General features: G+C 45.3%; 7 protein-coding genes across 7 annotated transcripts in view; 3 read left to right on the top strand and 4 right to left on the bottom strand.

Moving 5' to 3' along the window:
- Positions 1–4,758: 4,758 nt before the first annotated feature.
- On the top strand, positions 4,759–5,703 carry LOC306750171 (olfactory receptor 11A1-like; the record flags this gene model as incomplete). The annotated part of the gene is made up of 1 exon (XM_079233566.1): positions 4,759–5,703. The coding sequence occupies one exon, from the start codon at positions 4,759–4,761 to the stop codon at positions 5,701–5,703; it is 945 nt and encodes a 314-aa protein (XP_079089692.1).
- A 7,922-nt stretch (positions 5,704–13,625) lies between these two features.
- Positions 13,626–17,318, top strand: or6at1 (odorant receptor, family 6, subfamily AT, member 1; the record flags this gene model as incomplete). The annotated part of the gene is made up of 4 exons (XM_079237184.1): positions 13,626–13,719; positions 14,453–14,640; positions 14,742–15,404; positions 17,166–17,318. 4 exons carry the CDS (start codon positions 13,626–13,628, stop codon positions 17,316–17,318), a joined length of 1,098 nt encoding a protein of 365 aa, XP_079093310.1.
- Positions 17,319–18,286: 968 nt separating this feature from the next.
- Positions 18,287–19,234, bottom strand: LOC306753311 (olfactory receptor 52D1-like; the record flags this gene model as incomplete). The annotated part of the gene is given in 3 exon segments (XM_079237183.1): positions 18,287–18,666; positions 18,669–18,720; positions 18,722–19,234. Coding segments are annotated over 3 exon segments (945 nt in total).
- Positions 19,235–21,062: 1,828 nt separating this feature from the next.
- LOC306733276 (olfactory receptor 52E8-like) lies at positions 21,063–21,992 on the bottom strand (the record flags this gene model as incomplete). Its single annotated transcript, XM_079214486.1, has 1 exon — positions 21,063–21,992. One exon carries the CDS (start codon positions 21,990–21,992, stop codon positions 21,063–21,065), a length of 930 nt encoding a protein of 309 aa, XP_079070612.1.
- A 4,153-nt stretch (positions 21,993–26,145) lies between these two features.
- On the bottom strand, positions 26,146–27,093 carry LOC306733020 (olfactory receptor 52H1-like; the record flags this gene model as incomplete). The annotated part of the gene is made up of 1 exon (XM_079214205.1): positions 26,146–27,093. The coding sequence occupies one exon, from the start codon at positions 27,091–27,093 to the stop codon at positions 26,146–26,148; it is 948 nt and encodes a 315-aa protein (XP_079070331.1).
- A 9,219-nt stretch (positions 27,094–36,312) lies between these two features.
- Positions 36,313–37,257, bottom strand: LOC306753309 (olfactory receptor 52N5-like; the record flags this gene model as incomplete). The annotated part of the gene is made up of 1 exon (XM_079237182.1): positions 36,313–37,257. One exon carries the CDS (start codon positions 37,255–37,257, stop codon positions 36,313–36,315), a length of 945 nt encoding a protein of 314 aa, XP_079093308.1.
- Positions 37,258–57,523: 20,266 nt separating this feature from the next.
- The window catches only part of slco2b1 (solute carrier organic anion transporter family, member 2B1), a 17,039-nt gene continuing 2,473 nt past the window's right edge, over positions 57,524–72,089 (top strand). Inside the window, exons 1-13 of the mRNA XM_079237640.1 lie at positions 57,524–57,643; positions 60,414–60,551; positions 60,714–60,873; positions 61,781–62,005; positions 62,572–62,670; positions 64,290–64,420; positions 66,670–66,760; positions 66,936–67,100; positions 67,176–67,365; positions 67,756–67,900; positions 69,548–69,711; positions 71,327–71,391; positions 71,718–71,838. Of these exons, the coding sequence (XP_079093766.1) occupies positions 57,557–57,643; positions 60,414–60,551; positions 60,714–60,873; positions 61,781–62,005; positions 62,572–62,670; positions 64,290–64,420; positions 66,670–66,760; positions 66,936–67,100; positions 67,176–67,365; positions 67,756–67,900; positions 69,548–69,711; positions 71,327–71,391; positions 71,718–71,838 (1,781 nt within the window). The 5' untranslated portion in view covers positions 57,524–57,556. The remainder of the gene's footprint in view (positions 57,644–60,413; positions 60,552–60,713; positions 60,874–61,780; positions 62,006–62,571; positions 62,671–64,289; positions 64,421–66,669; positions 66,761–66,935; positions 67,101–67,175; positions 67,366–67,755; positions 67,901–69,547; positions 69,712–71,326; positions 71,392–71,717; positions 71,839–72,089) is intronic.

Raw genomic sequence — 72,089 nt, 5'->3', positions numbered from 1 at the left:
TAGGGTCAGGTTCGGGCCCTTAACTTTCAGCTTTTGGCCCCAGATTTGAGATTATGTATGTTGAGAAGCCCCTCTTTGAATAGGAAAAGAATGCACATCTCTAAGTGGTTTTAAAGTAATTAATTTGAATTAAAAGACTTTTTTCAAGATTTTGCCATTGACAATTGGCATAATTTTGGGAGTATGGCACCCAGCCAATTCCTTCTTGTGAACGTTTTAGAGGAGATTTCACCTCATGGCCTCATTGTGGGCACTGTCCTGAGTGTCTGTGAGAAAAATGGGAGTTTAAATATTAATATTTAGGGAATTATTGCAATTTTTACATTAACAAAATATAAGGGAATTGGGGTCAAATGTCACACTTTGGGCCTGTATTAGGGGGTGTTGCCTTGTAGCGTTTGGCCCCAGATTTCAGGGTATGCATGTTGAGAAGCCCCTCTTTGAATAGGAAAAGAATGCACATCTCTAAGTTCATGCAAAGTAATTATTCTGAATTAAAAGACTGGTTTCAAGATTTCTCAATGGACAATTGAGCTAAATTGAGTAAGGACTCAAGTATCCTTATAATTCAAAAAAATGACAATTCAACTACATTAACATGGGCAAAATAGTTAGTCTAATTGTCACTGACTGTGACAAATGGAGCAACTATTCCGCCCATGTTAATGTTGTCAAATTGTCATCTTTTAAGTAAGGGATCGAGAATCCTTATAATTCAAAAAATGTCAATTCGACTACATTAACATGGTCAAATGGGTCATTTCCAGACAATTGGGGAAAGTGCATTTTTTTAAAAAGACCTTTCAGAGGCCTTTCTCGACTCGAGTGAGATTTTGCTGGGTGCACTTGAAACACTTTAAAATCACTTTTTTTACACAAAACTGGAGTATGGTGGACAACAGAGGATGCTCTACTAGGGCCAGTTGGTTTTAATTAGCTAGCATGCTGCTACCGGAAGTTAGCTTTCTAGAGGGTCTGCAGACTTGTGCTTTTAGTATGTCATTTAAGGCTTCCGGAGCAATGTTCCCACCAAGTTTCACGCAGTTTGGGCTGTTGTCAAAGGGAGTTTTTCACCTTTGAAAGTGTGAATTTGGGTGTTTTTTTTTTTTTTTTTAACCACTCCCACGCAGCGTGGCTAAGGGCTAGCGTGGTATACAGTAAATGGTTGGAACCCATTTGATAGTGGCTACACAAAGAAAAAAAAGCTAAGCTCTGACATGTTTAGAAAAAAATGACCTTCAATCTGAACAATATTAACCCAATGACCTCATTGTAGGAACTGTCCTGAGTGTCTGTGAGAAAAATGGGAGTTTAAACATTAATATTTAGGAAATTATTGCAATTGTTACACTTGTCAAAAAACATAAGGAATTGGGGTCAAAGGTCACAAAGGTACACACCCTGTTTTGGAGGCCTTAACTTGTAGCTTTTGGCCCCAGATTTCAGGTTATGTATGTTGAGATTGCCCTCTTAATTTAGGAAAAGAATCCACATCTCTAAGTGGTTTTAAAGTAATTAATTTGACTGTTGAATTGTCTTTTTTGAAATATAAAGATTATTGATTCCTTATTAAAGTGACAATTTGACTACATTAACATGGGCCGAATACTTAGTCTAATTGTCACTGACTGTGACAATTAGACTAACTATTGAGCCCATGTTAATGTAGTCAAATTGTCATTTTTTGAATTATAAGGATCACTGACTGTGACAATTAGACTAACTATTGAGCCCATGTTAATGTAGTCGAATTGTCATTTTTTGAATTATAAGGATCATCGATTCCTTGCAAAATGACAAATAGACTACATTAATGTGGGCCGAATTTTATGTATTTTTTTAAATGTATTTTTTTATCCATTTTTTACAATTTAGCGGTGGTCCGAGATATCTACGTTTCGACGCTGTACGAGGAACGGCGGAGGAGATACGACACTTTAAAATGTTTACGCGCGACCCGCCGGCCACTACCATCAATTGTCACTTTTGTTCCCATTTTTCACAAGACAAATGGGAACAAAAGTGACAATTAGGGGCAGGCTGCCCCAATTGTCACTTTTTTTCCCAATTGTCACAGCCCATTTGTCACTTTTGTTCCCATTTGTCTTGTGACAAATGGGAACAAACGTGACAATTAAGGGCAGGCTGCCCCAATTGTCATTTTTGTTGCCAATTGTCAAAGCCCAATTGTCATTTTTGTTCCCAATCGTCTTCGAGCCCTCTCCACCTGGTGGCGGGGTGCGAGATTGCGTTTTTTCGACCGAACTTTAAAAAATCGCCACGCGCTCTCCGTCGGTCCGATTCGGCCGGCGTTTGCCTGTCCCGAAGTCGAAGAGTCGAACTGGCCTGCCGCGAAACCTGCTTATTTTTAAAGGGTTCCTTTACGTCCGTTAGGAAGCCCCGAAAAAAAAACGTTTGTCGGTTTTTCCGCCATGTTAGCGTGTGCCAATCGTCATTTGGGGCCTAGGGGAGGATAATTTCTTCTTTTCTTCTTCTTAGGTGTCTTGCGCAAGGACACATCGACATGGGCTAGCGGAGCCAGGGATCCAACCCCAGATCCTCTGATTGAAGGACGACCCTGATCACCACTGAGCCACGGTCTAACATGACCCCAACCTAACATTGTCTGCAGTCTAACACAAGCCTAACCTATCCTTGAATGCAGTCTAACTTGACCCCAACCGTTCCTTGTCTGCAGTCTAACTTGAACCCAACATATCCTTGTATGCAGTCAAACATGACCCCAACCTATCCTTGTCTGCAGTCTAACATGACCCAAACCTATCATTGTCTGCAGTCTAACATGAGGCAAACCTATCCTTGTCTCCCATACAGTTGTGTGCTGGTCATTGTGCCAGGGGAAACACCACGGGGTAACGGGCGCACGTTACAATATGTGAAAGAAAATAGACTGAATGTTGATATCACAGAGGAGCAGGGTTAAGTGTTCAGTCTGACGGCTGCCTAAGCTATACATTTTATTGATAACACCAATTTATTTATTACTCTTAGTGCAAAGCTAACTTATTTTTCAAACAAAAATGTAATGAAAGGAAACACCAATGAATCCATTTAAATGTACATATTGTTTCCACTCAGTGATATCATTTAAAGCACCTCATTTGCAGCCATAATGTAGGTGATTATAAGCTTTTTTTTTAATCCAAAACTGTACACAAAGAATAGTAATTGTTGTTTGAGGTAGTTTGATTTTTCTTTACTGAATAGCAACTTTGACTGTTGAATGACTTTTAGTTTAAGCAACACAACATGCTTTGTAAGGCTGAGGAAAAGATCACAGTTAAATATGTAACTGACATCTGTGAAGTCTGGAAGTAATGCAACAAAACTATAGTGAAATAAGTCAACACTGACTTTGTTTCACACAGAACACAAACTGCCGTCTCCTGGGTGAAAGTCCTCTTTTGGTTTTACACAACCAACCTTCTCCCTCTTTATAACATGGCAGTTTCTCTTCATGATGATTTAGATGGGTTTACATTGGGATCAGCCGTCAAGGGCCACTGAGCAAGTACCTTTATTTAATGCATAAAACAACACAACTTGTTCAAATACATTGACAAAAAACTTTCGGAGAAGCCAGAATTGATAGTTCCCCAAAACACTTCATTGACTTCCAGGGAAAAGGACAAAAGACTCAACACAACGTAGTGTCAGTCTCAGTGGAGGTCATCGAGATTAGCAGCTCCTCCCGGCTCCCTCTGCTGGAGGTTGCGCAATAGTTGTGTCAGTTTTTTACTAAAAAATAAACTGTAAAGACACCATTTCTTTTAATTTTCTTTTTGTTTGTAATTGTGATAGAATTGTGTAGTTTGTCATTTCTAACAACATTATAGACAATAACTAGTCAATGTTATTTTAGGAATGTTAACAAAAGGAAAACATGCAAATCTCCAAGAGTTAGTCAAAATGTTATCGGTCTTTGTGCTGCAACATGGTGAGAAGAGGGCAAAAACATGGTATGTCTTGTTGACAGATTCCAATAATCCCATGAAGATTCCATAATGTTTTCCTCAGTAATGATCAGGGTTTCCCCAGAGGAAATGCTACTCATAAAGCAGATTCATGGGAGTACATTGTTTATAAGGCCTGAAAAGGAAGGCCTGAAAACAGACAGATGTGCTGAAGAGAAAGGTTCTTATGGTTCAACTGATTCCTTCATGCAACTCAGTTAAAATCCATTGTTCCAGAGCAGGGTGTTTAAAAAGGAACGTTGTTTTCAGGCAGTTTGCAAACAATTTGCATTCAAGATTTTATATCCGCAAAGCAACAATTTGAACAGCTCACACTCTGAAATGTCTTGGATGGTAAACTACTGTAAATGATGGGCGATCAAACGTACTGGTTCATACGTGAGAACTCTCTTCATCGCCATGTTCGTTTTGGTGGATTCTAGTGCAGCGAACTGTAAAGATTGCACCGACAGAGATTCTACCTGTCGGTAACAGTACAGAGCGAAAGTGTTGCCGAGCTGAAGAATTGATTGTGTTGTTTAGTGCTACAACTCATTTAACATGTTATAGCGTATTTTTCCATTGCAGGGTCACTGCTTCCACTTATGTAAAGCATATTGTGTCCATCTACTAGTGAATGTTAAAAAGCACCTTCATATCTTTAAAGAGTATTGTCAGCATAGAAGAATCTTTTTATTTTCTTGTAAGATGTTTATTTGTTCACATGTCTGTCACTAATATGTTCCTTCCTCTCGCTTTCTTGTTTAATTTCTGCATTGCACAGATGGAAAACTATACGTACAACAGCCTCACTCTTCAGCTCGAGGGGTTGAGGGTCACCAAGACAAACAAGTACCCTTTCTTCATATTCCTGCTCTTTGCCTACATGTTCATCTTAATTACCAACGTGGGCATTGTGGTCTTGATATGTACTGAGAGAAGCCTCCACCAGCCGATGTATCTCCTCTTCTGTAACCTTTCCATAAACGACGTCATGGGGAATTCTCTCCTGGTTCCGCGGTTGCTGGCAGACCTCCTTGTGCCGCCCTCTGAGCGCCTCATCCACTACTATGAGTGTCTGATGCAAGCTTTCACCACACACATGTACGGCACCAACGCTCACACCATGCTCATGATTATGGCGTTTGACAGATATGTGGCCATCAGTAATCCTTTGCATTATAATATGATAATGAACAACAAAATGGTAATGAAGCTGACGGTGTCTGCCTGGGGAGTGCCGCTGGTTTTGGTCGGGATTCTACTCGGTCTGACCATACGACTGAACCGATGTAGGACTCTTATCAGGAATCCTTACTGTGACAATGCCTCACTGTTTAAACTCTCCTGTGAGAGCGTGTTCATTAATAATGTCTATGGCCTCACTTTCACTGTCGTCCTGCTCACATGTTCTATCGGCAGTATAATCCTCACCTATTTTAGAATCACAGTTGCCTGTCTGACCAGTAAGAGCAAGTCTTTGAACAGTAGAGCTGTAAAGACCTGCAGCACTCACCTGTGCCTGTATCTGATCATGCTTCTCACCGGGTTGATCCCCATCGCCCTCCATCGTTTCCCCCAGTACACAGAGTACAGGAAGATTTCAGCCATTCTCTTTAACGTTGTTCCCGGCAGCCTCAACCCTGTCATCTACGGGCTGCAGTCCCAAGAAATTCACAAGTGTTTGTCAAAAATATTTCACCTGAAAAAGGTTACACCGTCGTTTTAATTCTGGGGGGGAGGTTCTTCTGTTATTTTTAAGTGTGGAACTGAATGGTGAACCTATGATGAAAACCATAATTGCAATAATTGACCCAAACCGTAAAGGAATGTTACTTGTGACTTTTCAATACAATAGATAAGTTGTTAATTCAAAGAATTACATGTAAAAAGAAGATTTAATGCACTCCTCCTGTCCTCTAGTTTGGTGTTCATGTAATTAAATGAATTTGTTATGTTGTTCTACTTTCATGTATTTTCTTTGCTCTGAATTTTATAATAATTCTTTGAGTTATATAGCACTTTTCTGAATACTCAAAGATGGTTTACATAGGAATCATTCACCCACTGATGAGAGGAGCTAGCATGCAAGGTGCCACATCAGGACTATCTAACATTTATACACCGCAGGCACAACTGCGGGAGCAATTTAGGGTTAAGTGTCTTGCTCAAGGACACATCATCCTGGCGGAGATGGGGATCGAACCGCCTATCCTCTGATTGGAGGACAACCCTGCTCACCACTGCGCCACGGTCACATCGAATTTTGATGAACTAAGGAACTGACACGATACAAAATGTTTGAATGTTAAAGTTTTCTCAAAATGTTCCTTGTTATACTACTACTTACTACTTATTCCTAAGTAGATTTGTTTATTAAAACTATAAAATGAAATAATCAAAATTGTCTTGTTATTTATTTGAGTAAAGAGCACATTTTGCACAAATATGTAAAATAACCAGAGATCTCCCCATCAGAGTATTTAAATAATCGAGCTGCACATTCCAAGCACAATTATGTATGTATATACATATATATATATATATATATATATATATATATATATATATATATATATATATGTCAATGTTTGACAATTGAATATAAATTCTTAAAGACCTAAAGTTCCTAAAGTAAACAAACTAAAAGTATCATACGATGATGAAACTGAAATGTGATAATAACAACAATGACACAATCAGAACTAATAAACTTCATCCAGAGACTGCTCTCGGGAAGCAGAAGGTCCCGAAAAGGTTAAACCCTCAATTTACCATTTAAACTACCTGGACAGACTCAGACTCTGAAGACCTTCGTAAAGGCCGAGCCTACAATGTTTAGTGGCCCCACGTTTCCAGTTTTACGAACATTTACATTCCTGAGGGACACAGATACATCCAATTGTTAATAAACAACTAAGAGAAACTTAACATGAAGCTGAACTGATATGCTAGTCCTAGTAATATTATAAAGACAGTTGTTAGGATGAAAGTGATTTGCTGTTCTCATCATACACTGCACTAAATTTCTCAAGTTGATATGCAAAAATGTGTATAAATATGCATAGTCCCCAGACATTTAAACCTGTTCACTTTGGTGATTCCCTGTCTTTTCATCGATCTGGATCAGAGTTAGACCTACATGGCACCAAAAACAGATACACAATTGCTTTTAACTAGATAACAAAAAGTTGGGTACTGACAAAAAGTTGAAGGTACTGACTCTTGGAGGTACTGACTCTTGAAGGTACTGACTCTTGAAGGTAATGCATTTTGGGAGGTACAGACTCTTGAAGGTACTGACTCTTGAAGGTACTGACTCTCGAAGGTACTGACTCTTGAAGGTAATGCATTTTGGGAGGTACAGACTCTTGAAGGTACTGACCCTTGGAAGGTACTGACTCTTGAAGGTACTGACTCTTGGAGGTACTGACTCTTGAAGGTACTGACTCTTGAAAGGTATTTCCTCTTGAAAGTACTGCCTCTTGGAGGTACTGACTCTGATCCCGACTCGGCTGCAGACCTAGTGTGAGCTGAAGGTCACGGTCTAAAGCAGCCAACAGACATTGTCTGCAAAGAACCAATCTGAGATCCCCCACCTTGAGATTCTTTCCATGAAAATGACAAAATAATCCCTGACAAGGGACAACCCTGGCGGAGGCCAACATCCACAAGATGACAAAGCTCTCACTTTATTTTATAGGAGTATCTGGTGGCTTGTACCAAGACCTCAGCACACTGTAATTCTGCAGTACCCCACACAGGACTCCCCTGGGGACAAGTTTGTAAGCTTCTACACGTCCACAAAACACATGAAGACAGGACGGGTGAACCCCCATGACTCACTCAGCAAGGGTGAAGAGCCGGTCCACGTCCAGAATGTAATCTGCATTGTTCCTTCTGGGTCTGAGGTCCGTCAGTTGGTCATATGGTCGAAATGCGTTGTCTTTCATTTATCCATCCATCCATCCATTTTCAACCGCTTATCCGGGGTCGGGTCGCGGTGGCAGCAGGTTCAGCAGGCGGACCCAGGCTTCTCTCTCACCCGCAACACTTTCCAGCTCATTCTGGGGGACCCCGAGGTGTTCCAAGGCCAGCCGGGGGATATAATCCCTCCAGCGTGTCCTCGGTCTTCCCCGGGGTCTCCTACCAGTTGGACGTGCCTGGAAAACCTCTAATGGGAGGCGTCCAGGAGGCATCCTGACCAGATGCCCGAACCACCTCAGCTGACTCCTTTCGACACGAAGGAGCAGCGGTGTCCGAGCTCCTTACCCTATCTCTATCTCCTGGCCACCCTACGGAGGAAGCTCATTTCGGCGGCTTGTATCCGAGACCTCGTTCTTTCGGTCACGGCCCAGAGTTCGTGGCCATAGGTGAGGGTTGGAACGTAGACCGACCAGTAAATGCCCTCTTCACCAAGACGAACCGGTACAGCGCCTGTTTTACAGCTGCAGCCGCACCGATCCGCCTGTCGATCTCCCGCTCCACCTTACCCTCACTCGTGAACAAGACCCCAACATACTTGAACTCCTTCGCTTGGGGTAGGCAGTTTGTCCCCACCTGGAGAGAGCAATCCACCGGTTTCCGGCAGAGCACCATGGCCTCAGATTTGGAGGTGCTAACTCTCATCCCTGCCGCTTCACACTCGGCTGCAAAACGCCCCAGTGAATGCTGGAGGTCACGGTCCGAGGAGGCAAACAGGACCACATCATCCGCGAACAGCACAGAGGCGATTCCGAACCGGATCCTCTCCGCCCCCTGGCTGCGCCTAGATATCCTGTCCATGAAGGTCACGAACAGGACCGGTGATAAAGGGCAGCCCTGGCGGAGGCCAACACCCACCGGGAACGTGTCTGACTTATTACCGAGGATACGAACACAGCTCCTACTGCAGGCGTACAGAGACCGAATGGCCCATGCCAACGGGTCCGGCACCCCATACTCCCGCAGTACCCCCCACAAAAAACCCCGAGGGACCCGGTCGAAAGCCTTATCCAGGTCTACAAAGCACATGTAGACTGGTTGGGCGAACTCCCAGGACCCCCTCCAGTAGTCTTGTGAGGGTAAAGAGCTGGTCCACTGTTCCACGGCCGGGACGGAATCCGCACTGTTCCTCTTGAATCTCAGGTTCGACAAGCGGTCGGAGCCTCCTTTCCAGCACCCTGGCATAAGCTTTTCCCGGGAGGCTGAGCAGTGTGATACCACGATAGTTCGAGCACACTCTCCGGTCCCCCTTCTTGAAGATGGGAACCACCACCCCGGTCTGCCAGTCCATGGGCACTGTTCCCGACCCCCATGCGACACTGCAAAGGCGTGTCAGCCAAGACAGCCCAACAGTGTCCAGTGCTTTCAGCATCTCAGGGCGGATCTCATCCACCCCCGGCGCCTTGCCACCAAGGAGCTTTTTGACTACCTTAGTGACCTTTGCCAGGGATATAGGTGCATCCACCCCAAGGACTTCAGGCACTGCCCCCTCTCCAGGGGACATGTTGGCCGGGTTTAGGAGTTCCTCAAAGTGCTCTTTCCACCGCCCGACAATGTCCACAGTCCTGGTCAGCAGTTCCCCCCCCCCCGCTGTGAACAGCCTGGGGTAGGCCCTGCTTTCCCTTCCTGAGCCGCCGGATGGTTTACCAGAACCTCCTTGAGGTCAACCGAAAGTCCTTCTCCATGGCCTCCCCGAACTCCTCCCATGCCCGAGTTTTAGCATCCGCGACAACCACAGCTGCAGCCCTTCTGGCCTGCCGGTACCTGTCAGCTGCTTCAGGAGACCCCTGGGCCAACCAGGCCCGAAAGGCCTCCTTCTTCAGCTTGACGGCTTCCCTCACCTCCCGGTGTCCACCACCGGGTTCTCGGGTTGCCGCCACGACAGGCACCGATGACCTTCTGGCCACAGCTCCTAGTGGCCAGAAGGTCACAATAGAGGCTTTGAACATGGTCCACTCGGATTCCATGTCCCCAGCCTCCCTCGGGATGTTTGAGAAGCTCTTCCGGAGGTGGGAGTTGAAGACCTCCCGGACAAGATCCTCTGCCAGACGTTCCCAGTTCACCCTCACTACACGTTTGGGCTTGCCAGGTCTTTCTAGCCGACTCCCCCGCCATCTGATCCAACTCACCACCAGGTGGTGATCAGTTTACAGCTCTGCTCCTCTCTTCACCCGAGTGTCCAAGACATACGGCCGCAGATCAGATGATACGACTACAAAGTCGATCATTGATCTCTGGCCTAAGGTGTTCTGGTACCAGGTACACTTATGAGCCACCTTATGCTCAAACATGGTGTTCGTTATGGACAAACTGTGGCTAGCACAGAAGTCCAACTACAAAACACTGTTTGGGTTCAGATCGGGCAAGCCGTTCCTCCCAATCACGCCCCACCAGGTTTCTCTGTCATTGCCCACGTGAGCGTTGAAGTCGCCCAGGAGAACTATGGAGTCGGCAGGCGGCGCCCTTTCCAGGACCCTCCCACCGACTCCAAGCAGGCCGGATACTCTGAACTGCTGTTCGGTGCATAAGCACAAACAACAGTCAGAGCCTTACTCCCCACAACCCGTAGGCGCAGGGAGGCGACCCTCTCGTTCTCCGGGGAAACTCCAACACAGCAGTGCTCAGCTGGGGGCTCGTGAGTACCCCCACTCCCGCCCGGCGCCTCTCACCCAGGCAACTCCAGAAAAGGACAAAGTCCAACCCTTCTCCAGGAGCTTGTTTCCAGAGCCCATGCTGTGCGTGGAGGTGAGCCCAACTATATCTAGCTGGTACCGCTCCACCTCCTGCACCAGCTCCGGCTCTTTCCCCGCTAGCGAGGTGACGTTCCACGTCCCTAGAGCTAGTCTATGCTGCAGGCGATCGGCTCGCCCAGGTCTCCCGCCTGGCCCGCCGCCCGGTCTGCATAGCACCTGACCCCGATGCTTCCCCCCGCGTGTGGTGAGTCCACAGTGTTGCTGGTCCATGATCTTTTTTCGGGCTGTACCCGACTGGGCCCCATGGGTGAAAGCCCGGCCACCAGACGCTCGCCGTCAAGCTCCCCTCCCGGGTCTGGCTCCGGGAGGGTGCCCCGGTTTCCCTTGTCCGGGCGAGGTAACTTCATTCCGTGGGCCGTAAATCATCAGGGTTTTTTGAACCGCTCTTAGTCTGGGCTCTACCCCGAGACCTGTTTGCCTTGGGAGACCCTACCAGGGGCTGACGCCCCGGACAACATAGCTCCCAGGATCACTGAGCCACTCAAACTCCTCCACCACGTTAAGGTGGCGATTCAGCAGAGGATCTTTCATTTATGAACGTATTAATTTGTTTATTTTACTATTAGACTTCAAATACATCTCGAAAACTTTGATGAATCTCAAAATTGCGACCAGGATTAACTGGTTTGGTCTAATTTGTGTTCAAAGAAGCAACAACAGGAAAGACACACACACACTTACACATACATAAGCAATTAAAGTAAAGTAAGAGCTTTCATAATTAATCTCTAATTAGGAGGTTAAACATTGGGAACAGACAGTTGTTAACATGGCAACCGGCCCAATTATGTGTCTAATGTTTTCTTTTCGGGGACTCGTTTATAACCACAGAGGTTACTTAAAAAAGGTCCCTTTGGTATTCTTCTGCTACCATGTGTATAATTTATGTTTTTAATGAAAGGGATCTGATGTCACTTGTGTAATTAACGTTCTTTGGTCTCCCCGTAATCTTCGTTATGATCAGAAATAAGGTCAGTTGCTCTTGAAAAGGCAACATGTGGACGTGAGGAAGTTCTTGTCTCTGGCTGAGCGGTACGAAGTCTGATTCACACGTTCAGGTAAGACAATGATATCACATTTAAAAAATTAAAATCTGAAGAAGTCGTGTTGTGTTGTCTGAAAGTGTATAACTTTTTAAAGTGTTATCTTATTTCACGTTGTAACTTGTGGTGTCACAATTGGCTTCTGTTCAGAGGAAGTCGCAAACAGAGCTTTCAGTTTAGCGTTGCAATGACTCTGCACTTGTCTGTTGACAGCTAATTGTTCCACTTCCACCCAAATATTAATCTGTCAGCTGATGAGAGATGGAACTTTTGCCTGAAAGCCTCAGAGGTCTGTGAGTTGCTGTTTTGATGATGATTTCCAGTGCAAGTTTCTCATATCATGAATTTATCAGACATTCCTATTTTCAATTGAAAGTTGAAGTTGAAATGTTATGTAAAACGTGTAATAATATGGTTACAGTTACAGTTTAAAACTAATATTTGTTATTGCTTCAGTGTAATCGCATGTCAGGGATTTAATACAATAACACACTGAATTGTTTTTAATTCATATCATTTGCATAAAGGCTATTAACAATATAACTGCTCTTAGTGTGCATGTTGTCGCGGTTCACTGCTTTCATGTGTCTTGTTTGTATATGTAATATGGTAAATACGTGATTCTGAAGTGGAAGCAGCATAGCAGATTCTGATGTGAAGCTGACTGCTGAAGCAGCCGTTTAGTTTGACATTTTAGAGTTTTTGCACAAAGCGAGGGACGAAGACTTTGTGCAGCAACACTTAGCTTGTAAACATGTTAGGATGTTATTCATGGTGTAGTATCCAGTATAATCATCATCATCAATACAGAAAACAAAATCTGTAACAGAATAAAATTACCTCAAAATATTTATTATTTTTGCAATTTTTGCATGTTAATTTTCATGTAGAATTCAAAAAAGCTTTTTGCAGCTGAGCTCTGCTGATGTGAAGTTAACTTCATGCCTGCAGTGGTGGAAAAGAGTGAAGTGTTTTTCTTTACTTAAGTAAAAAAACGCAGTTAAAATAAGTTACTTCTTGGTAGTTAAACAATGAACAATAAATCAATTTAGTAACTAATTATAGGTTTTCTGTGTTGTATTTTAAGTAATAGTAAAAGTTGTCGTGTGGTAGAATTAAAAGTACATTTTTTCACTGTGAAATGTAGTGCAGTAGAAGTATGAAGTAGCTTAAATGGTAAAGTTCATCCATCCATTTTCTAATGTTTAAACTGAACTAGCCTATTTTAATGTCTCCACTCATGACGTTAACTGATGAAATCATATCGAACAAACAGGAGGCAAAATGTACAAATTGGTAATAATCAACACACCTTAACTGCAACATTGGGGTTCCTCAGGAATACATACTGGGCCCTATTTTGTTTAGCTGGCATATTAATGACGTACCTTGAGTCTGAAGGGCTCTTTCCACCACTTGAATATCCCCTGTAAGGCTCAACGGTTGTTCCCAGCTAAACGTGTCTGAGCTCGTCTGTTTTTTATTCCGGATGGTTTCTCGAAACTTCCTGAAGGCCAACTGAAAGTCCTTCTCCGTTGCCTCACCAAGTATTTGCTTTGGTGACCACACCAGGATTGCTGCCCTTCTGGCCCCTTGGTACCTTTCTGCTGCTTCACTAAATGTTTTTGGTTTGTTTGTTATATTGCCACCATGACTGGCCCCGATAACCTTCTGACCACACCACCTAGCAGCCGGCACCACAACGGAGAATTTCAACAAGAACTCTGATTTCCCAATCTCATTATTTCTTTTAGCATCATTTGGCATCTTTGCCTTTTTTATTGACAGGGAAGACCGAGGGGGACAACATGCAGAAAGGGTCTCGGTCTGATACAACCCAGCATGCGGCTGTAAGGAATCAGCCTCAACACATGGGGTGCCCCAACTTTGCCCTGGATGAATGCATCTTATTAGAATTCTTCATGCGAGCTTTGAAGTCCCCCAAAGCTGTAGTGAACCTGAGTGGTATCCTAAAAAAGGAGATTCCACCTCTCCAGGATTTAGGCTTGCAGATCCAGTGCCATGTCTAGTTTGTAGTGATCCACCTCCAGCACTGGCTCTGTTTCCTTCCTTGCCAGAGAGGTGATGGTCCACGTCCCTAGAACCAGTATGCGGTGCCAGTGTTTAGCATGCCTCTGTCCTCATCTTGGTGGGTGGTGGGCCGACAGGGTGGACTAAAGTAAAAGTACATCAAATATCTACTAGAATACAGTACTAAAGTAAAGGTACTTAGTTACTTCCCCCTATTGCATGCCTGTTGCACTATCCTGGTCTACTGGTAGCTCTGGTCCACTAATGTAAGGGTCTCTCACTTGTTTCCACACTAACAAGCCAAGAACTGCAATCTAACTAAAAGGAGTCAGCATATGTGTCATAAGTATTGTTTTACAACCCCATCTAGAATTATGTTTATATACAACCCAAGGAAACATGAATTATTTTTACTGGCAATTCATTTGAAGGTAGCTGGGGAGGATGGCGGGCGAGTCCTGGACTTGGGGGGCTAGGTTTAGGGTTGAGGCAATAAAAACACTTCACACTAAATTTAGGGAAAGGGGGTGCTTTGGATTAAATGTAAATCTAGTCATTGATAACTTTTCCAATATTAAACCAAGACCACCATTGAACTGTTTAACTTTGAACTACACCACACTGTCTGTGATTAACCACTGATGCATCTCTGACCTCACTCCTCCAGAGTCATACCTGCTCTTGTCGACCAATCACAGATCAAGCTCTGTTAACGGCACCTGGGGGCCTGATGGCGTTACTTTCTTCATCATTCAGGGCCTCGCCAGCCTCGGCCAAGAAAAGACGCTCCTCTTCATCATCCTGCTTCTGGGCTACATCGTCATCATTGGAGGAAACAGCATGATTATCTTTGTGGTAAAAACAGCAAAGCCATCAATGTAGTTGTGATAATTTTGTCAGTCTGACAAAGATTGAATTATATATCATAATCGCTGCCGATGTTTTTTCTCATGCAGGCGTTAACTGATTCGAAGCTCAACTCTCCCATGTTCTTTTTCCTCTACAACCTCTCCTTCGTGGACCTCATCTACACCACCACCACCATCCCCAACTTGCTCTCTGGCCTCCTGGCAGGTGTGAAGACCATTTCCGTGCCAGGCTGCTTCCTGCAGATGCATTTTGTTATTCAGCTGGGCGTCACCAGCCGGGCCATCCTGACCGTCATGGCGTACGACCGCTACGTGGCCATCTGCAACCCTCTGCGCTACACCGCCATCATGACCCGGCCCGCCCGGCTGCTCCTCATTGCAGGAGCCTGGAGCTTCGGCGCCTTCTGCACGCTGCCGGCCACCTCCATGTCCTTCCAGCGGTCTTACTGCGGCCCCAATGTGGTGAAGCACGGCTGGTGCGACCCGTCGTCCGTCAGGCGGCTGGTGTGTGGCAGCGTGGCGGTGGATAACATCGTATCGCTTTCCTGCGCCGTGGTGGCGCTCCTGACCACAGGAGTTCTCATCCTCACCTCCTACATCCTGATTGGTGTGTCTGTATCAAAGATGGCCGTCGCTCAGCGACTGAAGGCCTTCGGGACGTGTGCCGCCCACCTCACCGTGGTGTCCATCTCTTACAGCTCGGCCTCGTGCGTATACATCTCCTACCGGGTGGGGAACTTTCCACCTGAGGTACGAGATGAAGCATCCCGCTTATCCTGTTTGTTTAGCTTTGCCTTTGTCTCATATGTGTCCAAACAAACATGACGTTTAAGATCATGGGTTTAGCGCCAGAATTTTAAACAAGACTGGCAAAAGGTTCACTTCTCCCATTGGGAGCTCAACACAAGTTAAACGGACTGTGTGTTTTTAATCAGGAGATAAGTGTCACATATAAAACCACAAATAACAAACTTCAAAAGAAACCACAAGCAACACAACAACACAACAACTGCACAATTGCATCCACCAATGAATTAGCATTGCCGTTTAATACCAAACAAGTGCATCCCGTGTTGGAATTGTCCTTTAAACCTCCCACCCCCCCACCCCCCGCGCCCATTATCGGACAAAAAAAAAGGTTTTCCTTTGACGTTTCCTTCATGTTTTCCACAACCACATCGTTGTTTAACTTCATTTAAAGTTCTACAATACTGCAACCCTTTCGAGAAGACATCGGCTCTGTACAAAATAATAAAAGTAACCATTAAATTGATGTACTTACACAGTACTTACGTAGTTTTCTCAGAAAACTTTCAACTTTTCCATTTCTGAACCGATTTACACTTTTTTTGTTTATATAAAACCTTCAAATCACCCCAACACTTTGTTTTTCTGTGGTTTTCATTGCAGATTCTTTAGGGCCTGTTCTTTGCAAAAAGGTGTGTTATTAGTATGTGGGACCTTGGTAAGGGTCTGAAAGCACACATTCTGAACATGTCGGAACCACTCGAAAAGCATTTTCGGCCAATCTTGCTCAGATCATGCTGGTCATTCATAGTTATGATCAAAATATGTTATAAAATAGATTTTCAGTGAAATTCTAAAAAAATTACATGAAATAATAAAGTATTATAACTAATTCACTAGTGCATACGACTTGAACACAGTGAACCTCGAAAAAAAGACCCTACATAGGGTGAGTGGAGCTTAAGAGGTTAATGCAAATATAAAATATTACCAGTCAATTAATAGTAACATTGTCGCTTGAATAATTTTCTTGTTGCAGCAAAATAAAAACGGCATTTGTTTTTATAACAGAAACCTTACTAACGTGAGTTTTATATTATGTCTAAAATTGATATTTTTCTCCTCAAAATAAAAAACGGTATTTCTTATTTACAGGAACAATCAGCTGTCACTGCACATCACTTTAATTAACATGTAAAGCACTTTGTAGGATGAGGCGGAACTACAACGTTTGTATCCTGACATTACAACACAGATTAATGATATGAATGCTAATAAAATAGGAACGAATATAGACCCTTTTTGGATATTGAATTAAATATTCTACAAATAGAATCACATTCTAAAACTCAAATGGTTTGTTTTCACTGTTCACCTGTGTGAGATGGAAGTCATTCATCTTCTAAAAAAGTTCCTAAACATCTTTAAAACAAAAGGAAACTTTAGTTTGGAGTCATGGAAGCTATGAGCCATTTGTGTTATTGTTTGCCTTTTAAACAACGGGCCCAAAGATATAAAATGCTGATTATTTAGACTTCTAATCTGTATTTTCCACATAACCAGAGCGGCCGAAGGGAAACGTCACGTCTGTGTTATCTGTACTACAGGATGGATTGCCAGACATCCTGGTTCTCCATTCATGTTCAAAATAACGAAGTGATCCTTTGACTATCATTTAATGTAACGACATCATCAGTTTATGTTGTCGACCGCCGGCCTCAGGACCCGAGCTCGGTTCAATAAACCTCATCCATGGTTTCACAGGTCCGCATCATCGTGTCGGTGCTGTACGCCGCTCTGACTCCGTTCCTCAACCCGATGATCTACAGTCTGAAGAACAAGGAGCTGCGGGAGTCCATCGGCAGGACGCTGAGCCGCCTCAGACCCGCCGCCGTGTTACCGGCTAAAGGCGCCTGAGAGGCTGGATGAGCTTCCAGAACAAAAGACTCTCACGTTGTTTAATTATTACCTGACTTAATGAGCTCATTTAACGTAGGTAACACCCTTTTAATGAACGTTAAAGAACAGTCTCTTATTATATTAATAAAAAACATATATTGTCGTATAAAACGTTTCTTTTTTTTCTGATGGAATACATCTCAGGATTCATTTGTGGTGCAGTCACAGCCAACTTTTAACCAATGACTCAGAAGAGGAATAAAATTAAGGATCTTTACTAAGAACACGTTTCAGTTAGATGTTCTTAACTTGAGTTTTTACATGTAATACATGTTTTACTTTTTTACTACTCCACATTTCTTCCACGGATATATCAACATATTTCCGAATTTAATTTAAATTGTAATATTTAGCATCTGATAAACAATGGTATAATACAATGCATTGTTCTACTTTTTTTTGGGTTGTGTCCATTTTTCGATATCACCAGAGTTATATTAGTAGTACAAATAATAATGATTATAATAATAATTGGTGGATTTGAGTGTCCCATACGTTTATATTCAAGAGTAAAGGGAAAGATTTGAGTTGAAATAAATACATCTTTTCTTAATCATTCAAACAAACACAATAACAGTATTAGAAACATCAACATATGAAGTCACAACATTTGGTCAAATCTACCTTGTCCCTTATTTTGAAAGAATAATATTGTAAAATACATTTAAACTGAGCTTTCATTAAAGTGTCCAGCAGGATATTTAATACTTAAAACAGATGTATTTAAATAGAAAGACTAATTTACTAAAAGAAAACAAGCTAAATCAATTAAAATGTACAGAAATATGATCATGTGTCAATAAATACAATTCACAAACAATCTCAGTTTCACGATTGTCAATCTAATGAAACCAAAGGCAGTCAACAAATTGTTCTTGTAAATAAAAAATGTGCATCGAACTCAACGTTTGTGCACGTTTAGTTATTTATGGAAACCTTTCACTCATCTTGTTGGCGTGGAACATCCTGAGGATCTTCTGCCGCAGCTCTTTGCACTGCAGCCCGTAGATGACGGGGTTCAGGACCGGGGTAACCACGTGGAACAGCATGGACGCCACCTTCCCGCTGTCCACCCACTCGGGCTGGCGGTGGATGATCATGGACGTGAAGGACGCCATCAGCATGACGAGGTACGCGACCAGGTGGGAGGCGCAGGTCTGCGCCGCGCGGCCGTTCAGGGCCTTGCTCCGGCTGCTCAGGCACACCATGGCGATCCTCAGGTAGGTGAGCGCCACGCTGCCGAGGGAGGAGCCCAGGATGACCACGGCGCTGCCGAGCCCGTAGATGTTGTTGAGGAGGAGGTTCGGCAGGACAGCTTGAACAAGGAGCCGTTGTCGCAGAACGGGTTGACGATGACCCCCCCTGCAGCGTGACAGGCGGACGTTGAGGCCGATGAGGATGGCCACGGAGATGAAGGCCGCCACCCACGCCCACGCCGACAGCACCACCACCATCCTGCCGGTCCTGATGGCGGCGTATCGCAGGGGGCTGCAGATGGCCACGTAGCGGTCGAAGGCCATGACCGTGAGCACCGCGTGGGCGATGGCGGCGTGGAAGTGAGCGCAGAAGGCCTGAACGACGCAGTCGATGTAGTGGACGTACCGGTCCGAGATCGGAGTGAACACATCACTCAACAAGCGAGGGATGATAGTCGTGGCCCCGAACGCATCGTTGATGCTCATGCTGCAGAAGAGCAGGTACATGGGCTGGTGGAGGCTCCTCTCCGTGGAGATCAGCACCACCAGGCCGATGTTGGACACCATGATGAAGTCGTAGAGCAGGAGGAGGAGGACGAAGGCGGGGACGGAGGACTGGGGGCTGACCTTCAACCCCTCAATGGATATGATATCCATATCGGTAGTTATGTTCTCCATCTGGCAGAGGGAGGGTCAACGCTCGTTATCAGACCTGATGAGATATTAATGATGACAGGATGGTTCAAACGGTTTGACTGGAAAGAGAAAATAGAGCGTGAGTAACTACATCTTAAAGGCGGAAAATAAACAAAATATTTATATTGTATTATTATACATTATATAAAATATCTCTATCACAAAAAATATTCATGAACAACAATGAAAAAATAATAAGCCAATCTGCCAACACAAGAAAACACAACTGCCAATAGAAGTTCCTTCACATAATGCAGAATAATGAGAAAACCCCAAAACAGAAGTCTGTCAGGTGAAATGATAAATGTGTCGCTGCTTTAAAAGATGTCATTCTTTAGGAATGATGTAAGCTCATTCCTGCAGCTCCATGAAAAAAGAAGAAAAAAAACGTCAATCAACAATGATTTTCACTCAACGGAAATAAAGAAACAACTTAAATGTGATGCCAGCCGGCCGGCAGAGCAAAGACCGTCACATATTATGTTTTCCTGAAAAAATAAATACAAATAAACATCAATATTCAGTTGGAATCACAAGCATTAATGTCTTTTAATTAATTAATTAATGTCCCTCTTGAAACTTATATGTTTATTATTATTCTGCAGTTCAACTGCCTTTTGGGGGGCTTTATCATATTCTGAAACTTATTACATTTGACATGCATATCAGGACTGGTGAAAAATTCGATATTTAGGGGTCTCAAATTTGGGTATAAAGAATGGCTCTATAGCGCCCCCTAGAGTGTTTTTTGGCCACACCCAATGATCGATTGACTTGAAATTTGACACACGTTCGGTCCCGTCTGCTCTACAAAAAAGTCTATATGAGTCTTAAACTCTGCCTATTTAGATTTTCCGCCATTTTGAATTTTGTGAAAAACCCATTATTGCGAACTTCTCCTACATGCTCTGTCTGATTGATACTAAATTCACTGTCGGTCATTATTGGATCATGTTCATCCAAAGTCATCAAAAGCTTGTTAATATCTCATTGTGTTTATAAGATATGGATCAATGAATCTCGAAGGGGCGTGGCTTAGTACATCAATACACATAGCTTTCAAAACACTTGGCTTATCATCACCAAATTTGTAGCATATGTTTTCATCACATCCTTTAGCTCACCCTATTATTTTTCATTCTATTCAAACACTAGGGGGCGTTGCAGTGAATCGCCCAATTTCTGCTTTTTTTAAAAAACATTTTTCATCGTTTTGAGGCGTTATAAATTAACAAACTCCGACAAAGATTTTGCGATCAACTTCAAATTTGTTCTGGACGTTCTAAAGACCTTGATGATGAAAAGTTATTTAAAATGGTGAGTTGTCCTTGAACTGTCTTGACGTGGCGTGGCGGCTATTACGTGCAGTTCGCTCCTGTGTGGAAAAATGCTGTTGCACTATTCTGTTGTATTCTTCGACCATGTAACCGGTTATGTTGCACACAGTAATAACTTCTAATACGATCACGGCGTCCAGCTGTTACGTGTCATTTAGATCGTTAAAATATATGTTTTGTTTCATTAGTATTACGTCATGTCGCCCTGACATAGAGAAAACGTAGCACCGCAGAGATGTCATTCCCCTGTGTGAATTCCTAACCCTGGCACAAGTGATATTTGGTCTTAAGGATCTTTTGGACAAAAGAGTCAAAACAGAACCAGCTAGTGAAGAGAATATATATTTTTATTACATATCAGAACATTTTACATCAGTAAAGTACGTCAATTCCACCAAGTATCACAGTAATTCATGACATAATTTTTACATTAAAGTCATTGTGATTTGTCATTTCCTCTCACTCGGTCAGAATCATTTTTTTCTCGTAAATATGACAATAACCTTTTCTCTGACAGCTTTAATCTGAAGTCCGTAGATAACAGCGTTCATGGAAGGAGGAACCACATGGAACAAGATGGACGCCAGCTTCCTGTAGTCCGTTAAGTTCTGAAACCGATGGAGGGTGATGATGATGTTCCCCGACAGGAGCAGTATGACGTACACGGCCAGATGGGAGGCGCAGGTCTGCAGCGCTTTGCTGTTCAGAGACTTGTTCTTGCTGCTCAGACACACGATGGCGATCTTCAGGTAGGTGAGCATCACGCTGCACAGCGACGCGGACATCAAGGCCATGGCGCCGCCGAGGCCGTAGATGTGGTTAATGAGGACGTTTTCACAGGACAGCTTGAACAAGGAGGCGTTGTCGCAAAACGGGTTGAAAACAACCCTCCTGCAGCGCGACAGGCGGACGCTGAGGGCCACGAGGATCAGAATCAAAACGAAAGCAAACGTCCAGGCCGACACCGACAGCGCCATCACCATCCTGCTGGTCATGATAGCGGCGTATCTCAGGGGGTTGCAGATGGCCACGTAGCGGTCGAAGGCCATGATTATGAGCACCGTGTGGGAGACGCTGGCATAAAAGTGAGCGCAGAAGGCCTGAACGACACAGTCATAATAGTGAATGTAGCGCTGAGTCATAGGAGTGAACACATCACTCAACAAGCGAGGGATGATCGTCGTGGCTCCGAACGCATCGTTGATGCTCATGTTGCAGAAGAGCAGGTACATGGGCTGGTGGAGGCTCCTCTCCGTGGAGATCAGCACCACCAGGCCGATGTTGGACACCATGATGAAGACGTAGATGAGGAGGAGGAGGACGAAGGCGGGAACGGAGGACTGGGGGCTGACCTTCAACCCCTCCAGCTGTAGAACGTCCATGTCCACAGATTCGTTGTCCATGCTGCAGATGGAGGAGGAAAAAAAGTAACCACTTCTGTCTGGACCTCGCAAACAGAACTTTTCCCATAGAACGTAGATCCATCCTTCCGTTATCTTTAACCACAACCGCAATTTAGAGTCATCAGTTAACCTGAGCTGCATGTCTTTGGACTGTTGGACACGGGGAGAACAAGCAAACTTCAGACAGAAGGCTTGTCCAGCCTGGGAATCCAACAAGATCATTGGTGTGTACATTTTAAAATCACAAATTACAAATTTACCTCAGAGGGCTTTACAATATGTACACATACAACCTCCTCTGACCTTTGACCCTCACACCGTTTCAGAAAAAAAAACTACCCCAAAAAAAACCTTTAAGGGGAGAGAAGACACCTTTGGAGAGCAACAGAGCAGGATCATCTATCAGGATGAGACATACAATATATGTTGTGACCACAATGAACAACATAACAGAGTTACAACACATTCAATGCATATGACAGAAACAATTCATATAATGAGTAGGAGGCATGATGAAGTTGCAACTCCCAAAAACAACAATAATAATGACAATAAGTCATAAGTCAAAGCAGTAATGATATTGGCAATACTAATAGCAATGCAACTAATAATGTACAAACAAATAACAGCAACAGTGGATATAGTATGATAACATAATAATAATGATGATAATATATATAATTTAAGATGTTTTGCATAAACCACAATGACATTCACATGAACAGTTTGTCACGATTTTCAAATGATGGATTTCAGACAGTTTTCATTCAGATAATCATCACAGGTTCAATGCCAGTTTCGTGGGGAGGTTTCACAAACTCTACAGAACATCATTTGAGGGTTTCATTTAAAAGGAGCCGTTCATGAAGAAATGACTTTCTTAATACTGTAAAAGAAATACAGTGTTCAGGACTAACCATAATGCATATGAACAAATATTAGCTTTGAAATGCAATCTGAAAGAAAACTCACAACAATTTCTAACCTTTAGAAATGAAAGCAGCTTCAAAGATACACATCTGTAAGTCAAACATCAATACTTCACCTGATCTCAGGTTGCGGACACTGTGAAAGTTGAATATATTTAACATGTCCAGGCATGAAGAGAGAGTCCTAACATGTTTTCACTTTGCTATAACCTCGCATCTGTCAGAAAACACCGAAAACATAAATATTTAAATTGAACTATTCTTTGCTTTTTCAGCCAAACAGAACATGTTTGTCAAGAACAAATGCATATTTAATAAATTCAATTAAATTAAAAATTAATTTAACATACTTCATTTGAATAAGTCTTTAAAACATTTGATTGCTATTGGTTTGCTGTTTCCATTCCATTTCATCAGTTAAACAGTGTAAGAGTCTATGAGTGAGAGTCAGCGTTACCTCAGTCAGCGTTACCTCAGTCAGACCTGAGGTGGACTAGAAGACACCTTTTATCAGACGCCTCTCCGCAACTCCACCCCGAGGGCCTTGAATGGTGTTGTTAAGTTTCATTCAACTTCATTCACAGGCGAACTGTCTTCAATTATTCTGCACATGATGTACTTAAACAACACCAATAGTACCTTTGATTTTGTCACCACTTTCTAAATGATTACCACTGTTTCTGCCTAGTTGGTTCCAACATATTTCAGTTTACAGTGCACACTGGGCCCACTTTAGCTGAATTAGAGCTGGGCTATCAGGCAACAATAATTATATATTTTAAAGCTTCACAATAAGCCGTATTTTCCTTTGCACATATGTGAAACAAAAGGTCTATATTTTTAAGGCTGAAATGTGCAAAGCTGTCGAGCATGAGCAACAAAACAAACGCTTCATCAGACTCTCCAACCTGTGCCAGTCAACTCCCACCTGCTCACCTGGACCTGAACCTGACCTTGCACCTGCACCTAGCAATAGCCTGCGGCTGAGCTTTGGTCTAGACCAGAACCAGAACCTTCAACAGGGAACGGCAGAAATACAGGAGCAGCTCAGGGTCGGGCGCATTGCCCAGGGATTCAAGGTGAACTGATGAAAAGGGGATTGAACTGCCGGTTTTCCAACCCAACGAGAGTACGACCCACTCCATCACCCAACCACAGTAGCCAATGACACAGCGGATGCATGGGCCAAAAGATTTGTTGTTTCTTTCAGTTTTCTGCTGTTCCCCCTCTTCATCCACCTTCACCCCCATCTCTTCATCCCTTCACCATTCTACCCCCATCTCTTCATCCCTTCACCCCTCAACCCCATCTCTACATCCCTTCACCATTCTACCCCATCTCTTCATCCCTTCACCCCTCAACCCCATCTCTACATCTCTTCATCCCTTCACCCCTCAACCCCATCTCTACATCTCTTCACCATTCTACCCCATCTCTACATCCCTTCACCCCTCAACCCCATCTCTACATCCCTTCACCATTCTACCCCATCTCTTGATCACTTCACCCCTCGACTCCTATCTCTTCATCCGTTTATCCCTTGACTCCATATTTTTATCCCTTCATCCCTTGACCCCATCTCTTCATCCAATCACCCCTCAACCCCCATTTATTCATCCCTTCACCATTCTACCCCCATCTCTTCACCATTCTACCCCATCTCTTCATCCCTTCACCATTCTACCTGCATCTCTCCATCCCTTCACCCCCCAACCCCCATTTCTACATCCCTTCACCATTATACCCCCATCTCTATATCCCTTCACCATTCTACCCCATCTCTTCATCCCTTAACCCCTCAACCCTCATCTCTATATCCCTTCACCATTCTACCCCATCTCTTCATCCCTTAACCCCTCAACCCCCATCTCTACAACCCTTCACCATTCTACCCCCGTCTCTTCATCCCTTCACCATTCTACCCCATCGCTTCATCCCTTCACCCCTCAACCCCATCTCTACATCCCTTCACCATTCTACCCCATCTCTTCATCCCTTCACCCCTCAACCCCATCTCTACATCTCTTCATCCCTTCACCCCTCAACCCCATCTCTACATCCCTTCACCATTCTACCCCATCTCTTCATCCCTTCACCCCTCAACCCCATCTCTACATCTCTTCACCATTCTACCCCATCTCTACATCCCTTCACCCCTCAACCCCATCTCTACATCCCTTCACCATTCTACCCCATCTCTTCATCCCTTCACCCCTCAACCCCATCTCTACATCCCTTCACCATTCTACCCCATCTCTTCATCCCTTCACCCCTCAACCCCATCTCTACATCCCTTCACCATTCTACCCCATCTCTTCATCCCTTCACCCCTCAACCCCATCTCTACATCCCTTCACCATTCTACCCCATCTCTTCACCATTCTACCCCCATCTCTTCATCCCTTCACCCCTTGACCCCATCTCTTCCTCCCTTCACCCCTTGATTCCTGTCTCTACATCCCTTCATCCCTCGATCCGCATCTCTTTATCCCTTCAACCCTTGATTCCTGTCTCTACATCCCTTCATCCCTCGATCCGCATCTCTTTATCCCTTCAACCCTTGATTCCTGTCTCTACATCCCTTCATCCCTCGATCCGCATCTCTTTATCCCTTCAACCCTTGACCGCCCTCTCGTCTTCCCTCACCCCTTTACTCCAATCTATACATCCTTTCACCCCTCAACCTGCATCTCTTCATCCCTTCCCCATCGGTGCAGTTGATTCCATCAACAGACTCTTTCTGGTCCAGAATGCATCCGCCAGACTTCTAACCCATGCTTAAAAAAACTCCACTGGCTTTTTTGACTCCCCACCGGATCAACTACAAAGACCTGCAAAGTCCTTCACCGACTGGCCCTCTCAGAGCCTTCTCAAGGGCAGCTCCCAGCCGCAGGATCTCCTTACCCCAAGAGATTGGAGATTCTGAGTCTCGTCCATTTTCTCCAATCCCACCTCAAGACCCATCTCTTCTCCACTGCTTTCTCTTAGCCCCTCCCCTCATTTGAAGTACTGGAAAATCTCATATATTATTATTATTAAAATCTGCTGAGAAACAGGTCGAACTCGAAATGATTATGCCAATGTACTTTTCATTCATCGTAACTTCAGTAGATTGTTACTGAATGGATGTTTGGTGAAGTGAAATACATTTTAAAAGCAAGAAGAAGGGAATTTCTGATTGACAGAGGCAACAATTTAATTAGCAGTTATTTACATAAAATTCACTATTGAGTCGTTTCACCTCCAGTATTCCTGCTAAACATGATGACAATCTTTTGTCTGACGGATTTGATTTGAAGTCCGTAGATAACAGCGTTCAAGGCGGGAGGAACCACATGCAACAAGATGGACGCTATCTTCCTGTGGTCCGACAACTGAGGGAACCGATGGAGGATGATGATGATGGAGCCGGACACAAACATGATGACGTGCGCGGCCAGGTGGGAGGCGCAGGTCTGCAGCGCTTTGCTGTTCAGGGACTTGTTCCTGCTGCTCAGACACACCACGGCGATCTTCAGGTAGGTGAGCGTCACGCTGCCGAGGGAGGAGCCCAGCAGCACCACCGTGAAGCCCAGGCCGTAGATGTTGTTGACGAGGACGCTTTCACAGGACAGCTTGAACAAGGAGGCGTTGTCGCAGAACGGGTTGAGAACAGTCCGCTTGCAATGCGACAGGCGGACGCTGAGGGCCACGAGGATCAGAACCAAAATGAAAGCCACCGTCCAGGCCGACACCGACAGCACCACCACCGTCCTGCTGGTCATGATGGCAGCGTATCTCAGGGGGCTGCAGATGGCCACGTAGCGGTCAAAGGCCATGGCCATGAGCACCGTGTGGGCGGCGGTCGCGTTAAAGTGAGCGCAGAAGGCCTGAACGACACAGCCGTTGTAGTGGATGTACCGATCTGAGATCGGAGTGAACACATCACTCAACAAGCGAGGGATGATAGTCGTGGCCCCGAACGCATCGTTGATGCTCATGTTGCAGAAGAGCAGGTACATGGGCTGGTGGAGGCTCCTCTCCGTGGAGATCAGCACCACCAGGCTGATGTTGGACACCATGATGAAGACGTAGATGAGGAGGAGGACGACGAAGGCGGGAACGGAGGACTGGGGGCTGACCTTCAACCCCTCCAGGATTAGAATGTCTGTGCTTAAAGTTTGGTTCTCCATCGTGCAGATGGTTAACGGAAGCCTAGTGAGGGTGGGATAGAGACAGCATATATAACTTTACTGCATTATCAAGTGGAGATATTGGTGTTTTGAATATAATAACAAACCATGTTTGTGATCTACACCAGTGGTTCTCAAATGGGGGTACGTGAGGGGGTACGTGAGATTTAAAAAATATATATACAAAATTTGAATCCATTCAAAAATAGTTATTTCATAAATATTGTGTAAGTTCATGACGGAATTGTATATATTCTATATTAAATCAGACACTGATGGCCCAGCGCTGCGTATTACATCTTTTTTTCAACCAAAAAATGATTTTGTAAAAGTTACTTGGCTGATAAAAATCTTTCACAGGGGGGACATCACTGACAAAAGCTTGAGAGGCACTGATCTACACAATCAGAAAAGTAATGTCTTCTCAAACGGGTCATTTTATGTGTCTGTAGTTTGGATAAATAATACTTGTCAATAACATGCATATTTGCCTTTGACATCCAAAACTTGGTGATATAATTATTCACACTAGAAGAAAACAACCTTTCAAAGAAACGTCCAATAATTACAAATAATAAATGAATTACATGAATCAGATTTAGGGGCCTTTGTGTGCACACAATCAATAACACAATTAAACAATGTTCAAAAATACAACATATTCTGCTAATTAAGTAAAACAGTCTGAACAGAATAATGTCATACATTTCAAGATGAAGTCACTTTTTAAGCTCTTAGAATTTCTATCCAATCAAAACAAAATGGTTATTTGCCAATAAACTATCTGGTCGCACAAACGCTAAATTCAAGCTGGTATTCTACTTTGAAATTATATTTTGTATTTCTACATTAAATTACTGCCTATTGTTTTAAACATTCTATGCACAACTCTGCATATAATAAAGCATGAAAACACACTTTCATTTAATTAATGCCAACAACAACATAATACATCAATTAAAAATATCCTCCGGCTTCTACCAGCGGCTTTTATCTGAGCCATAAAGAAAAGCCACTCCGACATTTAATTAAATCATTTACAAAACAATTTCTAATCATACTGCATTTTCAAAACCTCATTTGCTCTAATATTTAAAAACAAAAATACTTTAAATTAACAAAAAGACAATAATAAATCCCCGATCCGCTAAAAACATTCACAATCAGACAGTCATCAAACAGTCGACAACAAGGACATCTGTGTCATGACGATGACACATCAAACATCCCATAATGCACCGAGACATGAAACAATAATAATGGCAATAGTTAAACAATAAAGCATTAATGCATTAGAAATAGTAAAGTGAATATGATGCTTGGTTTGAGAGTAAAAATCTGCAAACGTTCAGGGTTCAATAAACAATTCACTGCCTCATTTAAATCTTCTTTTTAGAGCACTTTTAAAATCAACAATTGAAGAAGAGAAGATGTTTGAGAGAAGAGTCATCAAGGTAACAGTGTCTCATGCTCACCTGTCGACGACGACCCCCTCCACTCCGACCCGACTCCTTTATAAGCTGGACCGCTGGACTGTTTGTCACGGTTCAGCGCCACACTTTTCTTTAAATTATTTTCATCCTGTCTTCCTGTCTGTGTACTAACTGTCCTGTCATTTCAGATCCTGCTGCACGCCCCCTTCATCAGTCACTCCCTCCTCGTCAGCCCTCATTCCTTGCACCTGGCCCATCCCTGTCTCACCTGTAGCACATCCCCTCATTAGTCTTCACTACTTAGGTCCCCTCACTTGCACTTGTCCCCTGCCAGATTGTCTTGTGTTTTTGAACCTAGCTCTCCCTGTGTGTTACCTGTTCAGTAAAATACTTATATTCTTTATCTCTGTCTTCCGGAGTCGTGCTTTTGGGTCCTTGCGTAATCGGACCGTTACATTACATTATGGACCCAGCACAACCTTCTGCAGCAAGCCGGTTCGAGAGGATCGAGAATGCCCTCCAGCAGCACGAGGCGCAGATGGTCCGCTTCGCTGCGGAGACACGGCAGTCTGCAGCAGTCCAGGAGCAGGCTATGACGGCGATGACCGCCCAGATGCTACAACTGACGACGGTCCTGACCCAGCTGGTAGCCGCTGCGCCGTCTCCTGCCTCTCCACCTCCGCCCTCTCCACCTCCGGTCTCACCAGCGCCTATGCCAACACACGAGCCTTGTGTGGGTACCCCGGAGCGCTACGCTGGAGAACCTGAGGGCTGCAACCCATACATCACAAACTGCTCCATCCTGTTCTCTCTGCAGCCCCACACCTTCGCCTCGGAGGAGGCTAAGGTAGCCTTCACCATCAACCACCTGACTGACAGAGCGCGACTCTGGGGTACCGCTGAATGGGAGAGACGCACGCCGGCCTGCTCTTCGTTCCGGTTGTTTTAGCAGAGCTTCTCAAGGTTTTCGGGGCAGTTTCCAAGGGCCCAGATCCAAGCGGGGGACTAGCGGAGCTGCGTCAGGGAGACCGGACTGTGGTGGATTATGCCTTGGAGTTTCAAACAAGAGCACGCCTTAGCGACTGGAACGAGGCAGCACAGTGCGAGGTGTTCTTGACTGGGCTAACGGAGTATGTTAAAGATGAACTGATCTCTTTTGATTTGCCTGCCAGATTGGATGGCTTAATAGAATTGACTTCCCGAGTGGACAGACTCGTCCAGGCAAGGCGACAGGAGCGACGCAAGGGGGAGACAGATCGCCGCGCTTTCAACCAGCGTCGAGCCCCTCCGGCAGCCACCAGCTTCACCTTGGCCTCTCAACCAGTGGAGGTTGAGCCCATGGAGGTAGGGCGCACCAGTCTCACCCGCGAGGAGCGGGAGTGCCGTCGCCGGTTAGGTCTTTGCCTGTACTGTGGCCAGGCTGGTCACTTTGTATCCCGGTGCCCAGTAAAAGACATGGCTCGCCCGTAACAGGGGAGGTACTGGTGAGCCGAACCACAAGACTCTCTCCCAACCAAAGACCCCTTTTCCACGCTCAGCTGCTACTCGTGAACGGATCACAGACCCTAGCTACGTTCATTGACTCTGGTGCTGATGACAGCTTCATTGACAAGGACCTAGTCCGTCAGCTGGGTATCGAGCGGGTACCTCTGCCATGCCCTGTTCCTGCTAACGCTCTGGACGGCCACCTACTGGGGACAGTGACTCACCAGACCGCACCAGTTCGTATGCTCCTGTCGGGTAACCACCTGGAGACCATTCGGTTTCTTATCCTGCGGTCACCCCAGCATCCACTAATCCTGGGACACCCCTGGCTCCGCCGCCATAACCCCCACATCGACTGGGCCACAGGGGACATCAGGGAGTGGAGTGCATCATGCCATCTGATCTGCCTGAAACAAGCTGCTGCAGTTCCGCAGTCAGCTTGCCCCAGCTCTGCGTCGGATCTGTCAGGAGTGCCTACGGAGTACCATGACTTTCGGGAGGTATTCAGTAAGGTCAAGGCTGCATCCCTGCCCCCACATCGTCCCTACGACTGCTGCATTAACCTGCAACCACGCCCCCCCCCCCCTCTACTCCTTATCGGCACCTCTGAGAGAGGCCATGGAGGCGTACATCAGTTCCTCCCTAGCTGCTGGGATCATCCGTCCCTCTTCTTCACCTGCAGGTGCAGGGTTCTTCTTCGTAGGGAAGAAGGACAAGTCACTTAGGCCATGCATTGACTACAGGGGCCTCAATGACATTACCATCAAGAACCGCTACCCACTCCCACTCATCTCTTCTGCCTTTGAGTTGCTGCGAGGGGCTACCATCTTCACCAAGTTAGACCTACGTAACGCCTATCATTTGGTCCGGATCCGAGAGGGGGACGATTGGAAGACGGCTTTCAACACCCCCACTGGACATTATGAGTACCTGGTACTGATGCCCTTCGGTCTGACTAATGCCCCAGCCGTCTTCCAGGCACTGGTGAACGATGTGGTGAGAGACATGCTGAACAAGCAGGTATTTGTCTACCTTGATGACATTCTCATTTTCTCGAGGTCCCGAGAGGAGCACATCCACCATGTTCAATCGGTCCTCCAACGCCTCCTGAGGAATTCCCTGTTTGTGAAGGCAGAAGTGCGAGTTTCACGCCTCTTCTGTCTCCTTTCTGGGCTACATCGTGGGACAGGGGATCGTGCAGATGGACCCTGCCAAGGTGTCAGCGGTGACGTCCTGGCGCATCCCTGACTCGCGTAAGCAGCTGCAACGATTCCTGGGGTTCGCCAATTTCTATCGGCGGTTTATCTGCAGCTATAGCACCGTGGCTGCCCCACTCACGGCACTTACCCCCCCTAGAGTGCAGTTTCGGTGGTCACCTTAGGCTGAGGAGGCCTTCCAGAACCTGAAGGCCCGGTTTACGTCGGCCCCCATCCTGCAAGTCCCCGACCCAGAGAGACGGTTTGTGGTGGAGGTGGACGCCTCCGATGTAGGGGTGGGGGCCATCCTGTCCCAGCGGTCTGCCAGTGACCAGAAGCTCCACCCATGCGCCTTCTTTTCCAGGCGGCTCTCACCGGCAGAGAGGAACTATGACGTGGGGAACCGAGAGCTGCTTGTCGTTAAGCTGGCCCTTGAGGAGTGGCGTCACTGGCTTGAGGGGACCAGTCTGCCATTTCTGTGTTGGACTGATGACAAGAACCTTGAGTACATTCAGTCCGCTAGGAGACTGAACTCTCGGCAAGCCAGATGGTCTCTGTTTTTTACCCGGTTTAACTTTTCCCTCTGTTACCGGCCCGGAACCCGTAACGTCAAGCCGGACGCCCTGTCACGTCAGTTTGTGGACAAGGGGGATTCCACCCCTTGCACTGACAAGATCCTGTCTGCCCCTTTTCTGGTTGCCTCTATCACCTGGGAGGTAGAGGAGAGAGTCAAGGCTGCCCTGGAGGCCCAGCCCGGGCCGAGCTCCTGTCCCCCTGACCGCCTGTTCGTTCCCCAGACCCTGAGGTCCTCCAGTGGGCCCATAGCTCAAAGCTCACGTGCCATCCTGGGAGCCAGCGTACTAAGGATGCCTTGCAGCAGAGGTTCTGGTGGGCTACTCTGGAGAAGGACACCCGGGAATTCGTCAACGCCTGCCCTGTCTGCAACCGGCACAAACCTTCCCACCAGGCTCCCGCTGGTTTCCTGCAACCTCTGTCTGTGCCGCATCGGCCCTGGTCTCACATCTCCCTGGACTTTGTGACCGGTCTCCCGCTGTCCAACAAGCATACCACCATCCTAACGGTGGTAGATCGGTTCAGCAAGATGGCCCACTTTGTCCCCCTGCCCAAGCTCCCCTCGGCCAAGGAGACTGCTGAGCTGGTTCTGCTGCATGTCTTCCGGCTTCACGGGCTTCCCACGGATGTAGTCTCCGGCCGGGGTCCTCAGTTCACATCAGTCTTCTGGAGGGAGTTCTGCACGCTAATCGGGGCCACAGCCAGCCTGTCATCGGGATTCCACCCACAGTCTAATGGCCAGACGGAGCGCAAGAACCAGGAGATGGAGACAGCTCTACGATGCTTGGTCTCCGAAACTCCAGCATCCTCGTCCCAGCAGCTCCTGTGGGTGGAGTATGCTCACAACACCTTGACCAGCTCTGCCACTGGAATGTCCCCGTTCCAGTGTGCCTACGGGTTTCAACCTCCATTGTTCTCGGCCCTGGAGAAGGAGGTTTCCTGCCCCTCGGCCCAGGCTTTCGTCCGCCACTGCCACCGTACCTGGGCCAAGGCCAGAGTTGCGCTCCTCAGCTCAGCCAACCGGTACTCCGCAGCGGCCAACCGGCGCCGCTCCAAGGGCCCCACCTACCAGGTTGGTCAGAAGGTGTGGCTGTCGACCAGGGACCTGCCCTTGCGAGTGGAGGCAAAGAAGTTGGCACCCAGGTTCATCGGACCATTCGAGGTCCTGAAGGTCATCAATCCTGCAGCGGTGAGGCTCAAGCTGCCTCGGGCCATGCGGGTCCATCCGTCATTCGACATCTCCAGAGTCAAGCAGGTTCGGGAGTGTCCACTGGTCCCTGCAGTACAGCCTCCACCGCCACCGCGGTTCATCGATGGCGGTCTTACCTACACGGTTCGTCGCCTACTTCGTTCCCGCCGTTGTGGGAGAGGGTTACAATACCTGGTAGACTGGGAGGGCTACGGCCCAGAGGAGAGATGCTGGGTCCCGGCCCGACACATTCTGGATGCCCCTCTCATAAGAGAGTTTCACTGCAGCCACCCTGACCAGCCCTCCAAGGGGCCTGTGCCCACGGGGGCTACCCAGCCGAACTCTGCTCCCTCTCTTCCGTCGGCAGAGTCAGACATCGAGGAGGAGCCGTCCTCCGACCAGGACAATTCACCCGCCGATGAGGAGAGGGCGGAGATGTCGGAGAAGTATTAGTCCTCCCTCAGATCCTCTTCGCCAGCGTGGCGATGGCTTTGGGACGTCAGGAGCCGTCCCTTAGAGGGGGGGAATTCTGTCACGGTTCAGCGCCACACTTTTCTTTAAGTTATTTTCATCCTGTCTTCCTGTCTGTGTACTAACTGTCCTGTCATTTCAGATCCTGCTGCACGCCCCCTTCATCAGTCACTCCCTCCTCGTCAGCCCTCATTCCTTGCACCTGGCCCATCCCTGTCTCACCTGTAGCACATCCCCTCATTAGTCTTCACTACTTAGGTCCCCTCACTTGCACTTGTCCCCTGCCAGATTGTCTTGTGTTTTTGAACCTAGCTCTCCCTGTGTGTTACCTGTTCAGTAAAATACTTATATTTTAGCTTTTGGGTCCTTGCGTAATCGGACCGTTACACCGTTGGATCGTTGTTACCTGGAGAACAACTTCTCCATCCGGCATGAACAACGTTCATGTTGTCTGAGCTTGTGTGACAGAACTCTGTATTGTTAATGTTCTGTAAACTCCTTAAAATGACAGACACATCCTGTAACCTACGAGTATGTGGGAGTCTAATAAATGAACCTTGATCCTTCTGACCAGTATAATGCCGTGTTCACACCAAAAGAGTTGAGAATTTTCGCAACGCCACAAATCCGATTTTTCGCAACCATTCGTGTCTGTGCATTGACACGTAATCTGGTTAGGTATGCTTCCTAACATGTCAATGCTTGTGTTTATTGTGATTATTATTATTGCAGATTGAAATGCTTTTGGTCTTTCTAAAGATGTGCAGTATTACACTGTGGGTTGATGGGAACTGTTGTTACAAATCTTTGTGTGGTAGACTCGAAGAAAAGGTTCTGGATTCAGTAAGTTATAATAAAACAGATTTATTAGAAAGTTGATGGTGTTGCAGTGAATACAAGGGTGCACAAATCACAGCGTTCACAGACATATACAGATTATTCAAATGTTCATACCAAAATCGTGACAGGTGACGAACGTGTGGACAGACGAGGAGGTGGAGTTGGTCATCGCCCATTGTTGATTCTGATATTATACATATATATTGTTCATTATATATACAGTATATATTTTATATGGTTCCTAATAACTGAGTGTGGTGTTTGTATTACCGGAGACTTAATGTCCTTGTTGCGACACAGTGTGACTCCTCTGGTTGTATAGAAGTCTATGATTCATGTGTTAAAGCTGCATTCTCTCTACTGACCACACGGGCGTGACTCCTCTGGTTGTATAGAAGTATATGCTTCATGTGTTACAGCTGCATTCTCTCTACTGACCACCAGGGGGCGACTCCTCTGGTTGTATAGAAGTCTATGCTTCATGTGTTAAAGCTGCATTCTCTCTCCTGACCACCAGGGGGAGACTCCTCTGGTTGTATAGAAGTATATGCTTCATGTGTTACAGCTGCATTCTCTCTCCTGACCACCAGGGGGCGACTCCTCTGGTTGTATAGAAGTATATATAAATGACTCTACTTCTCTTGATGTATTCCCTCAGTAAACATTGTAAACATGAGTTTATGTCTCAATCTCTAGTTTCAAGTCTTCTTCAATACAGCATGATGTTCATTTAGTAAACGATGGACCTGTTTGAGGATTTATTGTAATTAGCATGCTAATGTACGGTTAGCATCAGGAGCAGCAGCTGGATTCTGATGCAGTTCACTTGTTGACAGGTATAACAAGGACTTCTATCTACAGAGTAACTTGAGTCACGTGCTTCATGTACGTCATTATTTATTCAATCGGGGAAAAACTCGCCATATTTCAACATTGTGCATGATTGGAAAACATACAAACAGGTGGCGATGTAACAGTGGCATGCTTTAATAGAACATTGTTAATGTCATGAGAAACCTCTGTCCTCTTCCTCACTGTCCTCTTCCTCATTGTTCCTAACTCATTGTCTCATTTGATGACATTCATTTTTACAAAAGGTATTATTTATCAATTGGTACGTAATATTTTTAAAGAAATGGCCTCACCACAAATAAGCTCCACATATATATTGAATATATATACATATATATATATATGTATACATATATATATATATATTTATATTTATATATATATATATATATATATATATATATACATATATATAATATATATATATATATATATATATATATATGTATATATACATGTATGCATGTGTGTGTATATATATATATATATATATATATATATACATATATATGTATATATATACATGTATATATATTTATATATGTATATATTTTCAGATAAGATCAGTTTAGATTCTTGTTGTTGAGCTAAATTAACAAGTGAATAGTATAATCTAAGTGCTTTTTTCATTTATAGCGCTTTTCATGGAAAATAATATATATGTAAAATATATTTACATATATACAGTAAACATACATATATATATATATACACAGTCATGTAGACTAAGGTTCTATACATACATATATAGAGTATATAAGTATGTATATATGTGTATAACTTCCTATGCAATGATAACATTAAACATTAAAGCTTGTTTTATTACTAGAGAATGATGAACAGGAAGCTCACCACAGCGTTGTACTTGTACTTCAAGCCGGCTGAAACACTTTAAACATGTTTTTATATTCTTTCAGCTTCCTGTGTAACAACGTTTCATCACACCGTCATCAGGCTCCATTAAAACCTGTTGAAAAAGGCAGATATTGCTATAGAAACTGTATAATTCACTTCTTCATTTACTCATTACCAGTAACATATAGACTGATATTTACACATCTGAACACACAACTCACATTATAACACCAACATTATTCAAACAGCCCTAGTGGTTGCAGAGATGAACCTTTTTTAGTTTGGGTATCACATGTTCGAGCAGAGGCCTAAAGATCGGTGGGTTTCAAAAGGTTGAAGCTACTTTATTGCGGTGGAACAAACCCGTGATCCTCTGCCGGACCTCTTTGATCTGCAGCCCGTAGACAACGGCGTTCAGAGCCGGCAGCACGACGTGTCCCATGACGGACGCCACCTTCCTGTGGCCCGCCAGCGGAGGGAAGCGGTGCAGGATCACCACGAGGAACCCGGACACCAGCAGCAGGACGTAGGCCGCCAGGTGGGAGGCACAGGTCTGCAGCGCTTTGCCGTTCAGGGCCTTGCTCCGGCTGCTCAGGCACACCATGGCGATCCTCAGATAGGTGAGCGCCACGCTGCCGAGGGAGGAGCCCAGCAGCACCACCGTGAAGCTGAGGCCGTAGATGTTGTTGACCAGGACGCTTTCACAGGACAGCTTGAACAAGGAGGCGTTGTCGCAGAACAGGTTGAGAACCACCGACCTGCAGCGCGACAGGCGGACGCTGAGGCCCACAAGGATCAGAACCAAAACGAAGGCCGACGCCCACAGCGCCGCCGACAGCGCCGCCACCATCTTGCCGGTCATGACGGCGGCGTATCGCAGGGGGCTGCAGATGGCCACGTAGCGGTCGAAGGCCATGACCATGAGCACCGTGTGGGAGGCGCTGGCGTGCAGGTGGACGCAGAAAGCCTGGAGGACGCAGTCGCTGTAGCGAATGAGCCGCTCCGAGTCGGAGAGCAGGAGGTCCCTGAGGACGTGAGGCACGATGATCGTGGCCCCGAACACGTCGTTGATGCTCATGTTGCAGAAGAGCAGGTGCATGGGCTGCTGGAGGCTCCTCTCCGTGGAGATCAGCACCACCAGGCCGACGTTGGACACCAGGATGAAGACATAGACGAGGAGGAGGAGGACGAAGGCGGGAACAAAGGACCGGGAGGTGACCTCTAACCCTTCTAGGGTTAGAACCCCACCCCCAAAAGTACTGTTTTCCATTTCTCATCTGTCACGAGAAATAAAAGAGCTCTGTGTGGATAACTGGAGTTATAGTCACAGAGAAGCAACACAATCTCTAAAACAGCTTCATAAAGTTATCACAATAACAATGCCGTGCAGTGATTATGTTCCTGAACAGGTTTTACACAGAAAGCATCCGACATATAAAATCTCCTCATTCAATAAAAGCGTTTCCTAAATTAAATTTAAAGAATCACTGTTGGTCATTCTTGCAGATCATTAGAGCCTCGACTCAGATAAACAGATAAAACATGTATTTATATAACATTAACATTAACGTACAGCATAATGGTTCAGCCCCGTGCAGCTCACCTCCACCTGAGGGCCAGACGTCGCGCTGCAGACGCTTTTATTCGCTCCTTCAGCTGCAGCGCCTCTAGAAGGTCAGCTGTTGCTAGGCAGCGTTGTAATGAGCCTCCAGCGACGTCGTCTCTCCAGGAGATGAAGTCTACATGACAACATTAAGAACAGAGATTATTCTAATAACACCAAATGTGTTGTTTTGAGTCAAGTCATTTATTTTGTGGGTCAACCAAACGTTCAGTTTCTACTTTCAATCATCAAACATCGAGTGTTCTCGCGTTTTTCTGAATATTTTCACACTAATAGAGATTTAAGTAACTTTTCCAAAGACATAAACTGCATCCTCAACTACTTTTGTTTTTCAAGAGAAGCGTGGTTTCTGCAGGATTACGTTCAGCTGGTTAACGATCAGAGTGGAAACAGAACAAAACTAAACGTTGAATCAAAGATGATGAAGGTTTGGCTTCAAATAAGTTTGTTCTGGAACTGAAGTTGGTAGAATATGAGCGATGTGGACTTTTAGTTTCACACAGCAGCCTCCTGGGTGAGAGGCCTTGATAATAATATAAATAATACCAATAATACCAAAGGACTGCATTAAAGTACACCAGTTAAATACACTTGCCACTTTCACATTACACTTACATTCCATGTACTTTATTGTAACTTTGATTTTATATTCTACTGGAGATACAATTGTAAATACTCATGCTCCTATTTATTGCACTCTGTTTATTGTCAATTGTTAAATGTGATGCAGCTCCCACCAGGACAAATTCCTTGTATGTGAAAACATACATGGCAATAAATGGTTCCGATTCTGATTCTGATGGTGTTATAGTGTTAAAGTGTTATAGTGTTCAAGTGTTAAAGTGTTAAAGTGTTAAAGTGTTAAGGTGTTAAAGTGTTAAGGTGTTAAAGTGTTAAGGTATTATAGTGTTAAAGTGTTATAGTGTTCAAGTGTTAAAGTGTTAAAGTGTTAAAGTGTTAAGGTGTTAAAGTGTTAAAGTGTTAAAGTTTTAAGGTGTTAAAGTGTTAAGGTGTTAAAGTGTTAAGGTATTATAGTGTTAAAGTGTTAAGGCAGTAAAGTGTTAAGGTATTAAAGTGTTAAAGTGTTAACGTGTTGACGTGTTAAGGTGTTAAAGTGTTTACGTGTTCAGGTGTTAAGGTGTTAAAGTGTTAAGGTGTTAAAGTGTTAAAGTGTAAAGGTATTAAAGTGTTAAGGCAGTAAAGTTAAGTTAGTTAAGTTAGTTAAGGTATTAAACTTTAATACCTTAACACTTTACTGCCTTAACACTTTAACACTTTAATACCTTAAAATTTAAGGTATTAAAGTGTTAAAGTGTTAAGGCAGTAAAGTGTTAAAGTTTTAAGGTATTAATGTCACGGATTCCCCGTCATATCAAGTGTTTTCATCCTGTCTGTCAGTTCTAACCACTCTCCTGTCATTCCAGATCCTGCCACTCACACCTGATTACCCCTCATCACCGTCACCTGGCCCTCACGCCCATCTCACCTGCAGCCCGTTCCCTCATTAGCTCACTATTTAGGTCCCCTCATTTGCATGTGTCCTCTGCCAGATTGTTTTGTCCATTGTGCCAAAACTCTCCAGCGTATCGCTGTACTTTCTGCCTACCTGTTCTGACCCTGTTTTTGCCTGTCTTGCCGACCTTGGATTTTGCCTGCCCCTTATTGGATTTGTTCGTCTGTTTGTTTGATCTCCTGGTTTTGACCCTTGCCTGAATACACGACTAAATAACTTTGCCTGCCATCTGCCTCTGAGTTGTGCTTGTGAACTTAATTGTCCACTGTGCCACACAGTACAATCTGGCCAACATGAGTTCAGTCGACTCTGCGCAGACCGCGACGGAACCTCTGACTCCGGCCGACATGCTACAGCGCCACGAGCAGCAGCTCACCTTCTTGACCGAAGCAGTGCAGGCTATGGGCGTTAGTCACAAGTGCGGCATGGAGTCGCTCCGTGATCATCTGCTGAGGATACCCGCTGCAGAACGGGCTGCCGCCAGTGCTCCCAGCCCGGCTCCTTGCACCTCTCCCGTATCAGAGGCACGTCTGCCTCCTCCGGCGCGTTGTTCTGGCGCTCCTGGTTCCTGTCGGCCATTCCTGACCCAGTGCTCCCTCGCCTTTTGAGCTCCAGCCATCCGCCTTCCCCTCCGACAGGGCCCGAGTGGCGTATGTCATCTCGCTCCTCACAGGCAGAGCCAAGGAGTGGGGAACCGCTGAGTGGCAGCGACAGTCGCCGATCTGCTCGTCATTTCTGCTGTTCTCCAAGGAGCTGCGGAAGGTCTTCGATCACGCGACACCTGGGAGAGATGTCGCTTGATGAACCTGAAGCAGGGAAAGATCCGTGGCGGATTACTCCATCGACTTCCGCACCACAGCGGCTGGAACGCCCCGCCACTCCTGGACGCCTTCTACCACGGTCTGTCGGACCGCATCAAGGATGAGCTGGCGGCTCGGGATCTTCCGGCTGGGTTGGACGACCTGATCACCCTTGCTACTCGTATCGACGGTCCCCTGCGGGAACGGAAGAGGGAGAGGCGGTTTCCGGTCGTCCCACATGCACCGTTTCACCAATCGGTCGAGTCGGGGAGGTTTCCTTCGGAACAGGTTTTTGGCGGTTCTGCTGAGGCTCCTGAACCCATGCAGCTTGGGCGGGCCCGACTCTCCACTGAGGAACGACAGCGCCGCCTGCAGGAGAATCGATGCCTGTACTGCGGTCAGAGCGGTCATTTTGTTACCTCCTGTCCTGTAAAGAGGGGGCTCACCAGTCAAACAGAGGGCGCTGATGAGCCGAAATGTGAACTTTGAAATGCCCTCTCGCCCTCTGATGACAGTTCAGCTGTGTTGCTCAGAGAGGAACCACCCAGTTTCAGTGCTCATAGACTCTGGAGCAGATGCTAACCTCATGGACATGGCTCTTGCCTCACAGCTGGGGATCGAGCAGGTGGTTCTGGACGAACCCATCCACGCTACCGCTTTAGACGGTCACCTCCTCTGCAGGGTTACTCATCGATCCGCTCCCCTGCAGATGACCATGTCAGGTAATCATGAGACACTCACTTTCCATCTCATCAATTCACCACAGCAACCGGTCATTTTAGGCTATCCATGGCTCACGAGACACAACCCACACATTGACTGGTCTACAGGTACCATTCTACAATGGAGTGCTCATTGCCATGCGGTGTGTCTAAAACCTGCTCTATCATCTGTGTTAAGTTCGCCTGTTTCTGAGTCCTCAGATCTCACTGTCCCCAGGGAATATCATGACCTAAGGGAGGTTTTCAGCAAGGCTCGGGCCACCTCATTACCACCGCATCGTCCGTACGACTGTGCAATCAACCTTCTCCCGGGTACGACTCCGCCCAGAGGTAGACTTTTTTTCCCTATCAGCTCCTGAGATTAAGACCATGGAGAAATATATTAATGACTCCTTAGCCGCTGGCCTCATTAGGCCATCTTCATCTCCTGCTGGAGCTGGCTTTTTCTTTGTCAGCAAGAAGGACAAGTCCCTGCGCCTCTGCATAGATTACAGAGGACTCAACAACATCACTGTAAAGAACAGGTACCCCCTCCCACTCGTTTCCTCTGCTTTCGAGTTGCTCCAAGGGGCAACTGTCTTTTCCAAACTCGATCTCCGCAATGCGTACCACTTGGTGAGAATCCGAAAGGGGGACGAGTGGAAGACTGCATTTAACACCCCTAGTGGACATTATGAATACTTGGTAATGCCATTCGGACTCACCAATGCCCCCGCAGTTTTCCAGGGGTTGGTTAATGATGTTCTGAGACCTGCTTAATGTTTCTGTTTGTATCTAGATGATATCCTCATCTTCTCCAAGTCACCACAGGAGCAAGTGGTACATGTATAGCAAGTTCTCCAAAGACTCCTGGAGAATCACCTGTGCGCGAAGGCCGAGAAGTGTGAGTGCCACACCTCTGAGGTGTCATTTCTGGGATTTATTATCAAAGCAGGTAGCATCAGATGGATCCAGCTAAGACCAGCACCGTGGAGAATTGGCCTACGCCTGCTACACGTAAGGAACTGCAACGCTTCCTAGGCTTCGCCAACTTCTATCGGCGGTTTATCCGTAACTACAGTTCCGTGGCTGCCCCGCTCACTGCTTTTACCTCCCAGCGTGTGCCCTTCAGGTGGACCCCCGCGGCGGAAGAGGCCTTTGGTGAGTTAAAGACACGTTTCTCGTCTGCTCCCATCCAATTATTCCCAGATCTGACCCGCCAGTTCATTGTGAAGGTGGACGCCTCGGACACTGGAGTTGGGGCTGTTCTCTCGCAGCGGGCTGCCGGGGATCAGAAGGTTCATCCATGTGCCTTCTTCCCCCGGAAACTGCCGCACGCCGAGAGGAATTACGACATTGGGAATCGGGAGTTGCTGGCAGTGAAACTAGCGCTGGAGGAATGGAGACACTGGCTGGAGGGAGCGCAGCAGCCGTTTGTAGTCTGGACAGACCAGAAGAACCTGGAATATATCCGCTCGGCGACGCGGCTGAACTCCCGTCAAGCTAGGTGGGCTCTGTTTTTTTTTTTTTTTAACCGTTTTGAGTTTGCCCTCTCATACAGACCCGGCTCCAAGAACACAAAACCCGATGCCCTGTCGCGTCAATTCCAGCCTGAAGGCTCCTCTGCGCACCCTCAAGGCATCCTCCCCTTGGAGTGTTATTGGTGCAGTGTCCTGGCAGGTGGAGGACAAGGTAAAGCGCTCCCATGCGGAACACCCAGCTCCTAGTGCTTGTCCCGATAACCGCTTGTTTGTTCCAGACAGTCTCCGTTCTCAGGTCCTCCAGTGGGGTCATTCCTCCCGTCTGGCGTGCCATCCGGGAGTCAGACGCACCCTGGCACTACTCGGACAGCGCTTCTGGTGGTCGTCCATGGCGGACGACACCAAGGGATGAGCTCAGCACGAGCCCCCGCAAAGCTCCCTCTGGTCTCCTTCATCCTCTACCAATTCCTCATCGGCCCTGTTCCCACATCGCACTGGATTTCGTAACCGGCCTACCCACCTCCTACGGTAACAGTCATTCTCACGGTCATTGATCGATTTTCAAAGTCTGCTTGGCTCATTCCATTAACCAAGTTGCCTACCATCAAAGAAACTGCCCAGATTATGTTACAGGAGGTGTTCCGCCTGCACGGTCTGCCCACGGATGTGGTCTCCGACCGGGGTCCACAGTTCACCTCACACTTTTGGACTGAGTTTTGCAGGCAACTGGGGGCCACGGTCAGCCTGTCATCAGGATTCCATCCCCAATCGAATGGACAGGCGGAACGTATGAACCAGGACATGGAGACCGCGTTACGGTGCCTCTCCTCCCGTAACCTGCAATCCTGGTCCACACAACTCCTGTGGGTTGAGTATGCCCACAACACCCTTCCCAGTTCAGCCACTGGGCTCGCCCCCTTCCAGTGTGCCCGTGGATACCAGCCCCCACTCTTCCCAGACCAGGAACTAGAATCCAGTGTACCTTCTGTCCAGGTGTTTGTCCAGCGGTGCCGACGCACTTGGAGGCAGGCCCGCTCCACGCTATTGCGCACCTCCGAGCGCTACCAACAGTCAGCTAACAAACGTCGTCTCCCCACGCCTCATTACGCTCTGGGACAACGGGTCTGGCTGTCGACTCGGGACCTTCCCCTCAGAGTTGAGTCCAAGAAGTTGGCTCCCCATTATGTGGGCCCGTTCCCTGTTTCCAGGTCATTAACCCTGCAGCCATCCGGCTTCGTCTACCACCAGCCATGCCACCAGCTCATCGACGGGGGCCCTGTATACACAGTCCGTCGCCTGCTCAAGTCTCAGCGATTGGGAGGGGTATGGTCCCAACTCGCAACATCATGGACCCTTCCTTGATCACGGCCTTCCACAGGCCTCATCCGGATCAGCCAAGAGGGACGTCCCTAGAGGGGGAGGTTCTGTCACGGATTCCCCGTCATATCAAGTGTTTTCATCCTGTCAGTTCTAACCACTCTCCTGTCATTCCAGATCCTGCCACTCACACCTGATTACCACTCATCACCGTCACCTGGCCTCACGCCCATCTCACCTGCAGCCCGTTCCCTCATTAGCTCACTATTTAGGTCCCCTCACTTGCATGTGTCCTCTGCCAGATCATCTTGTCCATTGTGCCAAAATTCTCCAGCGTATCTCTGTACTTTCTGCCTACCTGTTCTGACCCTGTCTTGCCAACCTTGGATTTTGCCTGCCCCTTATTGGATTTGTTCGTCTGTTTGTTTGATCTCCTGGTTTTGACCCTTGCCTGAATACACAACTAAATAACTTTGCCTGCCATCTGCCTCTGAGTTGTGCTTGTGAACTCAATTGTCCACTGTGCCTCACAATTAAAGTTTTAAGGTATTATTATAGTGTTAAAGTCAGGCGGTCTCAGCATGTTTTCTGTTCACTGAGTTTCACTTTAAAACAGTATTGCCATGTTGTAAATATCATTAACCTCCAGAATCAGGCAGGCGGCTCATTTTAGTCGAGAGCTTCCAGAGATATTAAATATATTCACCAGTTTATTGAAGTACTTGATGTTTGAAGGGTTTCTCAGACGGCATTAGAGCTCAAAGAGACAGGGAGTCACTCAGAGGTGACCTCAAGGTCACTTCCTGTTTCTATCCATCAAAGAACCATTAAAGGTTTGACCTTTTTAGGTGTTATCATATTTCAGGTCACTGGATAAGAACTCTGCTTCCATAAGGGGAACAGAAACATGACTAGACAGAAACGCTCTGCTGAATGATCTCCTGTAACTATGACCTCACCGCTTGTTTGCTGTTACAGCGGCAGCAAGTTATTTAGCAGCACGAGCAGAAGGAGCTCTGCAGGGAAGCTCAGGTCTCCCACCGCGACGCCAGTTGAACTCAATCAACGAGATCCTCTGCTCACAACAAATAACATGAAGGCACCATCAGCTGGGGGCCCCGCTGGGTCTGAGGCCTTCAAACCACGCTACAGTCCAAAGATCAAACAACTTGTATGTGTTAGGTACTTGTTCTATAGCCATGTTTGTACATATAATGTATGAAGTTTTTTGTACCATATTTAACACGATATTCAGCATCTAAACCACAGGCCACTGCCATACGGGCAACAAAGTAAAAGAGTTAGAGTTCAAAAACGTCTAACATTTGTAGATTTCTGTAAGAATTACATTTCTTGAGCCCTTCTGTTGTGTAAACTTCTCAATAAAACCTCCTTGTGAACATACATATGAAGCCGTACGCCCTCAGGCTGCAGGCTGGCTGTAAAGTTTCATGACATTGTGATTATTCCATAGGCAAGGTAAGTTTATTTGTAGCACATTTCAACAAGGCGATTCAAACTGCTTCACATGAACACATTAAAAGCATCAAAACATAATGCAGAAGAAAACAGGATTTCAAAACTATTAAGAACATTCATTAAACATAAACAGTCAAGAAGCAAAAAATAGAATAAAGATTGCAGTGCAGTTTAAGAAATAAAATGCAGTAGTGAGATGCAGGAATGTATTAATATCCTTGAATCTGGTTCAATTAAAGGCAGCAGCAAACAGAAAAGTCTTCAATGTGGACTTAAAGGAGCTGAGGGTCTCAGCATACCTGCAGCTTTCAGGGACCTTGTTCCAGATATGTGGAGCAGAAAAGTTGAACACTGCTTCTCCATGTTTAGTTCTGACTCTTGGAACAGAAAGTAGACCCGTCCCAGACCTCCTGAGGGGTCAGATGGTTCATAATGTAGACCAGTCCCAGACCACTTGAGGGGTCTGATGGCTCATAAGGTAGACCAGTCTGAGACCACCTGTAGTCAAGTCTACTGAAGATAAATGGCCTGTGAACACACCGTTACAGTAGTCAAGTCTACTGAAGATAAATACATGGACAAATTTCTCCAAATCCTGTTGACATAAGTCCTCTAACTCTTGATATATTCTTTAGGTGATAGTGGGCTGATTTTGTAATTGTCTTTGTATGGCTGTTCAGGTTGAGGTCTGAATCCATAACTACACCTAGATTGCTAGATTCGGAATGCAGCACTGAGATCCAGTAATATTAAGACTGAAGTTCTGCCACTGTCTGTGTTTAAGTGGATGTCGTTGAAAACCTTAACAAGAGCAGTTTCAGTACTGTGGTGCTGACGAAAGCTGGACTGGAAGACATCAAAGCATTAAAAAAATCAGCCAATAAGTTGTTCAGCTATTGAAAAAAACATGTTTTCCATTATTTTACTTAGAAATGGGAGGTTTGATATTGGCCTATAGTTTTTCATTATTTCGGGGTCTAAACTAGCCTTCTTTCGGAGTGGTTTAATAACTGCATGTTGTTAGGGCTTGTGGGAAGACACCTGAGAGAAGGGATGTGTTTACAATTTGTAAAAGATCAGTGGTCGTGCAGTGTGAAATATTTTGGAAACAGTGTGTTGGTAGAATATCCAAGCAGCAGGAGGATGTGTTCAGATGTTGTATAATGTCTTCTAGGCTTCTTTGGTTGATTGCATGAAATTGTGTCACAATATTTGAATGGATTTGAATGGACATATCCTGTGGTGGGTGTGGAGCCAACCATAGGATATATTTAGTTTACAAGCCAGCATGTACATGTATTATGAATTCTGCAAAACGTAAGTCCTGTATCAACTGTAGAGGTAATGTTGAGGTCTCATCTTTCAGATCACTGTTTGTCAAAAGCGAGTTTTGAGTTCATATTGAAATACTACTAACTAACTGACTAACACAAAGAAAATGAAGGGCACTGTGTTGTGTTGTGTGTTCGGTACACTTTGAGGTGAAAGTGTGCAAAGTCAAAAGTTTGGACCCTGATTGGTAAATCCAGCTTTGTATTCATGTACTGTACCTTTAACAAGTTACACAAACTGGGGCGAAAGAAAACATCCTCCCATCGCTGCTGACTGAGCAGATGTAGATCGTCTCCCCCCTCAACTCCTGTTGTCAGCTTGATGACAGGAAGTGACCCCCACTCCTGACGAGAGAGTTCAAAATCATCTATGATTCAAGACCAATGTGTTGTTGTGTCGAGATGGCGGTTCCTAAACGTGACCCATTAGAGCCATCAGACGGCACAGAGGTCTGTTAAAGTCTTCACTGTCTGGTGCTCGGCTGCTGTAGTTATTTGGCTGTAATGAGAGTCCCGGAGGCCTGGGAGCTCCCGGGGGTCTCATTGACCAGCAGGTTAATAGAATTAACAGCTGCAGCGAGGCATTCAGGGGCCGACGGACAAACCGGTTTTCTGTCTTTACTCTCACACTCACTTCACCTCTTCATCTCCTGCAGGAGTGTTTCTGATATTCATTCTCATTCACGTTCTCTGTTTATTTTTATTTTTTTTTCATACACAAAACACAGCTCTTTGTGTACAGGATGTGTTTACCCTAGTTTAGGATGAATTATTCGTACTAAGCTAAGCCGTTAGACTGTGGGTAGGAAAGAAAACTAACGGTTTTCCCAAAAAGATGCACTTCTAAATGTGCCCAATATATTTTTGTATGATTCATGGTCAACTATTGGATGGATTGTTGTGCTTCAGATGTTCACGTTCCCCTCAAGATGGATTGTAATAACTTATACATATTTTGTATTTGTATTTCCAGTATGTTATGCTCGATTCAAACTAGAGGCCACAAATGTGATGACTTTAGACTCAACATTTTGGTAGAACTTAGCAAACAACCAATACACCAACAGGAACACTATTTATTTCCCAGCAAGTCAAACATTTATTCCAGCGTTGTTTTGTTCAACAGTGTCCGTTAATTATCACGAACGTTGCGTTTCTTAGCTACAGTTGGAAAAAGAGATACCGAAGATGATTCTGTTGGTTTTCAAAACGTGTAGGTTGGACATTACAGATGAGCAATGACCCCAATGACGCCAATGACGTCTAGTAAAGAGAGTTTGATGTTGAATGCTTAACTTGCTCAACAAAGACTTGGTCTCACCTCTCAACCATTGGCGTGTTATCGTTGTTATTGTCATACTCAAAGTGTTTCGGCATATCCTATTGGTGTTTTAGTGACTTTCCTCAATTAAACTGACCTGTTTGTAGTTATTTTTTCACTCTCTGATGTAATGTGTTGGAGGATGGTAAAAACCAGTGTCCCTGTCAATCCCAGTAGCTTTCATTAGTGCCGGTAACCAGTCTGATGAGCGTCTATCAGTGGGCCTCTCTCTCAGCTCCCAGAGGGCTAATTACCACCACAGACTGTTGATAAGTGTTTTTGTACGGAAGCCGCTCACGGTGGACCTCGTTAATGATCACATTGGGTTCAAAATGAACTGCTCATTACCGGCGGTGATGAAACTGGTGGACCATTAGGGGGGCAGTGTAGTCCCCTGAGCTCCCAGCATGCAACTGTTTGAACTAACTGCGTTTGTAACTACAAACAATAACATAGCGAGCTCCTTCGGGGTCACTGAAGTTTAATTTCACAGTTTAACTTAACTTTTTAAAATGTTGGTGTTTGGCTCTTCAGCAGAACTTTTAAACTAAAACTGCTGTCAGCCCACCGAAACCCTCAAAGTCACATTTCTAGTGGGTCAAATATCTTGTGCATCATATATACATATATATATATATATATATATATTGACATGACATTTTCACCAGATGTCGGTAACAACCCAAGTGATCCATAAAGAAAACCAAACAAATAAGTGATGTCTAATAAAATGGAATGACACAGGGAAAAGGTATTGAACACGCTGACTGAAATGTATTTAATACTTGGTACAAAAGCCTTTGTTGGTTACCAACTCAGGTGTGATTTTGTCCCATTCTTCCACACAAACAGTCTTCAAATCTCGAAGCTTCAGTGGGAACTCTGATCTTTAGTTCTTTCCATAGATGTTCTCTTGGAGTCCAGTCAGCTGATCTTCTGAACAGAATATATTCTCCCAATATTCCACATGCTTGTCTAAATGTTGTGCAGCAAACTTTAAACAAGCTCCAACATGCTTTTTCTTCAGCAGCGCAGTCTTGGTGGTTCTCTTTGAAACAACTGGACCTGCTAATTCCAGGTATTTCTGAAGCTCTCCACAAGTAGTTCTTGGCTCATGAACAACTCTTCTGATCATACTTTGCACTCCTCTGTCAGAATTCTTGTGAGGAGCATCTGCTCGTGGTCGGTTTATGGTGAAATTATGTTCTTGCCGCTTCCGGATTATGGCCCCAACAATGCTCACTGGAACATTCAGAAGTTTAGAAATTCTTCTTTAACCGATATCATCAGTTTGTTTGCAACAATAAGGTTGAATCCAGGAGAAAATCTATGGAAAGATCTAAAGATCAGAGTTAATAGAAGAGGCCAGTGGCGGCCGGCCAATAGAGGCACCAAAAAAAAGCTATAGAATATATCCAGTAATATTTGTAAAATAGGATATCTGCGCAAAATATATGCTTTTCCTGCATGTCCTCTCCGCTAGTGCATCTCTCAGCTGCAAGAAAGATGGGTCTAAGAAGCAGATTAGCCAATTACTGATTAAAGATATAAATGAGTGACATATAATTAATCCAATCAGCGCCCTAAAAAACATCCACGAAGGGGCCACCCCGTGTCTCGTTTTCATCAGGGCTAGTCTCTCGTTCTCGTCTCTTGTGTTCTCGTCTTGCCGTCTCTCGCAGCGCCATTTTAACAACATGACAATGGAATATCCAGGCACGAGCGTTACTCTTCCAAGAAGACTCAACCCTAACTCCCGTATTTGTCCATGCTGAATCTGACTCTATCAATTTAAAAAGCACGCATGGAAAGCAAAATACAGCGTTAGCATCATAGCATGACTGCATCCAGCTAGCCAAACTTTCCTCGTGTACCAGTCTCTACAGCTCCGCATGTGTGGCTTCCCTTTCACAGCAGCCTGTTGTATGCTGAGTTCAGGAGGCTGATCTGGGACCAGTTGTTTCACCTGTAATTGTCCGCCAAAGTTCTTCTCTCAAACGGGTCTTGGAGGAGAGATTTAAACGGGAGTTAGGGATATGAAGCACAAAAAATAAGAAAACACAAGATCACCAGGACGCACATGGATAACTTTGTCAAGCTAGCCATATTAGGCAAAGTGAACATCGCTACGCAGCTGGATGAAGGACACAGGCTTGCGGTAAAGAAACACAATGAGGAGGTGAATAAAAAACGCAACATTTTATCAAAAATAACTGATTGTGTAAAGTTTTGTGGAGCTTTTGAGTTAGCCTTGCATGGGCATGACGAGACTGATTCCTCGGACACATTACATTCTGGAGGAAGTAAAGAACGCTGATTTTATCGCCATTCAAGCGGACGAGACGACGGACATTTCCACTCACTGCCAGCTGGTGCTCGTGCTACGCTACATCAATGCTAACGGTAACGTACAAGAGCGTTTTTTCGAGTACATCAACACCCAGAACGCAACCGCTGACACCATCGCTACAGCGCTGAAGGAGAGGCTGAGCATCATACTAGCTAACGGAGAAACGGAGAAACTTATCGCCCAAGCGTACGACGGGGTCGCTGTAATGAGGGGAGCTACCGGCGGGGTGCAGCGTAAGATACTGGATGTCTACAAGAACGCTCACTACGTCCACTGCTGAACCTCGTCATGCAGCAGGCAACAGCACGCATCCCCAGGATCCACACTTTCTTTTCTGACCGTGCTGGATCAGGTGGTGGCGCATAGACTTCCTCGAGCCTCCACAACACGGTGGAACTTCCAGAGTCGCACTGTAAACACTGTTCGAGCACGAGGATGACCTCCTGAAGTGTTTCCAGACCATCTGATACTCTGGGACCTTTAATCCACCAACTGTCAGAGAGGCCGGGGGTTTTGCAGTGAGGATGCTTAAAGACGAGACTTTCTGTTGCTTCCTGTCTTTTTCCTGGCTGGTAACTGACCATCTGATACATTTAAATGATGTAGTTATAATTTCCCATCATCTAAAGTTATTTGTACGATTTTACATACATTATATTTTTTAAATACTTGACTTTGATATAATCATGTGTTCAATCAGAATCACTTTCATCAAAATTGATTTATCTTTTACAGGTATGTGATTCTATCCTGATGAAGCCAATGACCGGTCCTCCTTCACAGAGACTGTCAGTCTTTTTAGGATCCTCATCACCATGACAACAGCTGAATCCGAGAGGTGTTTCTCTACTTTGAAGAGGATCAAGACCTTCCTGAGAAACACTGTGACACAGGATGGCCTTAATGCTCTGCTATGCTCTCATGGAGAAGAAACCTGTCAGGAACATGACTTCAATAAGAAGCTCATTGAGAGGTTTGACATTCAGAAGGACAGAAGAGCAAAGTTCCTTTATGAATAATCTGTCGTATAAACAGGCAGGTTTCCTCACCACTGATTGTGTTTCCCCAACAAACAAGGTTCATATGGGCATCTTCAAATATAAACATGTTCTATTAGACTATATACATGTATATATTATATTTATATTGTATATTTATGATTATATTATATGGTATTTATGGTGGGCAAACTATGGCCCGCGGGCCATATACGGCCCGTTGTGCATTTTAATCCGGCCCGCCGAATATTGGTCAAACATTCTTCAAATTATAGTAAAGACCTCATTTAGCGTTTTTCCTGCAATACCCGGCATTTCAGTTGATCCCCAGTACGAACACTCTAATAGCCCTTATTTAAAAAATTAAGTTTTAAAGTTGTGAAATGAACTAACAGCTTCCTCGGCATAATGAACGCTACCCGACTCGGCTCAACGTGTTTCTTCCGGCGTGCCGAGCTGAAGCCGGATCTGAGCCGGGTCGCTTTGTCTACCCGGGCTGTCATAAGACTATGAAACAGCTCCCCAGGAGTTTCAATTGCAGCTGATTGATCTTCAATGTGACTCCGTCTTAACCCTCCTGTTATGGTCGTTTCTTAGGTTCAGCAATGATGCACCTGGTCAATTTGACCCAGTGCATGTTGAATCCTCTAAAAGTTGTCAGAAACCAAAGTATACTAATAAATATAGTTTGTAGCTCATCACCAACACCATTGCTAACAATTCAATCAGTTTTTAGTGGAATGGAGTTATTCACCCCTCCATAGATCAGTTCAATTAGGATAACTCACAAATTTTAATGAAAAATACATGTTCAAACACTTTTTTAGGTGCATTGGAAAAACCTCAACATAAATTGCATTAGTCTACCAATAACATGTAATTTTTCATAAATTTTATTTGCATTTTGAAAAAAAAAAAAAACATGGGTTGATGCAGATAAATTTGATGAGACACCTCTGCTGTTCAGGGTCATATTGACCCGCTCTCAACATCAAGCTAATTTATATTAAAAGTAAACTATATTATTATTTACTATTGATATTGTCGGGCGGTAGAAAGAGCACTTTGAGGAACTCCTAAACCCGGCCAACATGTCCCCTGGAGAGGGGGCAGTGCCTGAAGTCCTTGGGGTGGATGCACCTATATCCCTGGCAGAGGTCACTAAGGTAGTCAAAAAGCTCCTTGGTGACAAGGCGCCGGGTGGATGAGATCCGCCCTGAGATGCTGAAAGCACTGGACATTGTTGGGCTGTCTTGGTTGACACGCCTTTTCAGTGTCGCATGGGGGTTGGGAACAGTGCCCATGGACTGGCAGACCGGGGTGGTGGTTCCCATCTTCAAGAAGGGGGACCGGAGAGTGTGCTCAAACTATCGTGGCATCACACTGCTTAGCCTCCCGGGAAAAGCTTATGCCAGGGTGCTGGAAGGGAGGCTCCGACCGCTTGTCGAACCTCAGATTCAAGACGAGCAGTGCGGATTCCGTCCCGGTCGTGGAACAGTGGACCAGCTCTTTACCCTCGCAAGATCACTGGAGGGGTCCTGGGAGTTTGCCCAACCAGTCTACATGTGCTTTGTAGACCTGGATAAGGCTTTCGACCGGGTCCCTCGGGGGTTTTTGTGGGGGGTGCTGCGGGAGTATGGGGTGCCGGACCCGTTGGCACGGGCTATCCGGTCTTTGTACGCCTGCAGTAGGAGCTGTGTTCGTATCCTCGGTAGTAAGTCAGACACGTTCCCGGTGGGTGTTGGCCTCCGCCAGGGCTGCCCTTTATCACCGGTCCTGTTCGTGACCTTCATGGACAGGATATCTAGGCGCAGCCAGGGGGCGGAGAGGATCCGGTTCGGGAGTCTCGGGATCGCCTCTCTGCTGTTCGCGGATGATGTGGTCCTGTTTGCCTCCTCGGACTGTGACCTCCAGCATTCACTGGGGCGTTTTGCAGCCGAGTGTGAAGCGGCAGGGATGAGAGTTAGCGCCTCCAAATCTGAGGCCATGGTGCTCTGCCGGAAACCGGTGGATTGCTCCCTCCAGGTGGGGACAAACTGCCTACCCCAAGCGAAGGAGTTCAAGTATCTCGGGGTCTTGTTCACGAGTGAGGGTAAGGTGGAGCGGGAGATCGACAGGCGGATCGGTGCGGCTGCAGCAATAAAACAGGCGCTGTACCGGTCCGTCCTGGTGAAGAGGGAGCTGAGCCGGAAGGCGAAGCTCTCCATTTACTGGTCGTTCTACGTTCCAACCCTCACCTATGGTCACGAACTCTGGGCCGTGACCGAAAGAACGAGATCTCGAATACAAGCGGCCGAAATGAGCTTCCTCCGCAGGATGGCCGGGCTCAGCCTTAGAGATAGGGTAAGGAGCTCGGACATCAGGGGGGAGCTTGGAGTCGAGTCGCTGCTCCTTCGTGTCGAAAGGAGTCAGCTGAGGTGGTTCAGCATCTAGTCAGGATGCCTCCTGGACGCCTCCCATTAGAGGTTTTCCAGGCACGTCCAACTGGTAGGAGACCCCGGGGAAGACCGAGGACACGCTGGAGGGATTATATCTCCCGGCTGGCCTTGGAACGCCTCGGGATCCCCCAGAATGAGCTGGAAAGTGTTGCGGGTGAGAGGGAAGCCTGGGTCGGCCTGATGGACCTGCTGCCACCGCGACCCGACCCCGGATAAGCGGCTGATAATGGATGGATGGATGGAAAAAAAAAAAATATGGGTTGATGCAGATAAATAAGATGAGACACCTCTGCTGTTCAGGGTCATATTGACCCGCTCACTCAACATCAAGCTAAATGACTCATAAGAATTTATATTAAAAGTAAACTTTATTTATGTTTAGTTATAGTGTTCAGAAATCTCCCTGCTAAGTGTGGGCGGAGTTTACTACGGGAAAAAAAGGTTCCCGTCAAAATAGTTTCTGTATTTCTCTCACAGGAAGTTAGAAAGAGAGTGTGTGCATCTGAGATTGGGATGAAATGTGTGTCACTCTCAGTCTATTAGAAATCCAATAGTACAGTATGTATTAGGAGAGACATGAAAGAAACCCTCCCTTAGGCGGAAAGTGAGAAGATAATCATTGTTTAGTCTGGAAGGTGTGGTTCACGTGAGGGGGGGCAGGGGGGAGGGGCACATGAAGCAAGACAGAGATGTTCCCATAACAAACACCTGATGCTTTGTTTGAAGTTTGAAAATATGTACAAGTCTTCTACAAGTACAAGGCTGTGAACAAGTGTGTATGTGTGTGTGTGTGTGTGTGTGTGTGTGTGTGTGTGTGTGTGTGTGTGTGTGTGTGTGTGTAAACTTGACCCTTCTGACCTCACAGCCTCCACCTTCACTGCCGGGTGAAATTGACCCGAACATTGTCTCTGTAATATAAACCTGCAGGGGAGGGTTACAAATACATGATATATCTTTTGTATTTTATTTTTTACGTTGATTACACCAATTAAGGCAAGCAGAATAAGTTTAAAAGTACTTTAAAATATTGCTTATCTTATTTATGTATTTCTCTTCTCATCAAAACCAACAACGCTATTTGTACGTACAATCTTAATCTGAAAAGTAACTAAAGATGTAATATATAAATTATAAACTACCATTACATGTAAATACAAGTACCTCAAGCAGTGTACTTGAGTAGTAGTACTGATGTACTTTTCATCACTAATGCAGGAAGTTTAGGAAGTTTAGATTTGTCTCCACCTGCTGGTCACATGACGCAACATCATGACGGAGATACTTCTCCTAATATATGATATATAATATATAATAAATGTTTTTTCTTTTGACTAATGTATAATAAGCTGTTTTATTATATTATTGTTATTATGATGAAAGCTTTAATTAAACAAAATGAATTTGATTATTCTTAAGTGGCGACCTGGAGAAAAGATAATAGGATGGATATATATATATATATATATATATATATATATATATATATATATATATATATATATATATATATATATATATATATACATATATATAGATATGCATATCTATATATATATATATATATATATATATATATATATATGTATATATATATATATATATATATATATATATATATATATATATATATATATATATCTATATATATATATATATATCTATGTATATATATATAGATATATATATATAGATAGATAGATAGATATACTACATGTGTTGTGCATGTGAGAATAGAAATATTAATTATTTTTTATGCATGTTGTCAAACTTTATTCTAAATGAACATAAATAAAAAAATCTTCTGTGAACACAAAAAGAATCTGACCAAAACCTGGATTACCCACAATGCAACAGGGCCTGTTCTCAGGCACTCGTCCTACTTTCAACACACAGGATTCAAATTCCAGCTCCTCCCCCTCATCCTCCTCCTCCCCTTCCTCCTCCTGGAGAGGCTGAGGAAGTTTTTAATGACTCTGAGAGAAACCAGTCGACCTGCAGCTTCTCACAGAGTCTCAATGAACCATTTCTGCCTGGGAGCTTTCAGGGATTATTACTGGGACTACTGGTGCCACTGGGACCACTGGGACTGCTCTGCAAGGTTTCAGCAGACTGGAGTGAGAGAAGCTGATTGGTTGACAGCTGCGCTCTGATTCATGAGTGAAAGCAGCTGTTGGTGTTTGCAGATACTTCAGTACACAGAGTGCTTCCTTACTTACATCGTCAAGGTATTTGTAACGCCATCATTTCCTCTTTACGTTTCAGAGAGTGATAATAACAATGATATGTACATTTTAAAGACTTTAATGATGATGATGATGATGATGAAGCAGACTCATGCTTCGTCCCACTGACACACTCAGTCAGATTACTGGAATTATGTTGGTGACCAATGGAGTGAATAATAAAAGCAGAGTCCCTGCAGCTCCTCTATCGGCCATCAGGCGCCGCTCTCAAACACTTTAATAAACGTATAAAATACATAAATATATACGGTCGGTGACGGCAAAATAATGATTTGATTCTGTTTGTAAATGTTACTACGACAAAAGGAGACTTTCTGTGATGAGCAAGTGCTTTAAATGTGTAATTTGTGTGTGTTTATTCACCCATTGGTGGTCAGGAGAGAGAATGCAGCTTTAACACATGAAGCATATCCTTCTATACAACCAGAGGAGTCGACCCCTGGTGGTCAGGAGAGAGAATGCAGCTTTAACACATGAAGCATATACTTCTATACAACCAGAGGAGTCGACCCCTGGTGGTCAGGAGAGAAAATGCAGCTTTAACACATGAAGCATATACTTCTATACAACCAGAGGAGTCGACCCCTGGTGGTCAGTAGAGAGAATGCAGCTTTAACACATGAAGCATTGACTTCTAAACAACCAGAGGAGTCACCCCCTGGTGGTCAGGAGAGAGAATGCAGCTTTAACACATGAAGCATAGACTTCTATACAACCAGAGGAGTTGGCCCCTGGTGGTCAGTAGAGAGAATGCAGCTTTAACACATGAAGCATTGACTTCTATACAACCAGAGGAGTCACCCCCTGGTGGTCAGGAGAGAGAATGCAGCTTTAACACATGAAGCATTGAATCTAAACAACCAGAGGAGTCGCCCCCTGGTGTTCAAGACAGAGACATGAAGCATAGACTTCTATAGCCGTTCTAGTTGTGTTCATGTTCTGGATTTTGAGTTGGAGGCTTTTTGTTTAGTTTCCTCACATAATCTTTCTAATCAGTTGACATTTTTCTGCTGATAAGAAATCTCTTCGTTCCTGTTGGTTGTTGCCTCGTTCTTCTTGTTCTTCTTCTCTTTCTGTTTTCCTCTTATTTCTCTCACATGATGTTTTTTGTCTTTATCAAGAAATTATTATTCAGATTGCTCATAAAAAAATTATCAATATTGCCATGTTAGATATAATTAATTGATTATATGCAATTCCTCATTTAAGTGTTGAAAGACGGATAACTTTATATATTTTACAAGATGTATTTAATGATTATCCTGCGGAAACTAGAAATAATCCTCCCACAAAATAAAAGCCTGATGTTTTCATCTGTGCGATTTATTTTAAAGAAATCATTCAGGATAATCTGGAATAACTTTATTGATCCTCTGACTTTTCCTCAACGCTCCATCTTCAGGTCAATGTGTGCAACCCTTTGGCTATTGTTAGCATGCTAACAAGCTAAGCTAAGGCGGTGAGCATCATGTCTGTTAAACATTAGCATGTTCGCACACTAGCACAAGCAAACACAGGACTTTCACCCAGGAGACAGTTGTTCGTGTCCAAAAAGTCAGTGTTGAGTTATTTTACTTTTGTTACATAAAACAAGATTAAAGCCCAAAGTAGTTTTCTTACATTTCACGTCGATACATTTTACTGTAACCTTGTAGCTGCAGTTTGGTCTTTACACATTTATGTGTTTTGTTCTTTCACACAGAATGAAATATCACGCTGAGAAAATACAAACACCTTCATGTGTATTTATATCATCTCAACAGGAAATGGTGGCGAGGTGTGTGATGTGTTCGACCTCGTTCTTCTTATTGTTTTTGTTCCCTTTTCTCTTAGTTCTTCACGCTCTCCGTGGTTCTACAAAAGTGTTTGAACAGGACGTCACGTGATCCGGACGAGAAGCCGACGGCACAAATCTGTGTTTATCTTCCAGGTTTTATTCTGCTCGTCGGTCTCTGGGGAGAAAAGTTCACACTATGGGGGCCAAAGACCTCAACATGACCTCTGACCCCGCGGGGTCGCGACCTCCCGCCCGGCGCCGGAGTCCCTTCCACAGCGTCAAGGTTCGTTTTAAGTTTTAGTGGAAAATGTTGCCTTCTGTTTATTTAAAATTAACATATTTAAAAAGTGAAATTCTCTTTTTTGTTAGGCAAAATGTTATGTAATTTCAATTTTAGTTTTTAGTCTAATTCTGTGTATTTAAAGCCTCCTTCCTCACTGACGTCCTGACGTTGAATCAGAAATAAAGATCCAGATCCAGATCTCTATGATACGTCATATTAGTACAGAGAAACTGTGTATATATATTTAATCTGCGTTCCATTGATGGTTCTGATCGTAAACTGATGGTTCTGCTCGTCAACAGAACCTGAAGAGGTTCAGGACTCGATGAGGAAACGTTTGAGCTCAGAGAACAAAACCAGGATGAGCTGCAGGAAGTCACTTTCTGCTCAAAGCAGCAACAACAAGCTTCTGACGGATTTAACTCAACTTTCACCTGAAGAAACCACGAGTGCTGCTTTGTCCCAGATATCCAGGGACCCTAAACGCCTCACTGCAGCGGCATGAGCCCAAAGTAAACGTTTCTGCTGTGATTTTTAGTTTGCTCGTCGTCCTGCGGAGAAAAATATCAAAACATGAATTCAGACATTTTAATTCAATTCAGTTTATTTCATCGCTTGAGAAAAAAGGCAGTCCTTGAGATTTGTTTTACGTGGGAGGTCCTGGTCAAAAATAACTTCTGAGATTCTTTACGGTGGTGGTAGATGCCAGAGCGATGCCATCCAGAGAAACCATATCATCAGATACTTGATTTCTGAGGTTTTCTGGGCCGAGTAAAATAACTTCAGTCTTGTCCGAGTTCAGCAGCAGGAAGTTGCAGGTCATCCAGGTTTTTGCTGACCCGGACGGGGACATCGTCCGGTGGTGGAAAGAGCACTTTGAGGAACTCCTAAACCCGGCCAACACGTCTCCTGGAGAGGGGGCAGCGCCTGAAGACTTTGGGGTGTTGTACCCATATCCCTGGCAGAGGTCACTAAGGAAGTCAAAAAGCTCCTTGGTGGCAAGGCGCCGGGTGGATGAGATCCGCCCTGAGATGCTGAAAGCGCTGGACACTGTTGGGCTGTCTTGGTTGACACGCCTTTTCAGTGTCGCATGGGGGTCGGGAACAGTGCCCATGGACTTCAAGAAGGGGGACCGGAGAGTGTGCTCAAACTATCGTGGCATCACACTGCTCAGCCTCCCGGGAAAAGCTTATGCCAGGGTGCTGGAAGGGAGGCTCCGACCGCTTGTCGAACCTCAGATTCAAGACGAACAGTGCGGATTACTTCCCAGTCGTGGAACAGTGGACCAGCTCTTTACCCTTGCAAGACTACTGGAGGGGTCCTGGGAGTTTGCCCAACCAGTCTACATGTGCTTTGTGGACTTGGAGAAGGCTTTTGACCGGGTCGCCTGCAGTAGGAGCTGTGTTCGTATCCTCGGTAGTAAGTCAGACACGTTCCCGGTGGGTGTTGGCCTCCGCCAGGGCTGCCCTTTATCACCGGTCCTGTTCGTGACCTTCATGGGCGGAGAGGATCAGGTTTCGGGAGTCTCGGGATCGCCTCTCTGCTGTTCGCGGATGATGTGGTCCTGTTTGCCTCCTCGGACTGTGACCTCCAGCATTCACTGGGGCGTTTTGCAGCCGAGTGTGAAGCGGCAGGGATGAGAGTTAGCGCCTCCAAATCTGAGGCCATGGTGCTCTGCCGGAAACCGGTGGATTGCTCCCTCCAGGTGGGGACAAACTGCCTACCCCAAGCGAAGGAGTTCAAGTATCTCGGGGTCTTGTTCACGAGTGAGGGTAAGGTGGAGCGGGAGATCGACAGACGGATCGGTGTGGCTGCAGCAATAAAACAGGCGCTGTACCGGTCCGTCCTGGTGAAGAGGAGCTGAGCCGGAAGGCGAAGCTCTCATCAGTCACCGTGTTTGGGAGCGGGCCAGAGAAAACTACGGAGTCCGCCATTGTTTTGGTGTAAGCACACACCGACTCCACGTTGATTTTAGGGACCTCCGAGTGGCGAAGTCGGAAGTCATTACCGCCGACGTGTATTACAATCCTACTGTATTTACTTTATGTTTAGCCAACAGTTTTTAATAGGACTCAACATCGCCCGCTCTGGCCCCAGAAATACATCTGACTGTGGTCCCTGGTTTCGCTATCCTTACGTTTCTGACTGAGCTCCTGATAACCAGAGTGTGTTTCTCAGTGCCGCTGAGTGGCGAAAGGTTAGAAATGTGAAGAGGACTGCTCAGATCCAGTCTTCTGCTTCCTTCGAGTCACCCAGTCCCTCGGCTGCTTGAGGGCTGCCGGGGAACAGCAAACGTTTACAGAAGCTAAAGCTAGTTGGTCCGCACCCACTATGGGAGTTGGGCTGGCTAACATGGCTAACGTAGCTATTGTAGCTAACGTCTGAGCTTCGATGGTGCGGAGCCGTGCAGACCAACAAAATTAATGAAGTTATTTCTGTTTTAGTTTTTTTATCCATTTATTGCGATTAAATCGCAGCAGAAACGTTTACTCTGGGTTCATGCCGCTGCGTGAGGCGTTTAGGCGTAATCCGTCAGAAGCTTGTTGTTGCTGCTTTGAGCAGAAAGTGACTTCCTGCAGCTCATCCTGGTTTTGTTCTCTGAGCTCAAACGTTTCCTCATCGAGTCCTGAACCTCTTCGGGTTCTGTTGACGAGCAGAACCTTCAGTTTGTGATCAGAACCATCAATGAAAAGCAGATGTAATCATATTATTTGATCAATGAAGTGAAAACACATGTTCTCCTCCTCTTCCTCCTCTTCCTCCCCCTCAGTTCTTCGTCCTGTGTCACAGCCTCCTCCAGCTCTCTCAGCTGCTGGTCTCAGGTTACATGAAGAGTTCCATCTCCACCATCGAGCGCCGCTACGGCCTCTCCAGCCAGAAGTCTGGTCTGCTGGCGGCTTTCAACGAGGTACGAGAGTCTTCTTCTTCTCCTTCTCCTTCTTCTTGAGGTTTTCACTCTTTGTATTCTGTGAGAGAGAAACTCTTTGTTTGCTAAATATATATAATGTAGCCTTGTTTAGTTTCTAAAGTGTGTGTGTGTGTGTGTGTGTGTGTGTGTGTGTGTGTGTAGGTGGGGAACACGGTCCTCATCGTCTTCGTGAGTTTCTTGGGGAGTCGAGTCCACCGGCCGCGGTTCATTGGAGGCGGAGCTCTGCTGGCGGGCGGAGCCTCACTGCTGATGGCGCTGCCGCACTTCCTGGGAGAAGAATACCAGTACACTGACCAGAGCAGTGAGACACACGCATACACACACACACACACACACACACGCAGACACACACACACACAGACACACACACACACACACACACAGACACACACACACATACATAGACACACACGCATGCACAGACACACACACAGACAAAGACACACACACAAACACACACATGCACAGACACACACGCAGACACACACATGCACAGACACACACACGCACACAGACCGCATCAGCTGTGAGACACAAACACACACATGCTTGTGCGTACACAAGGATAACTAATAATATAATGATTATAAATAACTTTACATAGGTGATGAAAGGGTGAGAGTATAAATATTTAGAGCCATACATCAGAGTATAAATATTTAGAGCCATACATCAGAGTATAAATATTTAGAGCCATACATCAGAGTATAAATATTTAGAGCCATACATCAGAATATAAATATTTAGAACCATACATCAGAGTATAAATATTGACATAGTAATATATCTTTGGATAAATGTCTGGCTTCAGTTCATATTGGTGTTAATTTATACGATTATGTTTACTCATTTTTAGAAGTCAGCTGATTGAAATAAAGCTTATTCACGCAAAACCTGGAGAAAAATACACACTGAAAATACCTCTCATACAAATTATTTCAAGAATAAGTTCAAATTGGACGAAAAAAATGATAAATGCTTCCTGTTACATAAATAAAATGTGTCTCAGAAACTAGTCTCACAAAGCAATCCCATTAAAACTGATTTATTGGGATTCTTCTACAAATCAAGCGCTTTACTTCCGGGACACGTTAAACCGAAAACTGCTCCATTAAATAATTAAGAGGGTTTACTTTTATATGAAATAATTAAACTAATAAATAGCTGGACCTAAAGTAAAATGCGACCCTCCTCTTGTTTCCCTGCAGCCTCCGCTGACAACAGCTCCGGCCTCTGCCAATCAGAGCGCTCGCTCGCCACCCCGTCCTCCAATCAGGGCTGCGACCGGCAGCAGAGCCACGCCCCCCTGCAGGCGTACCCCCTGCTGCTCCTGGGGCAGCTGCTGCTGGGCGTCGCCGCCGTGCCCATCCAGCCCTTCGGCATCTCCTTCATCGACGACTACGCCAGCAGGAAGAACTCGCCGCTCTACCTCGGTACTTTACTCACGCCGGTTCCTCTGGCGCCCCCTGTGGACTGAAGCGGTAATGTCTCTGAGCACCAGGGTGCCTTCAGGAAACTAGTGGCCCGAGGCTGCAGGTGGTCTGTAGAGAGTCGGGACTAGACTGAGACCGGTTCAGGACAAGTTCCAAGTTCCTTACTGTTACTGTAATTAATATGTATAGTTGTATATTTAGTACTTTAAGCTTTAGTTTGAGGAGAGAAGGCTCTTCAGGTCATGTGATCAGTGGGCATGTGACGACGCTCAGAGTGAAACATTCTCTCTGTGTTCACAGGCCGCTGTCAGATCATTCCTCTGCTCGCATGACAAACCAGTTCTCACTGGTCCTCACTGGTTCTCACTGGTCCTTTGGAACCAGTGAGAGAATGAGAGAACGACACCAGCGACTCTCAGACTTTAGTTTTAATGCACTAAAAACACAAAATGCAGTTCTGGTAGGAGATACGTTCCTTCAACATGTTAACAAGCTAACCCTTTGGTCTGACACACACACACACACACACACACTCTCTCTCTAACCCTCTGGTCTGGTTCTCTCAGGAATCCTGCTCGCCGTCACCTCCATCGGGCCGGCCCTGGGCTTCATCACCGGCTCCTTCATGCTGCGTCTTTACGTCGACTTTAACACGCTGTCTGCAGGTGAAGAGCCGCTCTTACATCTCCTTTAGTACAACAAAAAAAGATGGCGACGGACAAAACGTCAAACTTCTTATAAATCATTTGTGTTTTTGCCTCATGGATTGAATTTAACTCAATTGCAAACGTGATGGCCGTGTTGTTGTAATATCTTCATATCTTTAGAATCAGATTAAAATCCCACGGTTTAGCACAAGTAACTCTCTCTCTCTTAAAGGGACAGTACATTGTTGTCCTCTCTTCACAGTTAGTAGGAATGCAGGTAATTAATGTGTTCAACCAGCGTAATAATGAGAATTTGATCTTCATCCTCTTAAAACACCTAAATATTGTAATATTGCACCCACAAAAAATTATTACAACTTTGTGAAGCATAAACTTACAGTATTCATATGTTTTATATTCATATTATTGCACAAAGTCACACGCTGAGAATTAAAGTCTGAATCATAACTGATCCCAAAACAGGTTCAAGTCTCAGCGTCCATGTCGAGCAGGAGGGAGCGCCAACAATAAATCCACAGAACAGACTATACCGGCAGCAGTGATTATTAATTACTGCTGAGAGTTTGAACCTAAATCATATTATAAACACTAATATAATATATTTATAAAAGGTCTCTTTCAAGGGTTGTTTTATCAAACGTTGAAGAGTATGTTCTTAATATAGAATGAAAGTGTTATTCCGGTGGAGGGGAGACGATATCAACCATCTTTGCAGAATCATCAGAATCGGAGCGTTTCTGGTCGCAACGTTTGACTTTCGGGACGCGACATTCCGCTGACGTCCGGTGAAACTCAGACGCTCCGGACGCCGCTCGGATTACCGGAGCTCGACTTTGTTTAAACAAAAAACTGTGTGTGTGTGTGTGTGTGGGGGGGGGGACATCGTCCGGTCTTCACTTCTTCAAACTGCTATTTGAAGATCAAGATTAGGAAGTTTAAGCTTGAGGTCAAATGAGTAACTTTTCATTTATGTTCTTTATTTTTTCAATAACATACGTCCTTGTTGTGCATGTGCTGGTGCAGGTCCCCACACGGACTTATGTTTGTGTATGAGTGTGTCCATAAGAGATTGAAGGAATATGTTGGCCTTCGATCTGCAGTATTATGTGTGTGGTCATTTACTGCTGACTCATGACCACCCGGCATGTTGTGTGTGTTCTAGCATGAAGTTTATATAAGCTGTCCTCCATGCTGGGAAACGAGCAGATCAGGTTACAAACACAACGCTGAGGCGCAACATGTAGTCTAAACCAGGAGCGGTCCGACCTGTTGAGGTGTGGCGGGGTGCAGCTCCGTGTTGTCTTGCAACATTAACCCAACAGACCTGTAAGAGTAATTTATCAGCGTCACGTGACATGAATCCGACATGCATCCGTCATCTGGCGGCTAAAGAGAGACGTTCCCCTAAAAGAGAGAGTAGTTTGTTTATCAGGGGACACAATCACAAACAGGATGAATCACTTTGATCTGCAAATAAACAACAGTTTGCACCTCGTGGGTTTCCAGGGGTTTGTAGTTCTACTTCAAAATAAAAGCTTGCAAGTATCTTAAAGAGCTAACAAAATAAAGGTTTGTCGGAAAAAGTCAGAGTAATTTGCAACTCCTCCTTCTTCCAGACCAGATCACGTTGACCCACAAAGACCTCCGCTGGGTGGGCGCCTGGTGGCTCGGCTTCCTCGTGGCGTCCGGCCTCCTCTTCCTCGCCGCGCTGCCGTACCTCTTCTTCCCCAGGAGCATGCCCAGAGAGGTGAGGGGGAGCAGGGCAAGGTCACTGCAGCTTTATAGGAAGGTTCTTTATGAAGATTATAAAAAACCTTGAGACCGCCAGGAAGTGTTAACAGGTTATTAAAACCATGTGGCAGTTTTTATTGAAGTTAGCTGGAAATGTCCAACTAAAGATCATAAAATGTGTTTTTAAACAAGATGAAGCGCCATAATACTGAGACGATTAAGAAGAATTCCAATATATGTTTGAAATGCTCATGAACTGAGCTCAGATCAACAAGTACTAACAGGAATCTGTTTGTGTGTTTTGGCTCGGTGCCTGAAAGTGTTGCTCAACACTTTCCGTATAAAGTGACTCCCTGGGGGAGAAACAGCAGACTCGAGCCAAAATCCAGCACTTTCACTTTTAAACTCATACTTTGTCATCTAAAGGAGGTTAAAGCTGTGAGACACCAACACTGAGTAGCTCAGAGTTTAACTCCTGGCTACGTTCAACACAACCGGTCTGTAAATGAACTCAAGGGAGCCTGCAGAAGCTCCATATGAATTATTGTTATTACGGGAAACAAACAGAGATATTCCCCTTCTGGCCACCAGCCAATTTATATTTCAGCTCTTTTCTCAGCTGGAACACAATGTGAAATGTATTATGATCAAACTATCTGTCTTTAGGTTTTGACAATAATGTTACAGCTGGCAGTATTAACTTGCATTAGCTAACATTTATTTAACATTTATGTTGCAGTTAAAGCAAAAAAGTAAATCTTATGTATAAATACCAAGTTTCTATCATGTGACAATCTCCAGTTCTGAAAAGTGAAGTCTATGCTTCATGTGTTAAAGCTGCATTCTCTCTCCTGACCACCATGGGGTGACTTCTCTGGTTGTATAGAAGTCTATGCTTCATGTGTTAAAGCTGTATTCTCTCTCCTGACCACCAGGGGGCGACTCCTCTGGTTGTATAGAAGTCTATGCTTCATGTTTTTAAAGCTGCATTCGTGTCCGCCATTGCATTTAAACATGCATTAGTCTTTGGGGACGTCAGCAGGAATAAGAGGCGACCGGGTGACGATAACATTATTAAAATCATTATACAAATCAATTATTAACATGAACAGGAAGTCAATACTTCAATCTAAAAGAAATCGGTGCAGCAGAATAGTTCAAGTTTGAAGATAAAACACAACACACTGCTTTTCTCCAGAGACAAGCCTCTTCATAAAATTTGTGAACAATCTCTCTTGAAATGTTTATTACCATTTATTTGCTTTTAATTTGACAAAATAAACCATTTAAAGAGTTAAATCCACTTGTTTGTACATCTCTACTGAACATGTTCTCATATTAAAAATGAAAGTGAAGTCTGTCTTCACTCTTCTGTCGATAGCATCTGGACTTTGGCTGCTGTTTAAACTCATTAAACCTGCGGTTGAGCAACCGGCTGGCAGCGCCGGTCCTCGAGGAAACTCGACGTCAGAGAAGCATCAGCGGGTTGAAACAAGTATAAAGTACCCGATACGTTTATGAGTATTAAGATTCAGAGTAAATCTCAGGTGCTGAGCAGACGCATTTATTATGAGGTTGTTTTTCAGCATTCATCCACATGTAATGCACGTGTAGTGGCCATTTGGTAGGTAGGTAGGTAGGTTTGTGAATGACGCAGCTAAAAGAATGCAGCGTCTATGCGGGAGTCCGGTTTTACTGATAGTGATTGCAACTTAACAAAAACAAACAGAAGAACAAAGAACCTCTATGCTGCCTCTCCCTCTGATCTGATAAGCTGGTAAAACATCACAGGCCTACCCAGGTGCATGCTGGTCCTGCACCCGCCTACTCTTTTAAGTACCCCAGGTGCCCACAGCATTACCCAATTAACAAACCAATAACCAATCTAAAGACTAAGTAAACAACTACAAATAATTAAACTCAAAACTCAAAATAACCAAACAACTAGAATTAAACAATATTACACAAATATAAAAAATAACTTAGAATATTCAATAAACAGCTCCTACAGCACATTTAGATGCTGACGGAGGCTTTAGTGGCTCATTTCAGCCCCTCGGTCTGTCGGGTCCACATGTAGACGATGAACCAGAAGCAGCCGGCTCGTATCTTCTGGCTCAGACCACCGTGTCAGGAGCAGAAGTTATTTATCTTGGGTCATAACTTTAAAACAGGCCCCACACGTTTATCTCAAAGCTTCTTCCAGAGCCGTGAACGTAAACGTCTGAAACCAGCGCGTCATGCTCTGCTTCCATATTTGTCCAGGACGAGGACATCGCCGTGGAGTACAGACCGGACGGCAAGCAGCAGCAGGCGACCCCGGTCCAGGAAGTCTCTCCTCTTCAGTTCCTCAAAAGTGAGAGTCGTCTTTCCCCTCTTCTGTTTTCTGCTTCCTGTCTCCTGTCTGATGAGGCTGCAGCGGAGGCAACTAAAGGGCAGTGAACGGGGGTCACACCTCGTCCCCTCACTGTCCCCTGTAGTCCCTCAGGCTTTCAAACCTCGTCCCCTCACTGTCCCCCGTTGACCCACAGGCTTTCCTCGCATCGCTCTGCGGACCCTGCGGAGCCCCATCTTCCTGCTGGTGGTTCTGGCGCAGGTGAACCTGGCGGCGCTGCTGTCCGGCCTCGCCACCTTCATGGCCAAGTTCATCGAGAGACAGTTCAGCCAGACCGTCTCCTTGTCCACCATGATGATCGGTAAGGCGACACCACACAGGTCTGAGTTCTGATGTCACAGCGGCTCTGCTCTCAAACAGGACTTCTTCCTCTCAGGCGCGGTCTGCATCCCGCTGGCGGTGCTCGGCACCGTGCTGGGCGGAGTTATAATGCGGCGGATGAATCTCTCGGTCAGCGGTGCCAGCAAGTTGTGCAGCGCTGCCATCCTGCTCTGCACGCTCTCCTCCACGCCGCTGCTGTTCCTCGGCTGCCCCACCCAGAAGATCGCAGGGGTCTTTCCTCCCAGGTAGCAACAACGTCGCTTCACATGCACAAAGTACAGAGGCCTGGGGAACAGGTCGCACCAATTAAAGGGAACAGATCTAATAAATTAAAGGGAACAGATCGCACCAATTAAAGGGAACAGATCGCACCAATTAAAGGGAACAGATCACACCAATTAAAGGGAACAGATCGCACCAATTAAAGGGAACATATCTAATCAATAAAGGGAACAGATCGCACCAATTAAAGGGAACAGATCGCACCAATTAAAGGGAACAGATCTAATCAATAAAGGGAACAGATCGCACCAATTAAAGGGAACTCATTTCAACAATTAAAGGTGTGTGTGTGTGTGTGTGTGTGTGTGTGTGTGTGTGTGTGTGTGTGTGTGTGTGTGTGTGTGTGCGTGCAGCAGTTATGCGTTGCTGTGCAACTCCAGCTGTCTGTGTCCTCCTGAGGATTTTAACCCGGTCTGTGGTTCTGATGGAGTTGAGTTCAGGTCTCCCTGCCACGCCGGCTGTATCGCCATAGAAACGGATCCGTACAACAACACCATAGTAAGAAACTTGTTTCGTGTTTACCACTTATTCTCTTTTGTTTTCAAAGCCTTGAATGAGAACCAAAAATATTCCTATGCAAAGTAAATACAAAATCATTCTATGTAACCGTCAGTATGATGGATGCATAGATGGATGGATGTATAGATGTATCGATGGATGGATGTATCGATGAATGTATGGATGGATGTATAGATGGATGGATGTATGGATGGATGTATAGATGGATGTATAGATGGATGGATGTATAGATGGATGTATAGATGGATGGATGTATAGATGGATGTATAGATGGATGGATGTATAGATGGATGGATAGATGGATAGATGTATAGATGGATGTATGGATTTATGGATGTATAGATGGATGTATAGATGGAGGTATGGATGGATAGATGTATAGATGGATGTATAGATGGATGTATAGATGGATAGATGGATGTATGGATTTATGGATGTAGAGATGGATGGATGTATAGATGGATGGATGGATGTATAGATGGATGTATAGATGGATGGATGTATAGATTGATGTATAGATGGATGGATGTATAGATGGATGTATGGATTTATGGATGTATAGATGGATGGCTGTATAGATGGATGTATGGATGTATAGATGGATGGATGTATAGATGGATAGATGGATGGATGTATAGATGGATGGCTGTATAGATGGCTGTATAGATGGATGGATAGATGGATGGATGTATAGATAGATGGATGGATGTATAGATGGATGTATAGATGGAGGTATAGATGGATGGAGGTATAGATGGAGGTATAGATGGATGTATATATGGATGTATAGATGGAGGTATAGATGGATTGATGTATGGACAAAATGATAGATGATGGAAGGAGGGATCGGTAGATGGATAGATGGCAACCAACGAATTGGAAAGGTTTCTTCTCTTCAATGCCATCCGGTGGTTTTATGGATTTATTTCTATTTCACAGACAAAGTTGAACAAATAAAAATAAATAAATAGAAAAAGTCCACTTTCCAACATCAGTTTTAAGTTCAGGCTGCACAACATCTGCTGATTACAGAGTGAAACTGAAAGCTCAATTCCTGTCGCAGTTTCTTTTTCTGAAAATTATTCTGCAGTTTTGTTTTTATTAAAATGTTCATCTTGGCTATAATTCTGCATTTTTAACACGTAAAAATTAAAGTGCAAATATAATTTAAAACTAAAGATAACCAGATGTGCAGGAAGTGACTTCATAAACAGATGCGTGAAGAGAGTGAGGTGTTGTTCAGCCAGAGAACAGCTGGATGATCTCACTCCCTTCAACTCATTCCCATGTGGCTCTGTGTCCAGACAGGTTTCACTTTTACAAGAATTGCACAACCAGAGCTGAACTCTAGTCATTGTATATAAGTCTATGCTTCACGTGTTAAAGCTGCATTCTCTCTCCTGCCCACCAGGGGGTGACTCCTCTGGTTGTATAGAAGTCTATATAAATGACTCTACTTCTCTTGATTTATTCCCTCAGTAAACATTGTAAACATGAGTTTATGTCTCAATCTCTAGTTTCAAGTCTTCTTCAATACAGCATGATGTTTATTTAGTAAATTATGGTCATTTAGAGTCAAGCAGACCATAAAGCAGGCTTTATTCCTCATCTCCCCGGTCTCTACAGAACTACACTGAGTGCCGGTGTGTTCTCGGTGGTCGCGGCTCGGCCACTCCAGGAACCTGCGGCAGCGGCTGCTCCGGCCTCCTGCTCCCCTTCGTGTCTCTGCTGGGCCTCACCAGCTTCGTGGCCTCGTTCTCCCAGACGCCGTCCTACATGATGATACTCAGGTACGACAGACGACCTACAGGATGATACTCAGGTAGACCAGACGTCCTACATGATGATACTCAGATAGGACAGACAGACGTCCTACAGGATGATACTCAGGTAGGACAGACAGACGTCCTACATGATGATACACTACTCAGGTAGGACAAGCAGATGTCCTACAGGATGATACTCAAGTAGGACAGACGTCCTACATGATGATACTCAGGTAGGACAGACGTCCTACATGATGATACTCAGGTAGGATAGACGTCCTACATGATGATACTCGGGTAGGACAGACAGATGTCCTACAGGATGATACTCAAGTAGGACAGACGTCCTACATGATGATACTCAGGTAAGATGGACGTCCTACAGGATGATACTCGGGTAGGACAGACGTCCTACAGGATGATACTCGGGTAGGACAGACAGACGTCCTACAGGATGATACTCAGGTAGGATAGACGTCCTACAGGATGATACTCGGGTAGGACAGACAGATGTCCTACAGGATGATACTCAAGTAGGACAGACGTCCTACATGATGATACTCAGGTAGGATGGACGTCCTACATGATGATACTCAGGTAGGATGGACGTCCTACATGATGATACTCAGGTAGGATAGATGTCCTACAGGATGATACTCGGGTAGGACAGACAGATGTCCTACAGGATGATACTCGGCTGGGACAGACAGACGTCCTACAGGATGATACTCAGGTAGGATAGACGTCCTACAGGATGATACTCGGGTAGGACAGACAGATGTCCTACAGGATGATACTCAAGTAGGACAGACGTCCTACATGATGATACTCAGGTAGGATAGACGTCCTACAGGATGATACTCGGGTAGGACAGACAGATGTCCTACAGGATGATACTCAAGTAGGACAGACGTCCTACATGATGATACTCAGGTAGGATAGACGTCCTACAGGATGATACTCGGGTAGGCCAGACAGACGTCCTACAGGATGATACTCGGGTAGACCAGACGTCCCACAGGATGATACTCGGGTAGGACAGACAGACATCCTACAGGATGATACTCGGGTAGACCAGACGTCCTACATGATGATACTCAGGTAGACCAGACAGGATGATACTCGGGTAGGACAGACAGACGTCCTACAGGATGATACTCGGGTAGGACAGACAGGCGTCCTACATGATGATATTTAGGTAGACCAGACGTCCTACATGATGATACTCAGGTAGACCAGACGTCCTACATGATGATACTCAGGTAGACCAGACGTCCTACATGATGATACTCAGGTAGACCAGACGTCCTACATGATGATACTCAGGTAGACCAGGCGTCCTACATGATGATACTCAGGTAGACCAGGCGTCCTACATGATGATACTCAGGTAGACCAGACGTCCTACATGATGATACTCAGGTAGGACAGACAGCCTACAGGATGATACTCAGGTAGACCAGATGTCCTACAGGATGATGCTCAGGTAGGACAGACGGATATTTGTTTACCAGCGGGTTTAAAAAAGTATGTTTGCTTTAACAAAAAACACCAAAAATACATAATTTGTTGTTGCCAGTAGCTGTAAAAAGAAACATTATTGAATTTAATATATTTCTTCTTTGTGTCTCCGCTGCAGGACGGTGCCCACGGAGGACAAGTCTTTTGCTGTGGGGGTTCAGTACATGCTGTTCAGAGTGCTGGGTGAGTCCTCCTCAGCGCCTTGAGCAAGGCACACAGGGTCTGTTGTTGAAGTCTGAGTTTGAAGAAGGTTACACCATTAAGACAGCCAGTGAGCTCTAGAGGCCTGTGTAGTGCTGTCCAATCACAGTGCATGTGTCCGGGACTTTTATTGTGAAAGGTAAAAACAGAAAGAGCCTTTGTTATGATTGAAAGAAGGAATAAAGTTTGCCGTCTTGGTTTCGGAGTTCGGAGCCTCCTTTTGAATGTGTCCGATCCTCGTGACGTGATTGGTTGACTGTGTGTGTGTGTGTGTGTGTGTGTGTGTGTGTGTGTGTGTGTGTGTGCAGCGTTCATGCCCGGCCCGGTGTTGTACGGCAGCGTCATCGACACCACCTGCATCCTGTGGGGCAAAAAGTGCGGCAAGCGGACTTCCTGTCAGTACTACAACCTGGACCACTTCAGACAGAGGTGAGTGCTTCTGGTCTGGATCAGCTGGGAGATGGATGGATGGATGGATGGATAGATAGATGTATAGATAGGTGGATGGATGGATGGGTAGGTAGGTAGGTAGGTAGGTAGGTAGGTAGGTAGGTAGGTGGATGGATGGATGGGTAGGTAGGTAGGTAGGTAGGTAGGTGGATGGATGGATGGGTAGGTAGGTGGATGGATGGGTAGGTAGGTGGATGGATGGGTAGGTAGGTAGGTAGGTGGATGGATGG

Source organism: Taurulus bubalis (genome assembly GCF_910589615.1).
Source record: "Taurulus bubalis genome assembly, chromosome: 2".
NCBI classification, from domain to species: domain Eukaryota; kingdom Metazoa; phylum Chordata; class Actinopteri; order Perciformes; family Cottidae; genus Taurulus; species Taurulus bubalis.
Note: the sequence above shows the minus strand (reverse complement) of the source record. Positions and strands in the feature narration are given on the sequence as shown.